General features: G+C 37.9%; 2 long non-coding RNA genes across 2 annotated transcripts; both read right to left on the bottom strand.

Annotated features, from left to right (window-relative positions):
* Positions 1-19,241: 19,241 nt before the first annotated feature.
* On the bottom strand, positions 19,242-29,346 carry LOC135578331 (uncharacterized). Its single transcript, XR_010469833.1, has 3 exons — positions 29,262-29,346; positions 24,970-25,109; positions 19,242-19,605 (listed from the first exon to the last, which is right to left on the bottom strand). It is a non-coding gene; the product is annotated as an uncharacterized LOC135578331 (long non-coding RNA).
* A 31,729-nt stretch (positions 29,347-61,075) lies between these two features.
* On the bottom strand, positions 61,076-68,098 carry LOC135577794 (uncharacterized). Its single transcript, XR_010469353.1, has 2 exons — positions 65,300-68,098; positions 61,076-61,308 (listed from the first exon to the last, which is right to left on the bottom strand). It is a non-coding gene; the product is annotated as an uncharacterized LOC135577794 (long non-coding RNA).
* Positions 68,099-72,089: the final 3,991 nt, after the last annotated feature.

The raw sequence follows: 72,089 nt of genomic DNA, 5'->3' as shown, positions 1-72,089 counted from the left end.
TAAAACTGGAAATAATTTAACTACAGAGAATAAAATATAGAAGTGGCTTCCCATATTTCTGAAAGCTACTCTCCCTCCCCCAGCTGCATTAAACATGTTTGCAAGACCTACTCAGTGCATCTCCATTAAAATAAAGTGGTCATCCATAGTAACATCACTCCTGTGACCCAGGTAAAATGAACCTACTGTTGTGATGTCCCTACTTTTAAATGGCAAATGATGCTTGTTCAGGAGGAATTGTGAGGTTATGACAACCACTGGTGTCAGTGGCAGCAAAAATCAGATCCTACAAATTTCTAGCTATATTAAAAATGCAAAATATTTTGCAGTCACTCTCTACTACCATTTTCTTTTACCCTTTCTATGTCAATGAAACTAGGAAAAAATTAGGTTTGTAATGCAATGCAAGTGTGACATGGTATTTCTCATGTGTATGAGTAATATTGTAACATTAACATTTCTGATGGTCCAAAATATCTCTTTATTTTGGGAATTTCAGATGCAAAATTTTGTTCAAGAAAGATTCTGAAGAATTCTAAGAAAAAAGTGAAAAATGAAGAAAATAGTTATTTTCCAGCTTCTGCTTACATCTCAAATTTTCTTGCTTCTAAAAATTATTAAATTCCTACTTCAGCATGAGAAACGAGCTCTAGACAGAACTGTAAATATATTAATTTTAATTTTATTTAGAAAGAATAACTGCGATGGGTAACCTTGGCTAAGGGTCAAACTCCAACCCAACTGCTCACTCCTCGTCCTCAACAGGATGGGGAGAAACTGGGTCAAGAGAAACTGGGTCAAGATAAAGAGAGGGAGATTAAAATATATTTGGTTAGTGAAAAACAAGAGTAAAAGTAAAATAGCATCTTTCTCCCATGCCCCTCTCCCTAGACTCAACTTCACTCCTTATCTCTTGACTCCTCTACCCCCCTGCCAGTGGTGGGGCAGGGGATGGGAGCTGTGATCAGTCTGTAGCCGCTCTTCTCTGCTGCTTCTTCCCCTGATCCAGCCTGTGCTCTTCCAGGAACGGAGCCCAGTGGAATATTTGCAGCCCTTGCCTCTGCTCATGGTCGAGAGCCCTGCAGCCCCCCATCTGCCAACACCCTGGCACCAGCACCCCATACAGAGCTTTCCTCAAAATCGTGATGTCTTTTTATTTTCATTCTCTGGAATTCCATGATCCAATTTTGTGTGCTGAAGTGATGCTTTACACCATCTATCTTAATCCTGAGGACACCCTCTTGACATGTCAGAAACAGAAGAGGTCTGGCTCATGCCCTGACTCCGGTTTGTTTCACACCCTGTAGTCTGCTGCCATTTCTTCTTTTTCAGCTGCAGTTCTCTCCTTTATGACAGCTCTCAACAGTACTGCATGCATTATAGGTCCCATTTTTCTCTGGGATCATTTCTGAAACACCTTCTGTGAGTTCCATGTTTATTTAATAAGAGCAGAGCTCCACCACTGTATTCTTCATGTCAGTGATTTACCTTGCTGAAGGAAGCAAAGAGAAATGGCATTCCTGTTCAGCAAATCATGAAAACAACTTGAAACTAACTGCAACAAGTGTAGGATCAGTTTTACAGCTCTCACAGACATGCAGCCATTGCAAAAATTCTTACTACCAATTCCATCTAAAAATAAATTTTAATTGAATTCTGGCTTAATCCAAGATGAGGATCTCCCTGAAGCTACAAAAGTTTTTTCAACATAAGACTCAACTACTTTATTCCAGTTGCTAATCATCCTCACTTTTAAAAACATACTCCTAATTTCTGTTTTAACTTTATCCAGTTTTATTCCAATTTATAACAATTGTTTTCTGCTATTCTTTGTCCTCACATTCTATAGAACATTTTAATGTACTTGAGTTTATAAATCCCAGGATTACATTTACTCCTTTTACTGCTGCATTATGCTGCTCATAATAACTCCTTTTCAGAGTTATTATTTTCCAGAAGACAGTCCTCCCTTTAGTTGACAGGGCCCGCATTCTTTGCTGCAACTGTATTAAAACACATTTTATAGGGATGTGTCCAACGAGCCAAATGATACAGACTGTGCTCAGTGATTGCTTCTTCCTTGTTTACAGCTCTGCCAATGCTTTCATCATTCACAGATTTGTACAGCACTTGTTTTACATTTAGGTCCACTACACTGACGGCATGCCACTTGTACTAAAAGCGCATCCTTCCAGGCACCATGTCCCAGTAGTTGCTCCTTTTGACATTTGTCAATTAGTTGTTAAACCTTCAGTATGTGATCCATTGGTACTGGCTGATGGGGATTGTCTCTTTTTTCTAAGAAAATAAAGCTTATTTGTTTTTTCTGTCTCAATAATCACGTAGTCCTTTTAAACCCTAGCAAGTTTCAACCAAATTGAAAGAGGAAGGTAGAGCCCTGAGTATGTTCCTCCAAGTTTTATCAGGACAGGCAACTAGAGTTGAAAGAAACATTCTCTGTGCTTTGTAATGAGAGCAAAGGTAAGAAGCTCATAGGGTGCACAGGGTGAGGTTAGGAACAAAACCTTTGACAGAGCTGGTGCTTGTGGACCTCCTTGCTGGCGAGAAGGCCCTTCCATGACATGTGAATGTGTTGGGAGGCTGAACTTATGAATGACTGTGGACTTTTACGGCTTACTTTTTCCACGGCTGGTTTTCTTTCTAGCCTCCTATCTTTGTTTTCATGTGGAGGCCTCCTGAGCATACAGAAGTTGTGGTTGTGATACAAGGTGGAATGTGATTAGCTTCACTCACCAGATCTGAGAATGCATACGGTCACAGGGGAGTGACTTTAGGGTTCTGTTTCCTGCAGAGCAATGTTTAGATTTCTTAAAGAGAAGCACGACCTTAAAGAGTTCAGTGGCATGTTTGCTCTATTATTTACTACATGGGGGAGATATACCAGACCAAATATTGCTTACCTTCTTTACAGGTGAATGTATTTGTTCCTGAAGCAAACCTTCAGGTGTCTTCTCTCCCTGAGGATTGTTTGCTGCAGGGGCTGTGTTTTGAAGCTCCAGAGGCAAACTCTCAGACGACACATATAACTGTCATGATGCAAACGTTCAGGGTTCTTCTTCCCCTGATAACTGTTTGCTCCGGAGACTATACTTAATGCTCTGAAGGCAAACTTTCATGGGAGACCTGTAATTGCATGCAAAGTAGACTTTCAGGAAACAAAATTTTCAGGAAAAATATTTAATGGAGTAAAATAACAAAAGGGCTGGCTCAAGCCGGGTACCTACGTAGAGGCCCACCCAAGCATAGAAAACTACAAACTTTTATATTTTTACAGACCATTCATGCCAAGATTCAGTCTAATAGCAAAATTTCACCACGAGGTCCTTTGCTCCCCATTGGACCCCTTTTCTCTGCCTCCACATGGGGCCTTTGTTTTGTTCAGTTAAAGACATTGGTTTTGGTCCATATCCTTGAAGATGCCATTTTTTCTGAATAAGTCCTTTCTTCTCAGCGGAGTGCAAAATAGACCCCACTATGCAGATATCTGTAGTGTCTTCGTGTTAGCCTTGGATCGTTGTTTTCTCAGTCAGTTCCACTTTTTCCTGCAAAATGCAAGCTAGACTTTATCTTGCAGGCATTTAGTGTAGTCTGCACTTGCTTTTAGTAAATACAAGCAGGACCTTACAGCTTAAAATTCTAGCAAATCTAGTCTACCAAGTAACATGAATCAAAGAGTACGCTAAAAATCATACAACCTTACATCTCTAAATAATCCATTACATTTGGTGTGCATCTACTTTAGCTAAACGGTTAATATTGAACTTGAATTGGGCTCATCCACTGACCTGTGAGTAGTAAAACCATTGCCATACAGCTCACTTATTTAACAGGGAGAGCTCAAAGTGGGCTCATCCAGGCTGTCGTATTTATAGAATGAAGTGGCTGACTTGTAGTCAAATTGCATACAGTAGGAAAAGTATGCATGAGATTCACTGCAGCCACAGGTCACCAGCATTCAATGTGCTGTTCTGCTTCCCTGTGGGTCTCCTGGAAGGAGCTCTTTACCTCCTCTTGACTCCAGACCAAACTGCTAGTGGTTTGGCTGGGGGGTGGGTTGAGTGCATTTGCCTCGGCATACAAATTTCTGATGGCAGGACCAATTTTCCTTACAATATGTGGCCATCCATGCTGTCCAGAATTAATTTTCCTTCTTTCGTTTTATTATTCACTAGTTGGTTCCTGAATCATCTCTCCTTTCCTTTTCTGATTTCTGACACACTACTAGCCCACATCCAGTATTTTCTTTCAAGATTAAGAAATTGTTAAAAGAATTAAATTATCAGAGCAGAAATCTCCTCAGTCAACACTTTCGGGAATCTGTTGGCATTAGTTATTCATGACCTGATTTCAAAATACATCTAATGTATGTCATCTAACATCTTCGGTTGCTAATGGACTGGAATTTCTTGAGCCTTATGTGATGCAACATCCAATTATTTTCTTAGATACTGCATAACCATTAAAAAAAAAAAAAATCTACCTCTCTTTTTAAAAGCAGCATAGAAGCATCTGCAATTAATTAAATTATGCCTGCAACATCAGAGACCAGTCTGAATCTTATAAAATTTGAAGACCCACCATGATATCAAAACCTGACATGTTTGTTTTAACTTGCCAGCTCATTCAAATCATACTGCCCAGCAGCTGACCAGTAGTGACACAATTGATGAAATGTGTAAACAATCAGACTGTACACTAAAGCCTTTCTTAAAGGCACCTGTGGTATTGGTTAAAAAAGGAGTGGATCTATACAAAATGTTTTAATGTAAACAAGAAGATTCACAAAACTTGCAGTGTCTCCTATTGTATTTTCCCATTTCAGATTTTCCTAGAATTTTGAAAAGACTTAAACTTGTCCTGCAAATGTACAGAGAGAAAAAGGAGAACTGAAAAGAAAACCCAAAGCCATGATTAGGTGTTATAATCTGTGGCTTGTTTAAAAGTGGGAAACTCATATTCATAGTAAAGTGAATCATCAGTCTGTATGGGAATATAGCGGAAGATTCGTCGAGGAGGTTAGTTAAATGTAAATACACTCAAGTGACTTGCACCAGTCTGTAGAAAAAGCACATACATCATACTAATTGTTTTGCTGACCTTGTGTGCTTGATGATTGGAGCCTCTGTGTTAGAAAACATAGGCCTGTGAGAAAATCTGGGCACCTTATCACTATGTCTGAGATTCCTGCTTTGTTGTGAGAAAGAGTGTGAGGCTGCGCCTGCCTGAAGCCTTGAAATACAGGCGAGCTCAGCAGGCCTGGTGATCTTCCAGCAGGGCTGAATTGACCAGTGCCTGCGTCCCCACCTGTGTCACCTCTGCCTGGGAGCTCAGGTGCAACTTCAGAGATTCCCCAGTAGAGAGGTAACTAAAATAAAGCTTGTTCTTTGCAATGCATTCGTGGCCTCTGGCTCTTCTTGCGATGTGCTTCACACAGTATGTGTTCACACAGTCATTTCCTGTTTTGTTTATTTTTTTTTTCTTTTTGAAAATAAGCATGCTCAGCACTCAGAGAAAATAGAATAAATTGTTTCTCTGCATGCTGAAGGTGTTCAGCTGAAAGCTTTGTCACTATAAGGAAAGTAAATAGAAGTGTCTGGTTTATATTAATGTTAGCAATTTCTTCACTGAAATATAGCTATGGTACCATTCACAGAACAGAGTACCAACTCAGAGCCCTGAGTACTGTAATAATCCTGGACTAAGGGTCAACGAATGTCTTCTGCTTATATTAGTGGAAATACCCTTTTGGCTTGAAGGCACATTGCATCTAGGAAGCAACAACCTTGAATATAAACTCTTAGTTATGTTTTATCTTCATACATGTTAAGCTTTTCTTCTAAGTGTGATTAGTGCAAGATGTCTTGAAAGTGAATTGTGAAAAGTTTCAGGCAGAAAGAAATAATTGCTTTTGTCTATACAGTGGTCCTATGGCTCTCCCTGCAAAGGCAACTTGCCTTAAATTTACCATCTATTTTAAAGACTATGAGTATGGATTTTAAACCAAGTGAAATATGTATATGTGTATATATATATATGTATATATATACATGAGTATGTATATTTCACCTATATCTGTATCTCTATACAGCTTTAAAGGTAGATTATTTGTGCTATTTATATATGTAAATTATATATTGATATATATCTTTATATACCCTTTACAACTTTTTATATACATATATAAAGTTATATCCACGTAGATATTTACACTTATAAGAAGTTAAAACTTTCTCCTAGTCTGCAACAACTTTATCTATATTAGTTTGATGTAAGCTGAAAAATTTCTGAAAAATTTTCTCATGCTACAGAAAAATTGTTCTCCTTTCCTTCTTTCCACCCACCAAAACCCCCCATTTCCATTCCCAAAATATCTTTTAGGGAAAATTAAATCAAATACACTAAGACAAAATGTGCTGGTGAAAGGATTGCTGGTTTAATATATACTACATATCATATATATAATGTAATAATATAATATAAAGTATATCTATTGTATGAAGCAGAACCAAATTGAACCCATAACTCCTGTGCCAAATTACCTTCCATAATCCTTTTGCCTGCACACCATGATTCCTTTTTCCCCATTTCTTGACTTTATTTTCTATTACCTCTTTCTCCGTGCCAGATCTGTCAGGTTTCCTGCCCTTTCAAGTCTTGATGAATTAGAGGCCAGTGACTCCGTAAGACTCATTTTATTAGCTGTAGCAATGCTGGAATGCAGGAGTAGCCCCCAAGTGAACTTCAGGGCAGAATTGTCAAATCATACATTATTTAACTGCTGTAGTACTCCCAGGTCCCACTCTTGAAATACTAAGTTGGGACATTTTCAGGTAAGTGTGTGTTGGGCTGAGGAGTGTAAGCTTCAAAATAGTAAAGATATAGGACAAATACTATTGCAATATTTAACCCAATCCTCCACACAGAAAACACGATGCAGAAATGAATTCCATGGTATTAAACGGTGATGACCGTGACACAAATTTTCAGAGTTGACACCTACTATTCACAGTGACACTTGAGTATCTGGTTTACAAGACTTCAGGCAGCAGATCTCAAGAAAACAGTCATCTTGAGGAAATACAATAGATTTCTTTGTATTATATATACACATATATATATATGTATTTGCGGTGTAACATAATAGTGCTTCACACAGGAAAAAAAGGAAGTATTGTAACAAGTGATTTATTTCAGTAAAAGCAATACCATCTAGCTGCAGGGAACATTCTTAGTGAGGCTTTGCTCTAATGAAGTCTTTTTGCTAGACTGTGGCAGTGCTAATCATTTTATGAGCCGCTGTGGCAAAATTTTTCTTGTCAGTGATTCACAACTTCGTTCTGCTGAAGTCTCTTGGAGGTTTGACATGGACTCCAACTCTGTTTCTTTGTCCCTGGTGTTTCCTGCATTGGCTATCCAAGTCCTACCGTCTCCTTCCAGTACCCAGGTTATAACTATGCAGCATACTCCTGACATATTCATGGAGATCCAAGCTACCTCTAAGCAAAGTAGTTCAAGTACTGGAAGCAGTTTAACCTCAAAATAAATAGCACCATTCAGGCTACTTTAAAGTACTGAGCACCGCAGTGACCTTATTACCTATCAAGTGAAACCGTATTTTGCCTGTTAAGGACAGGCTGTGCTATGTATTTTGTTCTTAAATTTGGTATGGCTGCAAGTATCCATGTAGCTAAAGTCTAAATTATTGGAAATCTGTGGGGTTTCCTCTTTTGAAATCTCTTTAGGGGTGCCTTAATAGCTGGGCAGCACAGAGAAAGGACAGATGGACACATGCCACATGCTGACCTGTTAACAACAGGAACCGTCACACCAGCAAAACCTGAACAGCATCGACAGCTGAATTTTCACAAGGACCCTGTTATAACACAGAATATCAGTATGTTTATGGCTTCACAGAGGCCACAGTGGAGAATTATGTGTCTGATTAATCATGTTTAATTACCAGCTCTTATTAGGCTCACATCCATTTTGGACACCATGCTGTAATACAGCAAAGCCATCACTACCCACTGTGCAAACAGAAGTGGCACACAGACGTGTGCAGCTCCTAAGACTCCTTTTTGTCTGAAAACTGCAGTTAAAAACTGTGATACTGTCATCCAGAATGCATAAAACTCTTAATGTGCTTTCATCTTGGTTTATATAAACCACATTTCAACAGTGGTATTTCAGGCTACCTGACACAGTGCTTTATGTGGAACATAGCCCTTTATTTCAGGAAGAATTTTTTTGGACAAATATATTTTTTTGCAGTTTATGAATACAGTTTAATTGGCAAAAATGTTTTGGATGTATTAATCATTAAAGTTAAATAAATAAAAATCATGTGCAAGGACACATTTGCTATCTTGCTTAAAAGTTAATCTTCTAATAAGAATTTGTCTACCTGAATAAGCTTACCTGATTGGAAGTTTGAAACTTTGAACAGTTAATTTCCTTATGATGCTAAGAATATATCTTTGTTCCCAATAGTGTTATAATGAAAGTTTTGTTTAAAGATAGCTGTGATCTTAATATATACAATGTATAAACCAGCTTGCCTATCATTCCATCTATCTCCAAAGTCCTATTCTATTTTTACAGCACACACTATGAGAAAAATATTCCCACCAATGCTAAACACACAGCAGTAGAGATAAGAATCACATTTTCAGGCATTTTTACAACTATTGTATTTAACTATGCTTAGCAATCTTCCATAATAATAAAATAATCTACTTGCAAATACTGACCCTGTTAAAGGAATTGATTTTAAAATATAAAGAAAAACATATTAGGAACTGAGCATCTACTGTGTTTGAGCCTCTAAAATCTCCGTTTGGCATATTTGTCTGCAAATTTACACTTCCAGGATTTGTTTAGAAAGATACTGAAAACATGCTGGTACCTTGCATACCAGAAAAATTATATAGATGAACAAAATGAATGAATTATTAAATTATATGTTAACTTCCCAGTGAATGTGGAACATTCAGAAATTCCTCTCTCAAAACAGATAGTCACCTTTTTTATTTTTGTTGCTATGGAGCCTCACTATCTATTTTACAAAACCATCCTCTCTCTGGCACTAAATGTAATTAAGGACCTTTTCAAAATAATGATTTAATAATCTACTTCCCCCGTCGTGTGTCCCCCGCCACAAACTGAACCAGAGCAAACAGTTCAAAAACAGCCCAGACAGTTATTTTATATGGACACATTGTAACTGGCAGTGCTCCACCTGGATGATATGTTCTCAGAAAGCAATGTGACTGAAGCACTAATCCATTAAAAAGTTGGTGTTTGTTTGTTTTGTTTTGTTTTGATTTGTTTCTGTATTTTCTGTGTCAATGTTCTATAACAACTCACAAAAATGACTTGAAGAAAGGAGAGCTTTTTGCAAGACAGTTCTGACTCCACAGAGCTTGAATCTGATCCTCAATTATGAAATACAAACACTATGAACACTTATAGAGCCTCTCATAACTTCATGTTTCCATTGCCTCATGGAAACCCTCAGAAATTTACTGATGCTCTCACAAGGTTTCATCCAGTGTTTGGCCAAGTATATTCACCTGGGGTCTTTACCACAAAATAAGTACATTTGTGGCAAAGTTCTTAGCTCTGCTTTGGTCTCTTTACCACTTTCTGTTTAACAAGCTTGCAAACAGTTGAATTTCACCAAATAGAAGCCCCATGTAGGAATTTTGGGAGATGACATGTCATTCCTTACAGCCACAGCATAGAGGAAATATTGACATTGCCCTAGAGAAAGGAGGAACTTTGACAGAATATTTTGTAATTTTCTGCCTATCTAACTTACTATATGGCTCTGAAAGAACTGCAGCTTGGGACTACACTAGCAGCCCCAGTTCTGTACCAAAGTATGTGACTTCCAGGGCAGAAAAGTTGCAAAAGAGTTCTTCTCAGGTCTGCCTGTTGGACTGTTGCACCTGTACCATCATTTTACAGAGGCTGAGCTCTAACCCAGATTTGATGATGGCTCCACTCTGGTGGCTGTCAGGAAAGCATATGGGCTGAAAATTTCAGTTACACACCATGATCCATGATATGTATGTTCGCAGCAGGGAAAGGCCCCCTTCAAACAGGCTTCAACTGTCTGCCTTCAGTTTGTGCACGCAGTGACTAACTCTCTGGGACTAACGCCCTGACTTGAACACTGGCAGCAGGGTCCGGATGGGATTTGAGGGTAGCCTGGGTTTGGGATGTTTCAAGAGCTGTAGGTGAATATGGTGCTATCTCAGGATACAGACAGGCTTTGGATTTAACTGCTCACAGCGAACAGATCGGACTAATTTATGTTTTCTGAAGAGTTTTATGCAAGCTTTCATTTCTATCATTTTGCCCATTTTCCAGCACCTTCTGATGATAGAACTGTCTGAGTTGTGCTGACTTGTAACTGATGATGCCAATGTTCATCCCAGAAAAAAGTCAAGATTTCTTCAATTCTTTCAGACAAGGTTCATCTTTGAGGGGAGCATCTTACAAAAGCTTCATGGCGAGGTGGGAAAGCAGGAGGAAAAAGGGGCATTTGTTCACATGCTTCTCAGCTTTCTGCTGAGAAGATTCATCATCAAGAGGTGGAGTAGTGAGGATATTCCCCTACTTCCAGATTTGCCTCACCAGTCTCTTTTTTTCTGTGTGTTGACTTGGCCATAGCTCCTGGCTTATGTCAATGCTGCTCCTCAGCCTGCTTTCTGTTTCTTCCAAGCAATTTCTACAGCTGGAACAACAACCTCCCTGCAGCTGAGATGCACAATAGGGGTAACTTGCTTGTTTTGGTCAGAACAGCTGGCAATAAGAATTAGTTTTTTGGCACAGCCTCTTCCTTCATGCCTCAATAGACACCCCTGTTCCTTTAGCACCTGTTCCTCAGCTGCTGCTTTAGCATGGTGTGTGTTTCACATACATGGGTTTAAAGCCAACCGAAACCTGAGGCTGACAACAAGAGAGTGACTTATACAAACACGGCTGAAACATGAAGAGAAACTTTTCCTCACCTGGAGAATGAGGCACATGGAAGAAGACTGAGGGTTTATATTACTTATAATAATGTCAAGGTCTGTGAACAGCACTGCAGGAGGTAAGCAAAAGAGGCCTTAATAGAGACAACAGTGAGATGGAAATGTCACGACCTGAGGATCCAGGGGAACAGAAGGACATTGTCCTCTTTATGCCTCCTGTAAAGAAGAGAATACTTTTGGAGGTGGCTTTTACAACTGGTACATAACTTATGTAAAAAATAATATATATATTTATATAAATATTTAAAGACTTTTCCTAAGTTTTCTGACTTCCTAAGGCTGGATGATCCTGATACAGGAGCTAGTATCATGCCCTACTTTGATATGTGATGACAATGGCGTGAGTTTAAAAATGCAGTATGAAATTTAAACAAAATGTGCATAATTATTTTATTTTAGAAATTTTCAGATGTCTCTTGGAATTCTCCGTTATACTGAAAAATTGTCTGATACATTAGCATTAAATAAATACGTATCTGAAATGCAAACCCATCAAATAAATAAAAATAAAAATATTCATTCAGTTTCAGCTACCTTGCAGCTACAGTCCTACACTTAAATCATTAGTTTCATTCATGCCTATGTGTTTTCAAAGATAAATTATGGCCTTTAATAAAATATTATGATGCCTAGCTCTTATATGGTGTTTTTTTCACCTGTACATGTCACAATGCTTTAGAAAAGAAGTCAGCATCATTAAAATTAATGAGCAGGTTTAGAAATGAGTGACTAAGGTATCGCACATTCAGAAATGATTGCAAAATTGGTTGTTGAATGCCTGCGTGCAGACAAAGAACTAACATCAAGGCATAAAACTATTGCTTGTTTTACAAACATATGGGGATGCAGTGAGTGTGTGGGAGAAAACATAATTTCCCCCAAATATCTCCTTTCATATGATATTACTGGAAGGCTGCTTGTTTTCTGGACTCACTACTGATTTTTAAACCAACTACTTCTTTAGCACCTCTGTAGTTGCTTTTGTATTCTTTCATTTTCTCTGAATGGCATTGCTCTCTTTCCTCCTTCAGAGTAGCTAGGAAACTACTAGAAAAGAAAAAAGAAGAAGAAAAAAAAGGATCATTCTAATATATTTAATATGTAAAAATAATACCTGGAAAACAATGTCTTTTATGCTTTTCATTCACTCAACTGCCAGCCCTCTGTATGTGAGGCAGAGGCAGTGAGTCACAGCAAGTCCTATAAAAATGGTTTTGTCTGAGTTACTTGCAGAACTGTAACACTTATTTTTGCCATCTTCTTAAAAAACAGAGGTCTGTAGTGGCACACGAGAACATGCATGTCTTCATGCACACACGTTTCCACACACATATGCTCTCTTTGCTTTTAATATTTGCTGAGACTAGAAATGTAGGAAGGCATCCGCTGTATAGATAACCCATTATTGCTCCTCCAAGCTTCTGAGGCAGGTATAGGTTACTTTCTCAGGGTTTGAATGAGCATATCCTTCACATCAACCAATTTTTTTTCTTTACATTATAACTTTTCCTGGAAAGAAAGGTGGAATACTTTGGTAGATTTATGACAAAAGAAAGGAAAAAAACCCACAAACACTTTCTATGGCTCATTTACTTTAACAAAAATAAAATTAATAAGTATCTGCTGTTCTTCACATCGATAAACTGCAGGTTTAAATTCAATCAGGCTGTCCTTACTGTAAGCAAGAACCATGCCAACAGTTCATTCTCTCCTGAATTCCTTTTGAATAAAATGCATTATTGAACCTTATAGTACCTCATGCTTGAAAAAGAAAGAAAGGAAAAAGAAAAGAAAGGTAAATTCTCCTAATAGAAAGGATCTTAATTTTTAACTAAAATTTACCTACATTAATCAATGTCATTGAAGTTCAGCATGCTTTAAGGTATAAAAGCTTGAAAGATACTTTTAAAATGCAAAGAAAGAGGTAGCTAGGTAACCTAATGAACAAATGAAGAAGAGGGCAGACAATTGTCATGGAACCTGTCAGACTATTAATGACTTTGATGCAAACAAATTTTATATGAATAGCCATAAAAATCTTTAGGTAACTTTAAAGATAATATTTGTGTTTAGTAAATTTTCTTACATTACTCACCTTCCCATAATGCAATAACAGGAGATGTGATAGAGCCTCTTAATCACATAGTACCTAACAATTCTCCCCTGCTAATTGTGAAAAATAAGATAACAATCCTAGTCAGTTAGTTGCTAGTTTGCTTTGAGGGTCATATTAAGAATATTCTTAGTGAACACACTCTAAGTGTTCAAAAATGCCGTCTGTCAACAGCAGGGTACTCAGCTAGAACTGCACATGGTTTTCACATGATTGCAAATCTTGTTATTTACACTGATGAAAGACTCAAACAGCTGCCTAAGACTTACAGTGCACATTTTCACCAGACTGAATGTTTAACCTTATTTCTGTTGTTTGTGCTACTGAACGATCCACCCATGTAAATTATACTGTGGTTTCATTTAACATTTTATAATAGAGACACACTCTCTTGAGATCGCAATCATAAACACTTATACTAGTTAATAGCATCTAAGCCCACCTCCCAGCAATACACTTCTTCCAAATGTCCAAGGATATCAACTCAGCATAACAATAACATCATTTCTGCCTTTGCTTCCTCTCCTCCAACAAAACCAAGCAAAAATCCTCTAAAAACCTTTGACTGTGAGTTTGTTTGGTTAATTTTTGTGCTTATATTTTCTCTATGGCCAAGTCCAAGCAAGATGTGGTCCCTCTTAATTCCACTACCGTGGTTAATTATAAAAACAGTCAATAAAAACCCAAAATCCTTCTGGTGTACTGCACTTGAAATGAGAGGCAGTTAAACAAGAAATATAGTAATACAGTTAGAGATGGAAAATCACTCCTGGATTTCAATCTTTGTTGTATTAAAGCAAGTAACTGCTATATTTTTACTGACTTTACTTTCTTTAGAGTATAAAATTACAGACAATACTGGAAGGAAGGAGCTAAACACCTCATTTTGATTTGCTGGGTTGTACTGTTCTCCAATAAATACAATTCTCAAATAAGTATAATAAGATACAGGTGTATAAATCAATGGCTGACCCTTGTCAGCATTTGGTTGACAAATGCATTCCCAACCTGTTTATTTTCTGTGAAGACTGGAAACTATTTTGTTATAATTAAAGAACACCAAACTTATTGCCATGTTAATTATGAACACGTCTTCTTATCAGCTTGAAAAGGAAAGGTGACCCTGTGCCTGCCTCTGAATGATGGTGCAGACCCATCACCATAAGGTAGAGTGGAACAGCACCAGGCAATGTGTCGTCATGTAATAGATGAAGCGTGGGGATACATGACTCACCTTGTGCTCCTGCCTGCCAAGGCAAGAGCATATTTCAGAAAGATAAAGCCAGGAAAAATTAAGTGATTGCCTTCAGAATGTTGAAGAACTGAAGATCTCTATACCAGGAGATATGCCTGAGGAAGAATAAATGACCATTGTGGATTTTTGTGATAAGGGCTTTATGTCAATGACTTTTCTGCTGGTTTGCACAGAGTGAAGCCAATGAATGCACAGAGTGAAGCCAATGAATAAATCTCCTATAACACTCAAGTCAATTACAGCTTTAAATTGTTTCAGGAAGTTGACTGCAGGTGTTGTGTGCTCAGGTGCCTCTGACTGAACACAACTGGTTTTGGCACCATGACAGCTAGATATGAAATAAACCCTAAGCACCTTCAGCTAACAAGCTGATCACAAGTAATGGAGTGCACTGAGCAAGGCAATCTGGCCAGTCATCATTAATGTCAATCAACTAAACTGAGCCTCCATAATCATGCTCAGACACAATAAAATATCCCAAGATATTCCAGTGACTGGCAGACCCCAGAGGTTACATTTAACCATAAAATGTAAATGTTTCAAAGAGTAAAATAATGTAGCTGCAAAGTCTGTTGAAGAACTGTGGCAGAATGCAACCCCCCCTCTCTCCCCCTCCCTCCTTCAGTATGGAAGGAGTGGGCACATCTCCCTCTTTCTCTGCTACTTGAGGCTAACAGCTTCTTTTGTTTGGCCCCAGAGCACCCTGGCCAGGGTCATTAGAAGAAGGGAGTGCCAAGGCACACTGAGCCGCGCCCAGTGTGGGGGATGTTTGAAGGCTTCAGGGGCACCCACACCCAGTGTGGGGGTGCAGAGAAGCTCCTAGAGTGCCTACAGTCAGATCTGATCAGCCAGTATAAAGACGGGACTCTCATCGAGACTCCGCCCATTGCCGCGGGTCTCTCGGAGCACGAGCAAGATGCTGCTGCCGAGAGCCCCCCTCCCCGGGATGGGGACTCCGCTTGCCTTGCCGCCACGTGTGTAAGTAAAACTTCTCACAGGATTGCGAGTATATTTATACTTTTCGTGCACATATACACGTATAACTTTCCGCGCTCCATATGAGCGTGTGTAAAATTAATCCTCGCACAATCGCGAGTGTATTTTCCTCCCATGCACATATGCACGTGTAACTTTCCGTGCACATTTGCACGCGTACTTTAAATTATTTCCTCGCACAATCACGAGTGTATTTTCCTTCCATGCACACTTGCACGCGTAACTTTCCGTGCCCAATACGAGCACGTGTATAAATTATTTCCTTGCACAATCGCGAGTGGCTGTCGAGAGCCCCTCGCACAATCATGAGTGTATTTTCCTCCCGTGCTTCCACGTAAGCACATGTAGGATTCTGTGCACACTTGCACGTGTAAGTAAATTAACTCTCGCAGGATTACGGGTGTATTATAAATTTACCCTCGTGGAATTGCGAGTGTACACTTCCCGTACTCACTACGAGTGCGTGTATCTCTTTAAAAATAATCCTGCACCGTGTTTAGGCAAGTGTGTATTCCTCTGGGACTCAGGGACGGCTCCGGCATTGTTTTGGGTGAAGCCACGTGCATGCACACTGTGGACCGCCTGTTGTATTAGTTGCTGCCTCAATAATTTTCCTCAACTGATATCCGAACCTTTATTTAAGTCAGTTTTGGAGTGCTAAAACCCTGTTTCTCACCGGTTTAATAAAAGTTGTTTTTGGACCTTGTTGTCCCTTAAATTAACCTACGGGGTGCCTCCGTGACAAGAACAATCAGTTCCCAGCCCTTATTTTTCCACTGACTCGTGATGCGCTGTGGAGGCTGACAGGGCACAATCTGTTTGAAGCTCACTCTCATGACTTCGCTCCTTCCTATTGCTAAAGAACTTTTTATATAAAGTATTTACTGAGATGTTTTAGACTTCACAAATGTTTTCTTTATTCCTGATAGCAAAAAAAGTTTTACTTCCTCTTCCATACTGTATTGTTGATACTACCGATATAGGAACACTTTTTCTTAAAGAAAGATTAATATTATTGAAAGAGAACTAAATAGCTGCCAAATAATTTTTTCCTCTATGTGAAGGACAATGGCTTTAGCTCCAGAAATGGACAAGATATTTAAGAGAAAGTAGAATTTGGTTCCTCTGTTTGACTTAGTCATAATTATCTACTGCTTGCATGGGCTTGTTTAGTATCTTTAGTTCAAGCAAAATTAAAATCCTTACTTTGTTCTCTGTCACTCTTTGTGTCCTGTACATACAGAATAAACTAAGAGATATAAACCACTCAAGTACATGCAAAATGCATGCATTTTTAAAAGCTTCTGATGAAATTGTTGCTAGCTGAAACAGCAGTAATATTTTAAGTTTGTTTATTCATAGTTACTTGCTTTGTGAATCAATAGAGCTCTAATGTCCAAGCATAGCTCTTGTAAGTTAAAGTCAGAAGCATTAGCATTTTCCTTGAACAAAACACAGAAACCATGTATATTTCAGTTTTAATGGCACTACTCCTAATTAAAATATTCTCTGTTTTAAATATTCATTTCTAATTTACTAACTATGGCAAGAACCTTTTCTCAAAAGGGACTCATAGAAAGAAAAAAAAATCTTGTCTAGTCACTTACAGTTAAAACTTTCAAATTTTGTATTCAGTGAAAAATCAATACATGAGATAAGTACTGTATTGCTTTCTGGAAGCACTGAGTTTCAAGCCTAAGCATATCTCTTGGAAAACAGAAACTGTACAGTAATTTTATCACAAAAGATACTGTAGGAAGGTGATGCAGTAACCAAGGAAACAATTTCAGTAATGCAAAAACAAATGTTGGAGGAAATACAGGACTGAATTATGAAAGTCATTTTTAGGCCTGGTAATAATTTCTGTCAGAATAAGCTGTCAGACATATTGCTCTTCTCTGAATCAACCTGCCTCACCTGCTCTGAGCATGGGGGGACCATCACTTTCCCCGTCCTGCTGACCACACTATTTCTGATACAAGCGTGGATGCTGTTGGCTTTCCTGGCCACCTGGACACATGTTAATTCATTGTCTTGAATAAAGTACGGCTGAGGTCTGTTCCGAGACAGAATGAATGACTTAGTGTATCTGGCACTATATGAACCTTAATAGTAACCTTTTTCCTTTTTTTTTTTTTTTTCTGCACTATGGTCTTGTAGCCACTAGCTCACAGACATATTTGCCTCCTGTATCCTTAATAGGTAAGCTGCACCAATATGCAATGGAATAGAAAAATCATGAGTACAGAGGAAGAAAATTCAATGAGATCTCACTCTCTGCACTGGTGGAAAAAAAATCTCCCCTATTGATAAGCATCACCATTGAATACATAAATTTGAGTAACTACTCAAACATACCTGTAATTAAACCACAGAATTTCATTCTTTGTGCCCATTCTTCTCGAAGATCTATGAAAGTGACATTCCTTGCTTCCACACTGCAGGAGTTACCTATAAACTGTTGAGTGTGATGTGACTTCAGATTTGTCCATTAGGTTAAAAGTGGCATGAAAAGCAGTCTCTCAGAAGTTGTATCCTGTCTTTGATGTGTTCTAGCTCATGTGCTGGAAGAGCACAAGGGCACACATCATGTGCCATGATTATGATGCAGATGTATTGAAACAGAAAAGCGTATTTTCCTGTACACTGGAAAACAACAACAATCTACAAAAGAACGAGAACAGATGACCAAATCAACGATTGACAGAAAAAGCAACATTCACAGGGAATGTAACAAATCTCCTGTTCTAATAAAAATATTGTATCACTGATTATAAGTGAATGTTATGTTCAGGATCTGTTATATCATCTTGAGTACAAATATGGAGTGAAAAGAGTATTCCTTACTGCACAAGCAGTACTACTGAGCATCCAGTTTCTAATAATCTTCTCCAGAACACTACCTCCGTGACTTTGCTGGAAGAGCACTACATAGTTTTCTAGAACCCATCCACTGTGGATAAGGTCACTAAAATTCTATATTCCTAAAGAAACAATAGGACAGATAATGACTGTAATAATACAAGGGATGGTAAATAGATGGAACAAATGGAGTGCCATATATAAATGGGGCTGGAAGGAAATGCAAGGGTTGATCATGGAAGTTTTTGCATGAAAGTTGGAAGTCTAAATAGTAAGGTGGGAGCATAGCTCTGAAGAAAACAAAAGTGTTTTGGAAACTCGGTGGAATACAAATATTAGCACGCATTGTTACCAGAATACAACACATGTGAGTGGCCTAAAAGAAGCTGTGCAGTACATAGTTTTTAAAAATGCCAATCCTTATTGCTTTATCTATTTCCAGGAGAAAAGAATATTCAGTTTCTGATTAATTTATTTCCCTATACAACCCAACAAATGTCAAACTCTTTTTATAGTGGGATGTGACCGTATCTTGATTTTTTAGCAAAAATAGTAGAAGAATGGGATTCCAAAATGATTGCTTGTTCAGAGGGGCACAATTCTAATTGCAAATATGTTGACTTCTCTTTCCTGTAAATGGCACATAGTTGCTCTATGCTTTTCAAACCTTATTAAGGAACATAAAAACCAGGAGAAAACAAAGAGTTACCACCTGAAGGAGGCTACTTATACACCTAAAGCTAGAGGGCATGACTACAATTTCAATCCTTTACCAAGTAAATTAAATTTGGTTGAAGAATGTTTTTCAGATCTGAAAAGCTCTCAGGTACTCTGCCTGTATATCATATATACATGAAAGAATAGGGAGAGTTTCTTAGCTGATCCCAAATGAAAACAACTTTTAAAAAGAGGAGAAGGTAGAAGCATCAAATACTCACTAGAAAGAGATTCCACAGGAGGACTTGTTTAATCTCAGAGAAAGAGAATTGGAGGGGACTAATTAATTACAAGTGATTTACAAATGAGTAAAAAAAAAAATGACACATCCAGAAGCATCACAGACATCTCTTGAAATGCGTGTTTGGATCCTGGTAGCACAAGTACCTTGATGAATTATGCTTAGTGAATAAAGAGTAATCAACCAAAGGATATTTATCAACTTTTATCAGACATATTAAATTGTGCTAAACTTTTGCTGTCAAAGTTGCATGGTTACCAAAAGTCCCTTGAAACCTACCTTCAGTTGCCATGATTATGATGCAGATGTATTGAAACAGAAAAGCGTATTTTCCTGTACACTGGAAAACAACAACAATCTACAAAAGAACGAGAACAGATGACCAAATCAACGATTGACAGAAAAAGCAACATTCAGAGGGAATGTAACAAATCTCCTGTTCTAATAAAAATATTGTATCACTGATTATAAGTGAATGTTATGTTCAGGATCTGTTATATCATCTTGAGTACAAATATGGAGTGAAAAGAGTATTCCTTACTGCACAAGCTTTACATCCAGGGGAAGAAAGAACGAATTTATAACACTGACCTTGCTCTACCTGAATTCTTTCTAGATCAAGAAAAAGCTATTTCTCAACTTGCTAACACAATGTTTAGAAAGGTAATACACTATCTCAAGAAGCTGAAGAAAGCTATGTTCAAATGAAGAGAGATGTGTGAACAAGTAGTCAAACAGTGGACAAGGGGAAAAAAGACTGAAAATTGAGAGGATAGCAGTATCCAATTCTGTCAATAAATGCTTTTGCCTAAATTTTTGTCCTTTACTGTTCATAGTTGGCTTCTTTTTCTTTCAACAACTCAGTTACTCACTGTTTTCAAAGTTAAATTTGAAAAACTAAAAAAAAGAGAGGAAAAAAAATCCCAGCAACAGCTCTTTCTCTTGCTCTTCTCCTTTTATTTTTTTCTCCATATATGTTATGGGATTGTTTTTGTATTACTGCAGCAGTTCTGAATTTTAATGATAAAGCACTTGGCTTTAACCCAACATGTGCAATAATAGGCTTAGTTACTCAGTACTTGTCCAGAATCTCTGAGAATTTCAAACGTTAACATCTTTAGAACAAGTATATATCTTATCCATAGGTTTAAAAAAATATATATGGTAGAACATGGAAGTTTTAACTTGATTTGAAAACCCTTAAAGCAGGAAAGACTGGTGTGGTGGTTTGTTATTGTGTGTGTGTGTGGTTGTTGTTGTTGTGTGTTTGTTTGTTGTTTGTTTGCATGTTTGTGTTCTGTTTATTTGCTTGGGGGTTTTTTTTAAGTTCAATAAAGGGATATGCCACGTCCTGTCCCTGGGGAGGAATAACCTCAGGCACCAGGACTGGTGGGGGAAGCTGGCTGGAAAGCAGCTCTGCAGGGAAGGACCTGGGTGTCTTGATGCACAGCTTGCTTGATCCATCAATGTGCAAAGAAGGCAAATGGTATCCTGCTCCCAACATACACTGGTGCATAGGCTTTTTCCTCCCCAGGGCAGAACTTTGCAGTTGCCCTTGTTGGACTTCAAGAGGCTCCTGTCAACCCCATTTTCCAGGAAGGTTCCTCTGGGTGGCAGTGCAACCCACTGGTGTATAATTTCTCCCAGTAACCAAAATACAGGCCTGTTTTCTGAAATCATACTGGACCCTGAATTTCAGGCAGCTGAAGGCACCTGAGGTGACAAACAGCACTCTCCTCTGGTTAGCTTTAAAGTATCTCAGATATGCTCTTTGGATGCTAGATTATAGACAGAGATTAGATGTTTAGAAATTCAGTAGCAGAGGTAACCTTTTAAAAAGCTAGAACTAGCTGCATTTAATGTGTAGGAGATTACATTTGATTCTGGCTGCTGGCGATGACTTTTTAGCCAAAAGATAAAAGCAGCTTCCTATGACTAGAGACAAAAATGTAAATGAATTCATATAAGCCTTTATTCCTACATTTGTTGACTGACCAGTTTTCTTCCTTCATTCCCCTATATTGAAAAGCAGGTAGAGTTGAGACATTTACCTAGAGGCAATCCCTGCCCGTTTGCACCCAGACCATGACCTTCCATAACCTCTACTTAGCTATGAGGTGGAAAGTTAGCCAAGGTGTGAGAGCTTGACTTCCAGATCTCCCCAGCAATTTAAAGTCAAGTATCCCCAGTAGCATGGTGCTGGAGCTCTTAGTCCTGTGCACAAGTGAAACCTTTCTTACGCTCCAGTAAGTTACTAAAAGAATGTTGCATAAAGAGCAATGCAAGGATTACAAACAACTGTGTCAATGCTAATTAAGGTTAGCCAAGGTTTTCTCATTCATACCGCTAAGGGAGCATATGGGAAATGTTATGTTGTCATAGCAGATTCTCTACTTCAAAAAGTTGTGTGAAACATCAAATCCAAGTAAAATAATAGCTGCATACAACAAAAGGGAGGTACAAGAGCTTCAAATAATAAATATTTGTTTTTTTTTTTTCACTGCCAGAGAAGAGTTGCAGTAAAATTCCATGCAAAAATGCAATCTGCTGTGTTGTCTATTGTCAAGCTGTTACTCTGCCTCTTCTTCTGAGGTATTTCTCCATTTTTATATAAAAGCATTCCAAATGTGCATTTTAAAGAAAGTTATTTTATTCAAATAGCACAGAAAGCCCTAGAAATAGAAATATTAACTGACAAAATATCATGCCTCATAAAATCTTGAAACACTTCCTTTTCTTATTGATGTTGTTGTTCTTCTTTCTTCCTGTAGTCTGTAGGATTAAATTAAAAGAAAGTCAACAGTTCTGACTATGTTAGTTAATAACTGATTGAAATCTTAGAGTGCTTTCCTAAAAATATTACTATTGTATGTAGATCTCACTTCATTGTGATGATTCTGTGCAAATAATAAAACAGACATTTCACCTTTCACCTCATCTAGGAAAGCAGCCTTTTCAGAAGTTGTTCCAAAAGCTGCTATGTATGTACGTACATATAGGCAGACAAACAGAAGCCAGTGGGTGGGACCCATAGAGTGAGATGTATGTCTGCTTGCCAGGAGAATGTGTAACAGATATTTTCCTATGTCTATAAGAGAAGAAGCAAGGCAGTGAAAAGTATGTTAGACTAAATATATGAATGAGCTGTTTTTCAGTCTTGTTTTTCCTCTTGTATTTTGCACTAGGAATACTGTTGGATTTGTTGTTCACAAATTTCCAAATAAAGGGAACATAAGTATCTGAAATATAGGGATTGGCAGAAGTTTCCTCTCTATTTCTGACTCTCTCTTGCCTTTGAAACATGAAAGAGTAGCATTTTACAAGAACAGGTTGTTTGGTGTTTGTTTGTTTGTTTGTTGTGGGGTTTTTGTTTGTTTGTTTTGGTTTTTTTTTTTTTTTTTTGTCTGTTTGTTTGGTGGAGTAGCATGAATTTTGGTGTTTTGTTTTGTTTGCTTGTTTGTTTGTTTCCCATTTAAGCTGACAGAAAAGTAGAAAGTACATCAGTCAGCTGTAACAAGGTCAGTGATTGCTCAAAGCCATGCTCGTTGGCTAGCCTAACAGGATAGCAAAAGTGGGTCTTAAGATGTGTATAAACCATCAGAAGTCCAAGTTATATGTCAGTCTGTCATCTGACTAACAGGGAAGCTGAGCTGGCATGGGGACTTTCAGATAATCTGAATATCTGGCTTTGGGGAAGCAAATAAGTGGGATATGCCGAGACTGACATCCTTCAGGTCAGTGGGGTAGTTGGACCCCTTGGGAGATATTGTCATCTTCTGTGAACCACAGTTTGAACTCCCTTCTTCTTTCAGCTCTCCAGAGTACATTATGTCTATCCTGTGGCTCTTGGGCATTTGAAGATTTGATGACTGGCTTTTGAGATCAGCAAGGCTGGACACACCTATGTTATAGGAGTACCAAGCACTGTAGTTCAACAGCTTACCAGTGATTTTTGGAACTGAACACCATGCAACTTCAATAGAATATCCAGGAATGATAATTTAAGACTTATTTTTACACTATCTTATTTCTTACCTTGAGGCTGTGGCTTGAACTGATAAATATTACTATCTTCACATTGCTCCTGGCAGAGATTACTAGGAAGCCATCAAGAAAATTCATTATGGAGAGTCACAGTGTAGAGCTTTGTTTAAAGTAGTTATGATTTGTCTATCACTTGGAAGGGTTTGTTGTGATTTGTTTTTCTACTGACTCTTTCTTCTAGTTTTTGGTGGAAAATGGAAGATGCTCACCAAGAGAAAGTGAGACTGTTTAGAGCCTGTAGATGGCATTATGACATTACTACATTTCTGCCCACTAGCTCTGGACACATTAAAAAATATAAAGTATCAAGAGGTCATAAAGGTGTATAGCAGTTGTGCTACAGCTGATTAAGTTAGACAACTGCCAATCAGTATGATTTAAATCCCTTGAAAAAGATCAGTATAATGATTAACTGGATTTCAGCCTAGTGAGTGAATGCTATATAACCTATGAGTAAAGTACTGAGTAATGCAATCTGCTTCTCAGGAGAACTTGGTTGTGGTTTTAGTCAACTAAGATTAGCAACAATTACTGGAAGTAATTGTATAGTCAACAGAGGAAAAGGCCAAGACATGCCTTAAGGCCCTAACTGTACTGACATATAGAAAACAATATGACCTGGATGTGTTACACTATTGATATTACGCATTCGAAATACCAAAGATGCGTCACTTGAAAAGAATACTACTCTATTTTTTTTTTTTTCCTCAGAATCTAAGACAGAAAATGAAGATGCAGCTAAAAGTGAAAACATATACTGAAGGACATGTAGGATTCAGTTAACTTGCTCTCCTTCTTTATGTGAATTAAATTTCAAATCAGTAGTCTGTAACAAATCCTCTGTTCCAGAGGGAGACAAGCTAGTGCACTACAACACAGAAACCATACTACCTTTTAAAATGTCCACCAGATACATAAGAGTATTTAACACATTAAATCAATAATATTTTGCTGGCAGCAACCTTTAAAAACAAACAACAAACAAACAAACAAACAAACAAACGTTTCAGTAGATATCAGCTATACTCAGATTACCTTCAGTATGCACAATAAGCTCCAAGGTAATCGTGATCTGAGATGAAAATTATCCTGTAGAGCTTATTTAAAATATAAAGCTTTATTGCATGGTCCAAATATGTTTCTATTTTTGCCAGTACATATTAAAAATCTTACCATAGTGTTAATAATTTAAATTGTAAGCAGCATTATGTTACATGTGTCAAGTATGGCTGGAGAGTAAGGTCATTGCTTACCACAGAGGATTCAAAACAAGGTATCATGCTGACTGTTCTTCCATTGTAATTTGGGGGTTGCACACACCAAAATGTGATTTCTTTGCATCAACCATGGGCTTAACACAGGTGTTTTTGTGTAATGCAGAGCAGCTGCATGATCTAGTTGTCTACCAGAACTAAAAATCTATCCCTACACTTTGATCAGGTTGGTCCATCCCAGATAATGTGTCAGAAGAATGAAACAATTCATTTGACCTAAGAACCGAGCAACAAATTTTTAATTATAGCAGTGTCATTGTTTTCCTGTGAAAGAAAAACCATCTTGCATAAGTTACATGACCATTTATCAGAAGTTGTATCCATGTTTCATATAAACATTTGTCTATGTAAAGTAAATGTATTTTCAATATTTCCACACAAGATTTTGACAAGACTGAGTTTACCTCAGATAGACTTTTTTCCTGGTGTCCTTTGGGCCATGCCTTCCAGTTGATAAGAGACTCTTCAAAGTGATGAAGCTTCCTGCCTTTGAACTGTGGACCTGCATTCATAGGTAACACACAGACAACTGGAGCAATGGACTCTGTAGGGGCATGAATCCATTAGAATAGAGGAAATTGCTGTTAGGAGAGACTACAGTAACACATCTCTGTATAACAGTAAGCACAATCCATCCCCCATTCACTACAGTGGCTCTCTATGGAGTGCTGAATAGGTAGAGCAGGACTTGCATTTGTCTGTCTTAGCAGCTCTGTTGACTTTTTCATACTCAGCTCTGTCTTCCATACGTGACGAAATATTGCTTCCTATGTGCAAGATCAGAAATCTTAGACAGTATTATCTTGGTTAAATTCATTACAGATTCTTTCACCAGCTAACAGGTTAGCAACATATTTATTCATTAAAAGTATGGGGTATAAGCAGGGTGAAGGGAACTGGATACTCAAAGGAATTGTATCTGATTTTGCGGGTGTTGACACTGTATTTGAGTCTTTATCCTTTAAGAGCCTGTTTTGGATATTATTCATTTGATACATTCTAGGAAAACTATTTTGAAAAGTACAGTGCAATTTTCTTCTCAGACAGAAGGCTAGTAAATGTTTTGCTTTAGAAACTGAGTTTATCTGTGTGATGGATAGTGACTTTGTGCCTAAGCATAGTGATTGTCTCTTAATGTTATGTTTCTAGTGGTGCTACTTAGCTGAAATAGAGCTGAGGTTTGAGATCCTGATCTGGCACTGAACACCACAGCTTCTCTGCTGTCTATGAATCTGTGCAATCTAATTAGCTGAAGACAAGCCTTGAGAGTTCAAATCAAAATCCAGTCAAATAAAAAAGTATTTTTCTTGTTGTCAAATACAACTGTAACAATTAAATATTATATACAGAACAGTATACAACCATCCTTGCATAGTCATACATGCTCTGCCTGACTTCAGTGTTCACTGCTATGAGCATCCATTGTTCAATTTGTTTCTGAATAGATTTTGATGCTAATTTTATTACCTCTCTAGGAGTGTGTTTTCATTTAGAACAATGAAACAGGCACTTGTGAATGAGTCACTCATAATTAGACTGAGGTGTTTATGCTGTGCTTCTAATAAGAGACATAGCAAATAAGATGTTTACTAATAATTGTAGGGAAATAATCTAAACAGTTCCTCTATCAGGTTGGAAATCATTGAGAAACTGAGGAGAGCAAGGTCCATCTTAAATGACTGTTGCATATGTCTTAGAGGTTCTGTCATTCTTCAGGCTTTGTCTGTTTATTCTTCAAGTGCACAGGGCTACCTAGAGCCTAGTGATGTGCAGCCTGGTGATCAGCCCTGGTAGGGGAAACCCTCAGCTCTTGAAACACAGTGATGGCAGATCAAATGAATGGCAGAATTCCCACTGCCTGGAATGGATGCCGTTTATGCTTGGAAGAGGGTGGTTGTGCAATTCTTTTCTTAATGATGTTTCATCAGGTTTCCCCAGTCCTGGAACTGTTTTGATATATTTTACTACTTTCTAATGCTGTTATGGTTATCTGAGACCACTCTGACTTGGTATCCTATTTATTGTGTTTCCCCTTCAAAGCACTTCTCTGTAACCAGAGCCACTCAGTGTTGGACAGGTACAGGGAGCTGGAGTCCTTGAAATTAAGAATGCTTTACTGTAGTCTCTAAAAGCAGCAAACATCACTAACTGCCTCCTTCCCTCCCCCGCCACAGCTCACGTATGGTGTGTGGGCCTTGGCTTTCCAATGCAACCCTTAGTTCTGTAAATGCAGTAAAAAATGTGAGTTAAAATAACAGTATCTAAAGAAAAGATGGTTCCAATCATCTGAACAGAGAAAAAAACCTGAACATATATCAGCTCCTCTCAGCCAGCATGTGTTTGCAGACACCCAGGGGAAGACATGAGTTCTGGGAACTGCTGGTAATACCAGTGCAACATGGGTCACTGGGACATGGTCCCATTATAAACATGGGCTATTGGACACAGCAAAACAAAACCTGCAGGTTTCCATCTAAGTTTTAATTTTCAAGGCATGGATCGAGACTTTTCTCCCCAAAGTGTTGACTGCAAACTCCAGACTTCCCTCGAACTCATTCCTAAGTAAGTTGAGGAACCCCTGAAGGAAGGTGCATGTAATACCTTTGATATTGTCCTCTAGAGATATAACTGTTTTCATAAAATAAAAATAGAATCACAGAATGGTTGAGGCTGGAAGCAATCTCTGGAAGTCATCTGGTTTACCCGCCTGACTCAAGCAGGGCCACCAAGAGCAGGTTGCTCAGGACTCTGTCCAGACAGCTTTTGAATATCTCCAAAGATGAAGCGTCCAACACCTCCCCAGGCAATCTATGTCAGTGCATAGTCACACTCACAGTAAAATATTGTTTCCTGATATTCAGAATTTTCTCCCTCATATACTTTACTTTCCTCAGAGACATTTGCATTTTATAAGAACAGAGACATTTTTTCTTTGCAAATATAAATAGTTGCAAATATTGATCATTAAATGATAGATGGCTACAGAAACAATCAGGTGGGAGAGCCTGCTACACACTCTCCTATTAGCTGCTGAAGCAGGTACACTTGTAACTCAAATAAGGCAGGTCCCCTTCTGTGTATCTCTCCACAACTCCAGCATTCAAAAATAAAGGTAAATAGCTGCCCAGGAAATAGAGTCCATTTAGCTCCGATTCCTTGTCCAGTACCAAGACTATGGAGGGCTGATTTCTCCCTGTCTCTTCTAAAGGTTTCAAAGTCATTGCAATCTGTTTCTTTCCTCTGGGAAATGGCTGGAGAATGGAAGGAGGTGTAGCTGTTAGTGCCTATGGGCATAGCAACCACCTGCCAGCTTTAAACTGAAGTCATAAAGGACAATTTATCTCTCGCTGCCTCTTTCTTCAGCTTCATAGGTCTCTCAAATACAACTTCATGACACCACCATCCCCTTTTTGGTATTTTAGTTTCCATTTAGTGAACTGCCTGCCAACAAAATCCCACTTGCTTCCTCCACCAAGTTAGAAAATGGAATGATGTTGCTAGATCTGTAGGCTGTTCTTTGGGCACAAGTTAAAATGCAAGAAATTCCATTTAGCCATAAGAAAAAAACCTTTTTTCACTGTGAGGGTGGTCAAACACTAGAGGCATGTAGAGAATATCTTTGAACAAATTCAAAGTCTGACTGGACATAGTCTTGGTGAACCAGTTGTTGGTTACCCTGCTTGGAGTACGACATTGGACTAGATGATCTCCTGAGATGCCTTCCCAGCTCAACCACTCTGTATTCCTGTGATTCTCCCATGCTCTGGCTGCATGTCCTTTCTATTCACTTCTGCATAAGAGTCTGCATTTTCTGCTCTGGTTGGAAACTTCCAGCTACTGACTTTTTTCTACAATATAACTCAGTGCCTAATGCAGTATGAACTGGATTTCTTCTGGGTTCTATTACAATACCAGTATTAGTGATGATTTAGTTTCTTAAATATGAGTTCACTTTATATATGATCATTTATTTATTTATTTATTGTAAAGCCATGGTAGCACAAATCACAATGACTCCAAACAAATCCTGTTTATGGTAAATAACTAAGTAGCTATATAGAATGCCAACATATATTTATTCTTTAAGCGGTTTGTACCCTTCTTTCTAAAGAGACATTTTTTATTTTTGTTAACACCACAATCATTTTACCTTCAAGGCTGAAATGTGGCACATTTGTTGTCAAGTCAGGAGTGTTTTGTCACTGCTAGGGGATTTTTTTTGGTCTGTTATTTTTTTATGAGCAATATGTGTCCAATTAGGAAGAGCAAGGATAATACCTTTGTGATTGTTCAAAAAAATAAATAGTTATGCTTGTCTTACAGTCCCCAAATTCCTGTCTCAAGGGGCATACTAAATATAAATTGGGTAAGTACATATATGCATATATGTCTTTATTACAGAAATACCAATCATTGGTCTCTACTGTGTAGAGCAGACCTCAGGAGGAAAGCTTCCAGGGTAAAGCAATACTTTGTCTCTTTTTTTTCTTTGAGTTGAGTTATAAATGACTTTTACAATCTTTTCCTGTCTAAGTTTCTCTAGAAATATTTTGTAGGCTGCCAAAATATTGATGAAAATGAACATCCAAAATGACTAGCGTTGCAGACTATGAGAATGGCATAAAACCACGCTGGATGCCATCATTGTGAATTGCTAAAGCAGGAAATGTAGCAGAACCGTAAAACTTGCTCCTACCACATTCTGCACGTGATGCTTCCTCCTGTCCTTCTGTTTGGCGTTTTCACACTGGGAAGAAGGACTTCCATATCCCAGCCTCCTGAAGAGAGAATAGTAAGGGGACAGGCAGACAATAAGGGATTAATCCATGTTAGCTGGTCTAAGCTGTCTTTACATATTGTGGAAAGAAACATGCACTAGCATAAATTTATTTGATGTAAATTTAAGTTAAAAATTGAAAGCATTTGAATACAGCATAGGTAATTTCTCAGTGATTTAAAGAATGTAGAAAACATTTTCCTTTTTGTGGATAAAATTCTGGCTCCTGTTGCAGGCTAACATTGGTAGTCTTGTAAATTAAAGAAGAGCAGCAAATGCTGGAGACCTACTCTTGCAACATGGATAACAATTCATGGGGAATCAGGGGTGTTGTAGTTCGTTTCTACTGAGGGTTGTTTTTTTTTTAAAGAAAAAAAAGCCAACATCATAAACTAAAAAGGATAAAATAATTCTAATTAATTTTCATTCCTTTGCTTCCACAGACCTGAGGGGTGAGTGATTCTGACAGAGCTGAATACATTAGGAATCAAAAGGAAGGTAGCATGGAACATTTTTTAATTAGCTTAAATCACTTGATATCTACTGTTTCACTATGTATTGTGTTTTATATATCTGTATGTGTCTTATTTTGCACAGTTTATAAATTGTACATGAATGGTATGCAATTTTTAAGTTATAGTTGGCTGTATATGTATCTGCACTGACATTGGCTCATTAATGGTACTAATTTGTAAGTATTTAACAACAGAATTGATTAGTCATTTGAAAGTACTGGAAATCAGAAACCAGATTGTTATATAGCACTATTAACTCTGCAGTGTTAAGTAAAAAAATTCCTGTTTTACTACCTGTAAATGAAAAGTTAGAACAAAAATCAGTTCCACTGACTGATCATGGGATACCAGGAAGTATATGAGGGCAGCAAAGTCAGCATTAAATTGCTCTTACCTTCTGCTATTCAGGACAGTGTCTACCAGGGTCACTGTCATGCAAAATCTCTCAGATGTTATTTGCAGTCCAAAAAATATCAAAGCAATTCTAGCTAAGCAGTAAATCCAAAAAGACCAGCAGAAAACCATGGTTTTCTAGACTATGGAAGCAATATTTTTCAGCCCTTCTCATAACTTTGTTCCCTCTGTCTGGTCAATCTTACCTCTGACGCTCCCCCTGCTGCCACACTCTCTTTTCAAGAAGGTGCTTGTCTAACACCTGCCCTTCTTTAGGGCTGGAAATCTATCTAAATCCACAGGATGAGTTGATTCCCAACACCTTACGTGTCATTTTCCTTCACAGTGACAGCTGTTTTTGCAAGTTGTGAAAGAGTCTGTAGTGTTTGTGTGTAGGAAAGACACTTCTTGCCTTCACAGACTGACTATTTTCTGTTTCTACTACTGATATGTTACTTTACTGTATGGGCATTCCCAGAATTCCTCCCAAATCTCACCTGTCTTGTCTAGTCAGACTTCACAGTCTTTGGGGAGAAACTGTGTCCTGCTCAGGATGTACAACATCTATGAAAACATGTCTGTTATCTCAGCTGGAACTGTTATGAGGGAATAAAGCATACGTATTTTGTCTAGATTGAAAAACATTCTAAAGATACCAAATAGGATTACTCAGTCCCTGACTATTCCTCAGGATCACACCTATATAAATTATCTTCAGTTAACACAGCTGTTTCTTAATAACTTCAAATTCTACAAATTGAACTACTTAAGAAATATTTTGCAAAAACATACTTCAGAGTCATGATTACCCTACATATATATTCATAGCACAAAAATTTGCTGTTGGTTTGGCAAAGCATACTCAAATTTATGTGTATGTGTATGGCATAGAGTGAGGATAAAAATGTACATATAATCTTTTAATGTGCCTATGGATTATTTAGTCCATTCATTTTACAGCTAACTTAACTGTTGCTTTAGCAACAGAAAATCCAGTGCAGGTAGCTCTCAGATCAGAGAGAATGATACAACTCAGTTCAAGTATGATAGATCTAACACAATCACCATTTCTTTTGTTATTTATAGGCTTATACAAATAGAACATTCCTTTTGCTTTTGCTAATGATACAAAAATGCATTATTCACTGCATGAAGGTTATTGCTCCAATGCATCATTCCCCTTTCTTGTGCACTGGAAGTCATAGTTCATGCTTTTTGTGGCTGGTGATATCTGAGTGCATTATGCTCCTGCTGAGCCTTTAGAATGGGCTATATGCATCATGTGTCTTGTTTAGAGTAATAATTTGACACTAAATCATCACTAGTCAGTCATTCTGAAACATAATAGTCTGTCATTTCTTCATCTCAGATCAGTGATGTCATGTAACATGACTTTATTGGCTTATCACATGCCATCATCTCTCATTGGGCTAATTATTCCAGTTCTCACCACCTGCATCACTGCATCACTGCATCACTGAAGGTGTATGGCTATTTCCAGTTATTTTGTGCACTATAATTATTTTCTTTAACCATAAAGAAATTAATAATTCATAGGGAAAAAATAACTCAAAGCAAATAATTTAAGAATATGTTTGTTATCTAGATACAATTCAGTATTCTGTTCCTCAGGTACCACTAGAAAGTGAGTTTAGGGTAATGATGGACTTCATACCTGCTTCAGTGAAGGAAGTTATATATGGTATTTGGTTAAGATGGATAAAAATGTACATTAAATATTTAACTAATATATAGATTCTGAAATTGTATCACAATCATTCTAGCCCTTTGACTGCCAGTGGAATATTCTGTGATTCTGTGAATAGGAAATGAACGAGGATATGCTTCCCAACATAATTTAAACATGATTTGTTATGATGAAGAGGAGAAAGGGTAGGAGTCTTTGTGGAGGATGTGAACTAGTAGAAGGTGTTTCTTAGAGCCACATCTGGATATAACAATCCATTATTGAAAAGTATACTTGAGCAAATGCAGATTCATTTGATGAAAAGTGGACAAGAACATCTAAACTAGTCACCCTGAGTCCTTTCTTTAGTAAAGGAGAAAGGAATTTATCTCATCCTAAATAGCATATCTAAAAGAGGTGAAATGACTCAACTGAGAAGGCAGGAATATAAGAATAACCATAGAACTTCAGTCCAAATGCTCATGGAGCCAGCATTTTTCTTTCTGACTTTCTTGGTGGGTGGGTTTTCCGCAGAGAGACTCAGCTCCTGCATTCTGGCTGTGCTGGCTTCATTGACATTGTTAAACACAGAAAACTCAGATGCATAATGTGTGGCAAAGGGGGATTGTGTTTATGCTCTCTCCTAAAAAGAAATGACAAATGCTATCCAAAAGTTATTTGGAATAGAGAAAGCATATACTATATTTTCCCCCTCTCTACTCTCCCAGGGGATGTCCTAAGAAATTCATCCCTCTAGTGACTCATAACAGATTTATCCTTGAAATGCTTATCCAGTTACCTTTTGAACCCCTGTAAACTTACTACATCCACAATGCCCTTGGAAAGAAACCAGCAGGTCCGTCACCTGTTGCATGAAGAACCACCTTTCTGTAGAACTTGGCTCCCCATGTTACTGTTTAGTGGAAGAGACCCCAAACAGTTGTTCCTTTCTCTCCATTCCATGTCTATTGTATCCTCTGTTCCCCAGGATGAAGAAGGAATCTCTGGCTCTGTGGACCTGCCATGCACCAGCAGGCCCTGCAACCTGCTTTCCCTCAGCCCGGGCTCTGCCTGCCCATGCAGCTGACCAGCTTCAAGATGGTACAACAATAACTTGGGATCAGGCTGTTGTGGGAAGACAAAGGGGAGAAAAAGCTGTGAGAAGACTCATCAAAGTCTCCTTCATTCACTAAGAAGCTGAACATAAGCTCAGACCCTTGACTTTAGGTCTGCCATGAGCTACATAGTAGGGGTGTCTGTGCCCAGCCATCTACTGCACTGGTCTTGACTTTACCTTGCTGGCTTGATTTCCTGGCCTGACCTCAGACATGTCTACAGAACACATTGGGCTGTGGCAGACCCTGGTTACTGTCACCAAACCTGTTTGGGAGGACACTGTCCTGTTCCGTCCCCCATGGCTCCTACACATCTCTCCTTGTGCAACAGCTCCCTCCTGCAGCTCCCCTGACACAGCCTGCTCAGTCATTCCTCTTTCAACAGCTACCTCTCTGCAAACCTCTCCAGGTTCTCTCATTTCCTGTTCAAGACAAGAAAGCAAGGCCATCCAAAGGCTTCAAGGTGAGGGTGAGCAAAGGGTTTATACAATAACAATCTTTTTCTCTCTTGTTCTTAAACCCTTTCCTAATAATTCCTGATATTTGGTTCACAATTTTTTTTTTTTTTTTGACAGATGCTAAACACTGAGCTAAAATTTTCATGAACCTGTCTTGTCACAAACCAAAGATCTTTCTTTCTTATGCACATCAGTTTGTATTTACCTACATTGAAATTCATCTGCCATATTATTACTCAGTCATGTAAATTCTTTCTGCAGTTCTCTATATTTAGCATTTGTTCTTCCTATCTTCATAAGAGCAGCAATTTCATATGAGGTGCAAACATTTTCTAGCCATTGCGTACTCCTTTTTCCAGTCCATTTGGGAACAACATGGACCCCAGCATTTCTGTGAAACTCCCCTGTGACCTCCCACTGCAAGGAGTGACTGTGCACCCCACTTCTCCTGCCTACTCTTGGCATTCTTACCCATGCCTGTTCCTTCCCTCTTATCCCAGGGTTGCTTAGTTTCTTTAGAAGACTTTGATGACTGATTGTTTCCTTTTGGAAATCCAAGTGGGCTATAATGTCTGTGAAAAATCCCCCATTAACACATATGTTCACTGAATCTGGTGAAGTGGAGGAGTCTGCTTGAGCCATGTACGGAAAAACTTACAAAACTGCCATTTCTCATAAATCTGTAAAGTGGTCAAAATTCTTATTCCAGCATTGACACAGGAACTTAGCCAGTGGCAACCACTCAATAGATGTCCCAAAGTTGTAAATCCCTGTGCTCTCTTTCGATCTCACTAAATTTTGTCACTCATTTTTGTCACTATTACAGTGATCATATCTAGACCTAGAAATCTGGTGATCACACCAGAGTTAATGAATAAATGGAATATATGGCAAAAATCTTCTCTGGCAATTCCACAAATAGCATTCCATTAACAGTAGTTGCAGAGTAACTAGAAAATATTTCAACTCATAACTTACTGAAGAATTTTGCTGACTTTCTCTGGTTTGGATAAAGTCTTCGTAATATTGAAATGTCAACAAAATTACAGAGATGATGTTCATGTTCTCCTACTCTCTTTATCACTGTGGTACAAAAAATAATTAGGAAACTGGCTTATTTTCATGCTTTTTTGTTTGCCTGAATTTTTATTATCTAACTTGCATCTTGCGACCTCCCACTTAGAAATCTCAGCCAATGGGGCTAATCATTTTATTAAGGGGTACAGCTGCAAATCCCTAAATACATGACAGATGTTACAATGTGTGCATTGCTATGAAAGTTTATAGAAAACTGACTCATAACTGTAGAGAATAAGTTTGCTTCATCTAACACAGAAACAAATTGATAAATTATCTGTAGAGCATAGAGTCATATGCCTAAAATATTGTGAAAACCTGGCTGAATGCATGTTTAGTGAAAATAATTGCATAGGACCATAAAAAAAAAATAAAAGCTTACTTACATAGCTCTATAGTTCTGTACAAGGATAGTTTCTCATAATGACATTACAAAGTGCTGTATGAGCAAAGATATGCCCATCTAAATACATTTTATAGCATTGGACTTGTGTGCTACATACACTTGTATTATTGTGAAGAAATGTCTGCAGTAGACAATGTTCTTATGTGTTTAACATCACCTCGTCATCTTATCATCGGTATAAGCTGTGATATATCCAGAGAAATCCCGATTTGTCAAAGATAGGATGTTACTCCTGAGTGATATTTCTAGGTTTTTCAGCCTTACAACTCCCTGAAAAAGGTTATAATGTTTAAACGTAATTCTGAAGGTGGATGCTCAGCACCTAAGTGTTGAAACAGCATATAAAAAACACAAGAAGGCAATTACTGAGAGCTATAGGTCAGCATTTACTGCCCAGTTCTGGACACCTCCCAGATTTTCATGCCTGCTCCATTTCCTGAGATACTGACAGGTACATCAGTTCACACTTCAGAGTGCCATCAGTCAGAGACAACCCTATGGAGAAGACAAGGCAAAAGCAAGGCCTTCATTCCTGACAGCATTGAGTTCTTGGTTCATGTTAGCTACAGGCACTGCTACATGTCCACCAAAGTCTTCTCTTAGCCAGTGGTGACCTTTGAAATCTTTATGATTTTCTTAGAATATTAATAGTAGAAGTAATGAATATTAGAAGAATAACCTCGGGAATAAGACTGTACTAAAAAAGGCCAAAAAAAACCCCATATTCTCTGATTAGAAACAAGGACTTCTGCACACAAACAACCTGTTGTTTACAAGTTAGATACGAAAAAGAAGAAGTCTTATGTCATGGATGAAGAAAGTGTGAGTTTAGATTGTAGTAACAGATTTACATTTTCTGTTCATGGTCCCTGGTCAATGTGTTTTCTATACAGCCACAAAATGTTGTGCTGGGTATTTTAAGCTTTCAAGTGTCAGAATGCCAGTGAAGCTGTTGCAGCAAAGTATGCCAGCTGTGCAAGGCCAGCTCTGAAAGGGCCATATGTCTTTTAAGGTTTTGAAACATTACTCTTGTCTGCCTCTGGACCTTAAGGACTAAAGGATATATCTGCGGCATGAGTGCTGCTCATACTTCAGGTGTAAATAAACACCTGGATGCATACAGACAGCCCGTTTTGAATTCTGCAGTAGACTGCGCAGATTACAGAGGGCACAGTTTTCCCAAACTCTGTCTTGCAGTAGTGAGATCCTCAATACAAGTATAAGGTTTCCACCATGCCTCACTTGCCACATGCCTTGAGACCAGCTCAAACTCTCTGAGGTCTTAGGCTTGCTCAGTGAATTCCCCTCTCCCTGCCCAGTACTTTGTTGGCAAATGACTTTCCACACATGGAGAGAAATGGCAGAACCTGAGCTCATCTCTCAGTAGCTCTATGCTGTTGCTGAGGTGGGAAAGAGATTGAAGAAGTGGAAATTCTTTTAGAGAGGCAGTTAGAGAGCGCAGACGAGAGTGGAAAAGTTATTGCTTAAAATAAGTCCTATTGAACAAAATACGTTCTCTTCAAAGGAGAGTGGTAGGAGCAGCAAGAGCAGGAACCTGTGTTTCTAGGTAGACAGCAACAGATGGTGCATTCATACATAGCTCCATGCATGGAAAGGCATCCTGCAACCTGTAGCATCTGCTCCAGAGACAGTCAGTTTCTCCTTCAGAGTCCTGAGTGTATCCACCCTCCTGGCTTTTGGCTGCTTGAGCTCAAGGACAACTAGAGAAAGCACAGCAGGTGGCTTTGGATGAGAAATTGTTGTATGAAGAAAGCTAGAAGGCTTAGTATGGGCTGATCTTCCTTCCTCCAAAAGCTGCTTTTAAACTGAGACTGTAGCTCTTGGCCCTTGCCTGAGATGCAGTTTGAGTTGCCTTGCAGCCGTGCCTGTGCTGACCATGTTCCCGGCCATGCACGTGCTGATACAGACCTTGACCCTGCCTTGTCACTATAGATTTGTCTGGTTATCACTGAGCTGTGTCTGACCCTAGTTGCTATCACCAGACCTGATGTGGAGCCTTACCTATTGGCTTGACTCCATGGCTTGCCTTCAGACCTGCAAGACTTATGGACTTAGCTGATGATGGGGGCTCCAGTCTGTCCCCAACTCTGCAGTCCCTGCCTTACTGAACATGGTATTGTGCTTGGGTCCCTTAGGGAACAGCTGGGACTTGCCACTCCCTGACGCCCTTTGTACCAAATCTTTCTTTTGTTTCCCAGCCCAATAAATTGTCTCAGAAAGGTTAGGCTTATGAATAGTGGAATGACTTATTGACAGGTTGAAATAAAGCCTCATTGCTCTTCTCCCAAGCTCATCAGGCAGATCCTTGTAGTTGAAAGACTGATTGCTCTCTGGCTGATGATGAGTTATTCAGCAACCCTCAGGAGACAAGTAATACACTTTTGCAGGCTCAGCCGTGAACTCCCTGTAATCGGGTTTCTTAATTTTGAGTTTTCCACATCCGGAGTGTCTAACAGTAATGGGCAAGGGGCATTTGCAAATTTGCTGGGCCATCCTGGCAACTAATCTTTTCATATCTTCTGGATATACCTGTGTCTGCATGTCCAACCCTTCCAGAATTCCTTCTTGTTGATGTTTCTTTTTATAAGGTCTTGGTGGTGGGACCAGGCCAGCATGCACAAGGGTCATGTTGTGAATGCTGAATTTTTGAAGGAACCTATTAAATGCAGAGGCTTAACAGAGCAGAGTAATGAGCTACAGTCTTGTTTGTCACATTGTCATGCAGATATACTGGAAAACTCAAAGCAGTTCCAAGGGCAAGATGTATGGGTAAGTTGTGGACCCTTTAGGATTAACTCAGACCTTGAACTTCATCTCTTGGCTCCTGCATGTGGCTCATGGAGGGAATCTTCCTTTTCCTTGTATTATTCCCTACACCTACTGGAAGTTGTTCCATAGATTTTAAGTAACACCTTACTGAAAGTATGGCAAATGAATACAAACAGGAAGAACTTTTAAAGTCTGTGATGAACAACTTCTCCCTGTGTGGCAATGAGGAGAAGCAGTGTTTGATCACACGGCAGCAGAATCTGCCTTGGACATTTCTACTGATAGAAACATCCAGATTGTTTTACTTAGAACTTGTCACCAAAGCAGACAAATGGAATTAAAATACACTTGTTTTGTCATTTTACTGTGTAAAAGAGAAAAGATAAAGATGTTCACTGCTCAAAAGGAGGGGCTTGGTCATGCATTATAGGAGGGCTTGTACCTCTATCTATGTATTTTTGGAAGGGGGGAAAGATAGCAAGAAAGCCACTGAAATAGGCGAAGTCTGTCATAGTATTAATTTTCCAAAAGCTGCTCCTGCAGGAAAGGCACATAAATCTTTCAGCTGTGTCTTGTAAACTTTGTTATTATTGACATACTTAAAGTAAACCTTTACAAGTATCAGCCATGGTTTTATTATTTCTCATAATTTATTATTTCTGTTAACTACAGTCTGTACCATACAGCTGGCAAAATTTAGAACCATTTCTCCTTATTTAGTAGTGATTTTGTTCCTTTCTACTGTCACATTCCTTTATCTTCACACAGATTCTCTGCCACCTCCACCCAGAATACAGGTTTCTTCCTATCTTTTCCTACCTGTTAAACATTGCCTGTTTTTGCTTGATGTTATTCAAAATAAAGCTTCTGCTCAATTAAGTGTGTATACTGTCCATTTACCATATTTCGTAGGATACTGTCAACATTACATCCACTGTAGTACAGTCGGATTTCATTTGTCAGTTATGGTACAGAAGTTATTCTGGGGAAGTCCTCCACAGAAGCAGTGATAAGAAATAATAAACCATGTCAAACTCATACAGAAAACGGTCTAATCAAATGTGACTTAAAAGAGTTTATATAGAATCTATTTTCACCTGGAGCTTGATAGGATGACAGTAATGATTACATGTACTTGAGTGAAGAAAGGTTCCAAAGGGCATACTGTTATTCCATCTTGCCATTTAAAATATGGTTGGAAGGGAAATAAAGTGGATAGTTTGTTACCTGTTCCTTTTTCTTTCCCGAAATAATCCATGATCTTCAATGTAAAAACGAAATTTCACATATTTGCAAAACAGAAGGCTTTTGGCACACAGTGACTGCCAAGTTCTGGCCAGTGCTATCTACATTTTAGCAATACTGCCTGCAAGAAATAAAGTTATATCTGAAATTGCATGCAAAAGTTCACCTTTAAATATTCTTCCCTTTCATACTCTGGAACATACTTCTTGCCTCAATTTGCAAATACTTGTGAGACAATAACTGCAGAGAAAGTTGTAGTTAAGATAGAAGAATGCCTCTCCCTGTCAGAGCAGATGTTTCTTTGTGTTCCAGTCCTCTCAATGTGAGAGATAGAGAAGTCTACAAAACAGTACTTTGTTTTGCTAGCCTCCAGAAACAAGTTGCATAGCTGTAAATACGAACCTCCTGATAAATAAGATCTATACCTGGGAATTTTTAAAGCATAATATTTTCTCCCAGGTGCCATGTTCATTAGTTCTTTTGAAAATGTTCAGATTTTATAATTTGCTTTCATCCTACTTTCTATTAATTCCAATGGAACTTCTCACATTTGAGACGGACTATATGTCAATAATGTTATGGAGTAGGTCCTGCCTTAGGTGATGTATTTATGGTGGGACATAATAATTCCTTCATACAGAGTAAGCAAGAGTGTTTCAGGTCCAGCACTAGTGTACATGCCACGTATCTGCTCTTAGTCTCCAGGGTCAAACAGAGGGAAGGTCATCTTGGGAAAATGTAAGAGCTTTCTTCTTTGAGAGCAAGTAAAGACGAGCACACTATCTAGGTTGTGTCTACACAAGAGATATGAGGTAGATGTGAAAGGTTTCTGCAGTGGCCAAGAGGGTGGATTTGGAGAAACTGAAAAGTCTGAGATATGGAGCAGCCTGGAAAAAGATGGTCTTGAGTCCATCATTTGTGAGCTATGATAAAGACTCATCTCTACTTCTGCTGTGGAAAGCTGGATATATGTAGTGGAAAGGTCTGAATAACCTGAAGACTAAGGAGGAAAAGATCAGCTTCAAGCAGTCAGGGAATGAGGGATCACGTGTGTCAGTACTGACAATTAAAAGGTACAGCAGAAACAGCAAATTCAATGTCTTCTGCTCAGGAGGTTTGCCTCCTTCACCTTTCCCACCCTTCTTTAAGTTTCATACATACTTATAATAGCCCCCTCTGATCTGTTTCTCCTGAAAAAAACTGACAAGAATGGTAGAGCATCTTCTGCAACCACTCACTATCTGCCCCACACTCTAGTACACTGGGTAGAAATTCATCCTATAGAGGGTGGTTTCCAATGCTTAGGATATTACTTTGGATTGTTATTTTTCCTGGAAAAAGGAAGGATTTTATTTTGGCTGAGCGCCAAGGCAGCAGCATTTTCCATTCCCAGGCAGGACTTTTTAAAGAGAGCAGTGAGAAAGAAGGTACAGTGATCTTGCCTGAACATGCTCCTTATGGCTCTCAATGAACTTTCCAAATGAGCAGCCATGCAGGAGTAAATGAGATTATGTGGTCATTCACTTTCTTTCCAGCTGAAACTTTTTGTATTTTTTTTAGTATTTCCTTTAGCTGGCTGAAGAAAAACAATATTATTTTCTTTCTTTTAAAAACATTTTTATTTTTGCAGGACAGGTAATGCGATTAAGGGTTCACTACTATATTTTAAGGAATTATGGGTGTTATTTGTTTCTTTTTTTTGTAAGTCTCAGTATCATATAGCAACTCACATCCCTGAAACTAGCATGTCATTATAGCACTCTGATACATGTGCTGAACTTTTCACTGGGCTAGCTGTCATTCCCCATAAATATCCATTTGTTTCATAACATTATATATTGGTCTGTCTCTGCTTTTTAGACCCCATGGTAACACAGTATCCTGAATCACCTCTGCTGCTTCTCATCAGCGGGGCCATGAAACAAAGGCAGAAGGGATCTTTGGGGAAATGGTGTCAGTACCCATGCTGGCATCAGTACTCTGTAACTGTTTGTATCCATATCTTCCAGGCTTTTTCTCTCATGGCCTAGACAGTTGAAAGCAGGACGACCACCTTGTCTGGGAACAGACTGGTGGGGAGAGAGCATGTGTCCAACCACAGCCCTGGCCTTAAAAGGCTCGAGCACAATATTAACTCATATCTTTTCCTATCATATTCTTGACTTTTCCATGATAAGGAAGGTAGGGTAAAGTGCAAGAAAAAGCTCCTTAAATCACCCCCCAGTGAACAAAACACAACTTCAAAGTAATGCTTGTACCTTCATTTGCTTCTCAGTTTTCATTTCTTATTTCTGTCTGCCAGCTTCAGCCTGCAACACTCCATTTGATCACCAGATCCCTCTCTTAGCTTAAAGGAAAAAGGAGCTAGCCTAGTCCCTTTACTTTGTCAAGAATATCTTTTGGAGCATACTTCAGATTTAGGGCAGATGCCATTTACACTTTATTTAAAACCAGCAGGAAGCTAAAGGCTGCACTTTCCTTCCTGACTTTCTGCTGAAAAGACTGTTCTCCAGAGGACATGGGAAATGAAGGCAAAGTTGTTCAAGATATCTTTCGTAAACAGCCAAGCTATAATATTAAGTATGATGCCTCACAATAAATTGATAAAACCTGGTAATTTACAACTTTTAATCCTTCACTTATATTTCTTGTTCATTTGTCATTCTGTATCTGCAATGTTTAAGAATGTAAGCTTTATTTTCAGTTGACATTTCATAATTCATGTGTATGAACATCTGAAATCCCCAAAGAAAGTAAAGAGATTAGAAAAACATAAAATGAAATTCCAGTGGGCCTGAGCTAACACTTATTCATACTCCATGACCTTAACACTTTGTACAATGCCTTCCACTATTATCTCTGTGCTGCACTTCACATTAGAATCTGTAAGAGCCAGAGGATGAGCTTTCGTTTCCTTGTGGCAAATACTGGCATTGTACAAGGTATATGTGATATCTGGCTTATCAACTGGCAGCAGACAGGGCCAGAGCTGACACCTACAAATATTTCCCACAGTAACAAGGAAACTGTTGCTTGATAACGTTTTCACAATGGTTCCAAATGAATACTGGTAATCTTTCTCAGATACAATAAACTATAGATTTTAAGCAGGTTTTCCATAAGTTACAACTAAAAAGTTAAAACATAGTAAGCTCAAAGCATACAGACAGAATAACAGTGTAGCTAATCGTGTCACTACATCAGTGGTATACAATAACCTATTGTAACTACTTACATTGGACATAAGCTACTCAAGTGGGCAAAAAGAATTTGTGAATCAAAATACTTTGCATGTAATTGAAAAAACATATTTAGTATTAGGACTACTTCTGCAGGATGTTGCACATATATTACACAATCTACATGTCCCTTCTTTTTCCATCTGATGTGGTTCCCATTAAAAAAAAAATCAACATTTGCCCAGAAATGAAACAGGTTGCAGTGACTTACTTCAATAGATTTTCCTTTTGGTTTGGAAATGAAAAATGTTTCTGACTCTTGCAGCTTCCAGAATGGTACCTTTGACAATTGCTGATGGGTAAAATTTGTGGATTTCACATTGAATAAGCACTACCATATGTTGCCTGAGTATCTGTCTTATTCTGTACTGAGGTTTAGGGTTTTTTTTCCTTGCATTAAGCATAAAACCTGAATATTGCATATTAATATTGCTTACACCTACCGTGTTTCCTTTATTCCCTTGCTTGGTTCTCACAGCTTATCTTTGCTCTTTCATTCTTTTTCTCATACAAAATACAAATATCTCTTCTTTTTGCACATACTTGGATTTAACAGTACTGTCTGTATACCAGGCTGTCTTTACAACCCTAGACTAGTGCTGAAGTCCTATAGACAGTAGCTAGATATTTTTCCTTGAACTATGCTTAATTGGTCAGTACATCCCTGTTTTAAAAATTTCCGCAGTAGATAAGCAGAATTTTCAGACTCCTCAAACTTTCAGAGCATATGTATTTCTTTATGTAAGATTTCTATTTGGACTAACAGGAGTTATGACTAATTTCTTCTGGATCAGGCTTATTTAACTGTTGATATTCATGCCCAGTTGCTGAAGTGTGAGTTACAGATTATGCTTTAGGTTCTAGTCTTTTTATTTTTTTTTTTTTTCCCAACTTCTGAAGGGAAGAGAAAAATGGATGGGTAGGACAGCAGAAATGGACATAAATTGGTGATCTTTCAAACAAAATATAATGTGTGAAGATCTGGATTCTTTCCCTGGATTACCCACAGACTTCCACAGTGTCCCTGAGCATCTTTTGAAATATCTCTGTTTCCTGCCACTCATGGTGTTTAAGAATTTTTACCTAGAACATAAGGAATATTATGGCACTGATTTTTCAATATGTTTTGTCTTTCAACAGGGAGATTTATACAAGCATAAATGATAACTGAGCTTTTATTCTTCTCTTAAGAAAAGAGTGATCAGTAAAGCACGCTGCTCTTATTATCCACATTTGTTTTGTAGAGGTTTTCTTGGATATATTTTCAGAATACATATGGCTTGGCACAGCCAACATTTTGGAAGGCACCTGGCCCTAAAAAAAAGGAAAAAGAAATTTTAAAAAGATTAGATATATAACATAAATTAATATAACTACATCTTATAGTACCACTAGTTTAAACTACTTAAGGGTGTGTGTGGAAGGGTGGAGGAGAAAGGTGCTCTGAATAAAAACTAAATTCCAGTCTTCCTCTTTTACCATTTTGTTGTAGCATTGGCTGATGTCTCTCTATTTCTTTTGAATGAGAGAGAAAAGTGCCATTTAAATGACATTTTTTTATACCTTATTTCCTGCACAATGTTGAAGCAAAACATATAGAAAAGGGTAATTTTTCCTCCTTAATAACATTACATCACTTGTGATTAAGTGCTGATATTTTGTAAGTGATATTTTAGCAATGGTATTGTTGAATGTCAAAAAGCAGTCAAATGTGAGTCACATATTATATGATAAACCCTTCCATAGCTTTGTCATCCACAATGAATTCATGCCATTAAGTCTCTGTCATTTCAGCAGCAGCCTTTTTTTCCTCAGTAAATACAAGGTCATTAAATACTCAGATATCTGCCATCTAGTAATCCTGATGAAATTAAAGATCCCACAGTTTCACTACAGTAGTAATAAATAACTTGTTTAATTTTACAAGAGGGTGGATGGATGGATGCCTTTCAATGCAGGGCTTGAACAAGGCTGAAATCAAAATATCTTTTTTACTCTGAAGAGATCTCTCAACGCAGACAGCCACAAGGACTTGCTGTTTGCTACTATTTTGTCTCTGCTTACAAATTAAAGCAGCTTATTAGGAGAAACTGCCCAGGAAAGTATCCTAATGAGAAAGCAGTGACTGAATTTCATTCCTGCCTTCCTTACTGAGCTGTCTTGATCCCACTGCAGTGGTGAAAGGAGGTATGATACTGACCCGAGCAGGAAAGCTGGTACTCAGGAGTTCTCAGGCCTAACTAGTGGTCTAGTCTAAATACCAAATCTCTCGGGAGCAATGAAGTAATTTTCTCCATCAGAACAATATTCTCCAAATATAAATATTATTGGATATTAGACAAAGTACAGGTTAAATGGATATGTACTTTGCAAGATAAAGCCTTTTGGTCTCATATTCATTATATAATGGTTTCATGGTGTTCCCATAAGTGTGAGTTACATTATATTAGAACAACAGTTATAACTGGATCTGCTGCCATCTGATACCTATATAAGTGCTACTTAAAGAGAATTCAGAAATAGGATTGTCTTCTTGTCTCTCTTTGATTTGCTTTGTTAATTACTTAGCAACAGAGCTTATAGTGTTGCAGAAAATAAGGTTGGGGTAAAAACATCCTGCAGTTATTTTAACAGTTTAATTTACACCCTCTTAAAGCATTTGTGGTTTTTTTTTTTTTTTTTTTTTTTTTGTTTGTTTGTTTGTTTGTTTTGTTTGTTTTCAGTAGAAGTACATATTTAAGCCCTATTCTTCAAAAGTTCTTTAGAAACAGTGTCTTCTAGTACGCTTTCTTCACCTTTTTGTTGCTAAAACTGTTCCACTGCACTTCTAAATACCTGCAATCTTTCTGTGGATCAAGGACAGCAGATTCATCCAGACAATGTAAACACTAACCTAAAGCACTTTATAAGCAGATATTGTTGTAAAAAATCCTGGGCTTGGTGACTTGTATTTGATTTTCTGCATGCTATCATGGATTAAGTCTTTGAGGCACTAGTATGGAGAAAATGTTTTACCTCTGGGAGAAAAAAAAAAAAAGTATGACTAAAGCCTCAAGTGTAAGTGGTGTCCCTGATTTATAGCCTCTTCTGCCCTCTTGTCACTGTCAACTGCAGAGAAACAGATCTAAATGGGGCTAGGGAGTTTATGCTAACAATGAGATTGCTGCCTTGTGTTAGGAGAGACCTTTGTAGGAAAGGCTACTCTTCAAAATTCATTCCTCCTGTCTCCGGCTGCTTCTGCCAGTTGTCATAGCCTGGATCCATCTGGGTACGTTCAGAGCACTAAATAAGGTAGGGTCAGTTCTGTAACTGTGATACAGTTGAATGGCAGAACTTGCATTCACAAAGCTGCTGCCTCTGTCCTTCCAGAAAAGAGATTGTGTCCCATTGCCTATTGGGAATAGGATCAGTCACATATTATCCATTGGGCATTATATGGCAGAGTGCTAATTTCCATGAACCAAACGGATGTGAGAGAGCAGGCTGATGAAGATCACAAGTCAATTGTCTAGCTTGTACTATGGACCTTTTTCATTTCCTTGTATAAAAATATCCAATACTTCTATCATGACTGGTGCAGAAAAGAGTAACAAAGTTTTCTGCTACATAAAATGTATCCCATCCTGAGACTTACTTTTAATTACACAGAAATCTTAAGTTCATTGATCTATGTTGGATATGTCAACTTCAGACACGTATGTATGTCTGTGAGCACATGTGGATGCATAACTATATAATCTCACTAGCACCCTTGCAAATTCAATTTAGTTCTAATAGACAAGCTGTGCTGTTTTCTTATCAATCATCATTACCACTGATATGAAATGATGGGTTAGAAAAGTTGCATATCCTCTGCCTAACAGACGCCAGGAGACGGCAATTTCAGAGGGAGGTGTAAAAAAGTTTTAAAATAAAAAATAGGATCCCAGAAGCCAAATGATTTCCATAGTTACACCTCTGAGCATTCAGTAAGATTTCACAGCTGTCAACAAGAACTGAAATTGGCCTGTATGGTCTTTCTTACTGGTTGTAATGGAAGGGAGACAAAGAAGCTTTTCTTATTCTCAGGATTTGTGGATTTTACAATGATGGCCACTCTTAAACCTTATAAAAAAGGAAAAAAAGAAGATGCCATGCATACAGTCTCCAAACATGAATATCTGCAATGATTTAGAGATGTGTTTAAGTCATAATTCAGTGTACTGGGAGGATTCCTCTTCTGTGCAAATTTACCTTGATTCTATACTTGGAGTCATGCCATATACATAGAATCAAGTCAAACTCTAAACCTTCTTATTTTACACTGCATCAGTTGCTAATGTAGATACACCCATTTAATCACAATCTAGAAAAAAAGATTACATTTTCTTCGCTTTCTGCTGGTGCTTTAAGACAAGGATTTTAAACTGATATGGAAGCATCTGGACAATATATTGGACTTCATCACACTTGTGAATATGATGAAGATGTGTTGCAGCAGAACTAGAAAATAACAGCATAAGCAGCTTTCATCTCATCTAACTTTAGCCATATGATTTCATCTATAATTCTATATGCTTGTTACATGCAATGAAGAAAGACAGGCAGTTAAGGGAATACAGTGTACTATGTAAAGGTGTACATCTGCATTCATCACCTTCTGGATGCATGTAATTCTCTTCAATGAATTTGGAGGGAAATTAGAAGTTAGATTCATCTTTTCTAATGCAAATCCTGCTGTTATATATACATAACTACATCTCAGCTAGGCTTTCTAGATAGTAAATGGGGATAAATGGGCATTTTTTCAGTGTGATTCATCACACACTAGAGACATGAGTAAGGTGAATGAACTGTTCCTTCCATATAGCTATACTGGAAGGTTATGGTGTTCTACACAGGAGAGATAACTACATTATAGAAATCCAAAGTCAGGTGAAAGAGGAATTTTGGTGAACTGGAAACTAGGTAACTTGTTTAAACAGAAAACTTAACTTTCACAGGAGATCAATTCCATATGATCTCTTTCAGTTCCAGTCCGTAGTCCATATTCCATGTATACACAGGTTAATAATATGTAATAACAACCTTATTTCAAGTCTTTCCATAATGTTAGAAGCTCTTCAGTAAAATTGATTACTAGCAGAACAGAAAGGTCTGAAAGTACATTAGAGAATATTTGGGAAAAGAAAATTCTGTGTTTGAATATCTGTAGTGGAAAAACAATAAAATTAGAAAAGGATATTTGAAGATGCATCCCCGAAGGAATCTGGAGTGTTGCACTTCCTGCTGTTGTGTGCAAGCATAGGACTTTGTAGCACAGACCTCCCACATTCCTTATGGGATGCAACTTTGGTGGAACACATGGTCTTCTACAGGAGATAGGCACACTTAATAGTACAGATTTGGGATTACTGTTTGGACATGTTTTTCAGAAAACACTTTTAAAATGAGAACTAAGCTCTAAATGCTATTGGATTTTGGATGGCTCAAGTTGGACAAGTTGCAGAGGAGGCTAGTTTTTGTGTATTTTACCTTCTGAGCAAAATAAGCAATACTTTCAATTATTAGAAGGTGTCTCCTTCCATCATTGCCAAAACAGCCCTTAGGCATAACACAGAAGTACTAGAGTCAAAGCAAAAAGCAGCATCAGCAACAATCATCAGATCTAAAAGCTGAAGATAGATAGCAAGAGTACATATGCAATTGAATAGCTGCTTTTACCTCTAATAAATTTCAGCCAAATTCTCTTTCCAATGAGCAGGTTTCAGGAGCCAAGACTTTATCACCATAATCTGCTTTTAGTTATCCTCTCTAGGGAGAAATATATATGTCCCTCCAGTTTGTTCAAAATGCTGATCAGTGGCTTTCTCTTTGTGTACAGAATTGAATTTGATTTGTTGAGGCACTTATGGGGCTTCTGGCAGATGTATTAGAGAACATGAGTTTCCTTCCTTACTTGTCTTTTGGGCCATTTATTCCATATGCTACGTTCTTTCCACTCAACATAAAGAAGCTTTCTCTCAAATTTATTCTTAGTAAGAACATAACTTCCTCAAGATTTGGGAAAAAGCAGTGTCCACTGCCTGAAAACAAACAAAATGAAGTGTCCCTGGACACTGGGACAGATTTTGTCATTTTTCTGGGCTTCCATGTCAAAGACACTGTTCAGAACATTTTTGTTTATGGAAAATGCATGGCAAGGGATTTCTCTAACTTCATTTAATTAAAAACCACATCACTTATATGACTTTGGCACAAGCAAATATTCCACCTAAATTAGATGATACTTCTCAGCATCTGGCTAACAGCTACCACAGCCACCAGCAATGTAGGTGTGAAATTATTAACAGAATTGACTGTTTTCAGAGATATTCATAGCAGAATTAAAGCGTCCACAGCTTGGAAAATGAAGAAATAGCTCAATAATGAACACAATATATTCAGATTTTTCTATGGGCTTTCCATTATAATATCTGTGATTCTGTGATCTCAATATAATGTTTGGAAAATTACTAAAGATTAGTAGAAATCTTCAACTTAAATGTAAAGTAATTAAATAAGCTGCTTTCTGGGAAACAAAATTAACTGAAGCCACCTGAATAGCTGTGATCTGTCACATTTTTCTCTCTACAGTGACTCCTGCTACCTCTGTAGCACTGAGGTAGACTGTGGAGGGTTGTAGCTTGTCTGGAAGCTGCTGGTCACTATTTCCTACCAGCAATCACCAAACATTTGTATGTTAGACCCATTTGTTTCAAACCCCATAGTCACAGTGTTCAGACAAAGATGGAGTGATATTGTGTGCAGGGGGAGTGTCTGCTTCTTGGTAGATGTAGGCCTTATCCTGAGGCACATGATACAACAGTGGAGGGGACCACACTACTGGGGGTCAAAACTTTATTCTGTCAGAGGAACATGTGTGACCCAAGACACACTTGTAGGGGTGCACTCTAAGCTAAAAGTGGGAGGAACACCCCCTGAGGGACGGTGGCCATGGCTGACCCACACTGTGTTATGGACACAAAGGAGTAAAACAGCAAAAGCCATTACAAGCAGAGCAAAAAGGAACCTGCAATGTACAGGCAGCAGAAACCATCGCACAGACTTGAACTCCTGTGCTGCCCATCACCTCCTCAGAGTGCAACCCATGGTGAAAAACAGGAAAGCTGAGGTGGGGAGGAGGAAGGATATATATTTGTGCAAGTATTTGCCTATTTGTTTGTGCTCTTCCTTTACATAATACCCAGACCAGTTATGGGAAGTTTTAGCTGTTTAGTGATAAAACAAGTAAAATGCCCTGATCATAGCCTGTTTTGCCTTAAAAGGATATTTCAGAATATCTCAACGATGATTTGAGTAAATATTCTTTTGTTTCTTAATGATAACTGAGATTAAAGCATATTTATGCAACATTGAGAATTTTCAATGAGTATTGAAAATTAATAAAAACAGGCTGGAGAGTTGGGCGGGGAATAACCTGATGAAATTTAACAAGGGAAAGTGTAGAGTCCTGCATCTGGGCAGGAACAACCCCAGGTTCCAGTATAGGTTGGGAAATTACATATTAGAGAGCAGTGTAGGGGAAAGGGACCTGGGGGTCCTGGTGGACAACAGGATGACCATGAGCCAGCAACTGTGCCCTTGTGGCCAGGAAGGCCAATGGCATCCTGGGGTGTATTAGAAGGGGAGTGGCTAGTAGATCGAGAGAGGTTCTCCTTCCCCTCTACTCCGCCCTGGTGAGACCACATCTGGAATATTGTGTCCAGTTCTGGGCCCCTCAGTTCAAGAAGGACAGGGAACTGCTGGAGAGGGTCCAGCGTAGGGCAACCAAGATGATTAAGGGAGTGGAGCACCTCCCTTATGAAGAAAGGCTGAGGGAGCTGGGGCTCTTTAGTTTGGAGAAGAGGAGACTAAGGGGGGACCTTATTAATGTTTATAAATATATAAAGGGTGAGTGCCATGAGGATGGAGCCAGGCTCTTCTCGGTGGCAACCAATGGTAGGACAAGGGGTAATGGGATCAAGCTGGAACACAAGAGGTTCCACTTAAATTTGAGAAAAAACTTCTTCTCAGTGAGGGTAACAGAGCACTGGAACAGGCTGCCCAGGGAGGTTGTGGAGTCTCCTTCTCTGGAGACATTCAAAACCCGCCTGGACATGTTCCTGTGCGACCTCACCTAGGCGTTCCTGCTCCAGCAGGGGGATTGGACTAGATGATCTTTTGAGGTCCCTTCCAATCCCAAACATACTGTGATACTGTGATACTGTCATTGTGTTGGAATGCATTACGGAATGGACTGTTCTCTAGTACCTTTAGATTGTCTAGAATCACCTTGCCTGCCATAATGACTGAAATGAAAACTTTGCAAGCACCAGTGGAAAACCTAAAGATACATGATGTTATTTAAACATCAATAAGATGGGTACAACGTTCAAGGCTTAGCTGCAAGTGTGAGTTTAATGAATTCAAGTTCAGACAGATATTGGATTTATGGATGTTAACAGAGACAGTCATGTGCATTTCATGCATTGCCACAAGCCAGGAGTGCTTATGAAGTGCTTATGACATGCTGACTGAAGGTGGAGAAAACAGAGATAATAAAATAAATATGGGCTCAAGTCTCAATGTCCTGACTAATGAAACCATTGGAGCTCTGCCATCCTACAGTGAAGCTAAAATCAAACACAAGCTAAGTGCTGAAGGTGTTTACAGAAACATGCTGTTCCTGATTGCTGTTCTCATGGGTGCTGCCCCCATTAGAAGATGATTCACTCAAAGATTTTGCAGCAGAGTGCCTGCATAAGAAGCGACCACTTTAACAGTCTCTAAAAACTGAGAAAAAAATATTGTTACAGTAAAATTGTTGTCTTCCCTGACAGAAATTCTTGCTTTGTTTTGTTTTGTTCAAATTGATTACATACTTTCGGATGTAAAGAAATTTACCTAAGCACAAAGCATTGATATCAGACAACATCAAGAAGTCGTCAGTGGAGTCATATAAATGAAAGAAAAGTCTTTGATGCAATTTGGTAGGTTTTAATGTATACCATCAGCCGTTATTCCTTTGCAGAAAAGTGTATGAGGACCAGAACTTCTATAGCTATATGCTATATAAAGTCAGGTAACTGCACTAAGATAACTAACATTCCACCATGTTGTTCTTTAGAGGCAGAAAAGTTTTCAGATGCAAAACTGATTAAAATAATTTTCTGGTGGAAAATTATTAAAAAATGTTATTTTTCAAATTTCTCACAAAAATGTATTGCCCAGATGGAAAATTTCAGTTCTGGTATTCTGATAATATGTTTTGGAGTTCTCTACAATTTGTTGAAGTCCTACTTGAAAAACATATTCTGTATTCCGTTGACATCACATTAATAATGCTGCTCTGCTCACATTTGGGTGTATACCTGAGAATAATTTTCCTGGCATTTCATTATTACTTTATTACTTAAGACATATGTAGCTACCATGGGTCCTTATCAGAGTCACTGAATTCTAGAGCACAACCCTCCTTTACCTATGAGACTCACATTCTTTACTTCATTCATGCTCCCACCTTGTCAAAGAATCTAGTCAGTCTACCATAGTCCTGTGTCCACGGCTAACTGTGACTCCACCATGTCTGGAAGTTGTTGGAAAGTTTTACAAATAACAATTATGTATTTTGTGTGGGTTCATAATATTCTCCTGCTGATTTATCATGATTTATCACTTATAATTAGTTTTTGCAGATATCTTATAAGTAATAAACCGTATAACAAAAAAAATAAGTTTAAAAACAAAAACAAAAAACCAACCAAAAATACCGCCACAGAATCGTAGACTAATTTAGTTTGCGATGGAGCTCTGGAGTCCATTTGATCTTTCTCTTTTCCTAAAGCAGGACCATATGAGACTAGATTCCTCAGGGGAATGTTCAACTGAGTTTTGAATATCTATAAGAAAATTCACAGCTTCTCTGGGCAACTTGTTCCAGCATTTGACTACTTTCATTGTGAGAAAATTTCTCTTAATATTTTAATGAAATTTTCCCTTTTGCAACTTCTGTCTACTGCCTCTTGTCCTCTTACCATAGATGTATCAGAAGAGACCAGTTCTCATTAGGTAGCTGAAAACAGCAGCAGCTATAAGCAATATCAGACAATTAAAATATCTAATTTATACACTATATACGGTTCTAAGTGGTTTAATATTTAAGAAATGTACTACCACATAGTCCGATGCATTTTGAAACTGGAATAGTGTAGAGGACAAAGTCAAATGACCAAGAACTCAACTATAGCCAAACCTGAGCTCTCATTAAAATATCATCTATCCCTTACAAGTTTAATTTTCATAAAATCCTTCTCTGTTGTATAGTTTTTATTTCTTGCCTTCTAATTTCAGAGGCAAATCATTGCTCTATTAGCCCTACTTTGATCATTGCATAACAAGGGTTGTGCAATATCCTGCGCATGAGAGACTTCAAAACTATTCAGGATTTGAAGATTCTTACACAGTGGGGTATTTGAAGAAATCTAATGCATTAAATGGCCTAAGGAAATTTGAGGTACTGAATATGGCCTATAAAACCTTACATTGCTTGGTACCAATCCCCTTGAAAGACTACGGTGCTCTCGCTGTCAATAATGTGGGTGGCAGCAAGGCTCAAGCTGTTTCCTTCTCCTTGTAAAGGAAAAGTATGCACCCAGTGGGACGTTGCCCGCAGCATTTCCTAGATGCTCAAATTTTGTTCAGAGTTCACTCTGCAACAGCTACATTCATGCTCTAGAGAAAGTTGAATATAGTTAGGAGGCACAGAGGCGGAGTAGGTCTTTGCCTGCTTTGGGAACAGATTTAAATGCTGATGAGGTATAATTTAGTAATATTTAATGTATAATTAAACATTAGAGCACCTGGAGCCTTTTACAATGTCTTTATTATATTAAACTGACATGAATAAATAAACACAATCAACTCCTTTACTAGTTCACTCGTGATTTATTGAGGTTACAGTTTTATAATAGCACAGATGCAGAGACACCACAATGAGCTCTATGAAGCTCAGATCTGGAAGACATGACTAGGTTGGGCAATATCCTGGGCAAATGTGGCCATATCAACTATGTCTATGCTTCTAAAGAAAGACAGCTGGGGACTGGCAAAGGCCAAATGTGTCGCTTAGTTTGTGCCCATAATAAGTAGGACATTCATCCTGAAGTACAAAAGCTGGATCATCCAAACCCAGAGAGTGAGCAAGCAGTTCAATTTTCTGAGTGATGAGGGTCTAATATTCCAGTTCAGGCACTGACCCTCTTTTATTTGACAGTATATTTCCATCTCTGGAGATATTAAAAACATGACTAAACAAGTCCCCAAGGAATCTGGTGCAACTGGATATATTCTGAGCAAAACTGGATTAGGTGATCTACAGAAGTCCTTTGTGGTTTCAAGTATTCTAAGATTCTATGAGTGATTATTTCTAAGACCAGCCTAGTCCTATCTAAACGAGAGAGTTATATGCAGGTTTGCCCTTGAGTGTTGAGGTCAACTGAAACAGAACACCCTGTATCCACAGCATTAAACTCCTCTTAACCTTCTACCTGTTGAGAATGATCCCTTACCCATGCTAGACTCTGTGCTGTGCCTGAGAATCATTCAGTGATTCTGTAGAAGGTCTGACCTAGATCAAAAAAAGCCTGCTAGGGACAGTGCTAACGTTTTAACAGGCAGGGTGATCAAGTTCCAGTACTGAGAATATTTGTTAGCCCTGTTACTTGACCTGTACAGGAATAACACTTGAGTCTAGAAGCGGTTTAGCTGTTTCAGACAAGTCTTACACTTCTGAGCAGGTTTCATATCAGGTGTTGCATGGTTGTATTTTTCCCTTTTGTGAGCTCTCCCATTTCTTCAGAATGCTGTCTGAATTGTGTTGTATTCAAGTGGACTGACTGCCCATACTTATGTTTGAAAACTAAATCACACCAAACACTGTAATTAGTTACATTGTGATATTAATATATTGTCATGGCTTTGACCTCAAGCCACATAACATTGTACAGACAAAGACGATAAAGACAAAGCATCTCTCTGGATAGCACTGGTCAAGACATGCTTCTGAGGGGCAGTAAGGACAAGGCCATCTTACTTGGAGGAAGGAGAGAGTTTAACCATGTAGACTGGTGCCATGGTGTGCCACTTGCTTTTAGAGTGGTCCCTCTACTTTGTTTACTAACATAGACATAGTACTGATATCAAGGATTAGTTCCTGACTAAATTATTTACTTAGAACTCAGGAATGTTCTGCAAGATCCATATTAATCTGCTTTTCCTCATAGAGAATTTTGCAAGGCAAATAGAAAAGCTGAGTTTTCCTGAAGTTTGTTATTTCTTGAGATGACTAGTAAAGAACTGGAGGGTGAAAATGATAAGTTTGGCTTTTGCATAGATGTGTAGCTCAAATGAAAATGTTATCTAAAAGTTTACTCCATATTTCCAGACTTGCAGTATTCCAAAACAATGTACACTGATTGCTTCTGACACACCTCTTTCCCTAAAACACACATTTCCTAAATTTTCTCATAGGGTAAGCTTGACGTCTCGCAAAATAAACTGATGCCAATTCTGTCACAAATCTTATTATTCCTTTAAATCCTCATTAAAGCTATAGTGGGTTATCTAGGTCTTGTCTTTTGGACTGCCTCATTAAACCTTGTCTTTTCAATCTCCATATTACTTTTTCTTTTAACTACTGGAATTCTGTGCAGAAACATAAGTACCAGGTATACCCTGACAATTTTTTTATTACGTTTTTGGCCAGAGTATGTGAGATTATTACAAGGTTACAGTACCACATGCCATAAAATTTTCAAAACCCTTCAGCTGCAGAATCTTGATTTATCTGTTCTCTTAAATATGCTGTTTGTAACCCCAGAATAGTAGCAGTACATTTTGTTACACTTGGCAGCTGGGTGAACAACAACATGAAGAGACAACAGACACTGAAAGGGGACTGAGGACTGAAAATAGGCTTTTTAATTTTTCCTACTTATTTGCTGCCAGATGGTTTCCAATAGAGTTCCTCAAGTGTTTCCTACTATATTGCAGGGAAGTAAGAATTTGAAGTGCCCTTAGACCAATCTTTGTACAGTAGAATGATGTGTTCAAACAGCAGGTATGAAATATTCAGATAATTCCGAAAATGTGTTTACAGGAATCAACAGCATTGTTGGTTATTCATCATAATCATCATAACCATTCTGATTTATTTTTTTTTAAATGAGCATATGAAAATCAATGAACAGGTTTTAATTTTTGTTGGTGTGTTTTTAGTTGTGAATGAATCTTCACCTACAAAAATATTTTACAGAGCAAATGTGCAAGAAAGCCTCATGTTTGCTTGCTTATATTTCCACGTAGTTGGACATGGTGAGTCACTTGAAATAACAAATGTGTAATGCAGTAAATGCTGATCACAGCTGAGTTCAGATCTGCATTATTTATGGATAACCAAAATGCAACTCAGCCAATCAAGATCCAAACTTCAGATTTTTCACCTGCCAAATGCACTTCAATAATAGAGTTTTATAGTGTTCACTGAACCTTCCTAATGTTGACATAAGTTATGACAGTACCAAGAATTCTCATAACATTAAAACTGAATGGAGACATATCTGTAGAAACATAGCTCCTGAACTATAATAATTTGGCATCAATGATAATGACATTTCAAGACAGGAATTATAATGCTGGTGGAAAAAAATATTACAGAAAGAATTAAATTTCAACACACTTTTTCAGCAGGATGGGATTTTCCTAAGCCCTTCTACATTATTATATTGTAAGTTAATTGAAAATATTTGTTCAGTTTATTATTTTTTTCAGTTCACTGCTTTTATACTTAATAGCTAATATGCTTTGAACTACAATAAAGTCTTTTTTCAGAAGTTTTGATAGGATCTTGAAGCACTGTCATATCTGAGGGTGGCAAGTTTTAAAACAGAAGGCGTTTCAAAAAGATAGACCCAATTTGAAATCCCTATGTCTCTGCAACTGCAAACTGCCCATGATTGAAACTCTTACCACTTGAAAGGGTAAGGCACAGAGTTTCAAATTATTACTGCTAGATGCCTCTCCCAGTGCACAAACAGCCCCTAGCCTCAGTCATTTGCAAAAATATTGGTTTGCCAATGTCAAAAAGCATTCATCATGCATACCGACAATTCGAGGAAACATGTTGTTTACTTAAGGAGAAGAGCACAGGGTGACCACCACACACTTCAGAGAAAAACATGAGAAAAATTAAAGAGTTTTCTGCATATCCTGCACAAGTCCACTCCTCTTGCCAGCCAACTTGGTCCATCTTTTTGAAACACCCTGGATATACTATGTCTCTAAATATTAATAAAAAACATCAATACTTTAAAGTTTTCAACCAAATCATAGGATCATAGAATCATTTGGGTTAGAAGGGACCTTTAAATGTCATCGAGTCCAACCATCCTGCAGTGAGCAGGGACATCTTCAACTCAAACAGCTTGCTCAAAGCCCTATCCAACCTGACCTTGAATGTTCCCAGGCATGGGGCATCTATCACCTGTCTGGGTCTCCCAGTGTTTCAACACAGAATCACACAGAATCACAGAATGTTAGGGATTGGAAGGGACCTCGAAAGATCACCTAGTCCAATCCGCCTGCCGGAGCAGGAACACCTAGATGAGGTTACACAGGAAGGCATCCAGGCATGGTCAATAATTTATTCCTTATATCTATTGTAAATATACCCTCCTTTAGTTTAAAACCATTACCTCTTGTCGTGTTGCTACAGGCCCTAGTAAATTGTCTGTCCACATCTTTCTATATAAGTTGCATTTAAATAGTGAAAGACCAAAATTGTTCTCCCCTGAACCTTCTCTTCACCAGGCTGAACAACCCCAACTCTCTCAGCCTTTCCTCACAAGAGAGGTGTTTCAGTCCTCTGATCATTTTGTGGCCTCCTCTGGACCCTCTCCAACAGGTCCATGTCTTTCCTGTACTGAGGGTTCCAGAGCTGGACACAGGACTCCAGGTGGGATCTCATCAGAGCGGAGCAGATGGGCAGAATCACCTCCCTCAACCTGCTGGACACAGTCCTTTTGATGTAGCCTGGATATGGTTGGCTTTCTGGGCTGGGAGAGAACATTTCTGACTCATGTCCAGCTTTTAATCCACCAGTATGCCCAAGTCCTTTTCTGTAGGGCTGCTCTCAATCCCTTCATCCCCCAGCCTGTATTGATACTGGGAGTTGTGACAACCCAGGTGCAGGACTTTGGACTTGGCCTTTCTGAATCTCATGATGTTTGCATGGACCCATTTATTGAGCTTGTCCAAGTCTCTTTGGATGGCATCTCATCCCCCAGACATGTCAACCACATCTCTCAGCTTATCATCATCCACAAATTTACAAACAGTGCATTTGATTTCACTGTCTATGTCACTAATGAATAACTGAAAAGTCATGGCAGTTAGGTGAAGTTTCTGGTGACTGGAAAAAGGGAAACACTGCACCCATGGGAATGCCCTGTCAGCTCACCTCTGTGCATGGGAAGATCACGGAACAGATCCTTCTAGAAGCTATGCTAAACCACATGGAGGACAGGGAAGTGATTCAAGACATCCAGCACGGTTTCACCACATCTCTGCATGGCCAGGCAGTGTTCCTATACTCTTCCCAGGATGCCTATTCCTCAATCCTCCACCTGTGCATTCTCTTCTTGCCCTTTAGGTTGACCAGCAGGTCTTGAGTCAGCCATGCTGGCCTCTTGCCCTCCTTTCCTGGTTTCTTACACCTGGGGATCATGAGCTCTTGCGCTCTATGGAAAGTATCCTTAAAGATCAGCTAGCTCTCTGCTGCTCCCTTGTCCCTGAGGGAAGTTTCCCAGGGGTCCTATTGCCTAACTCCTTAAACAGCTAGAATTCTGCTTTCTTTGGCAGATGCACATCCATCTCTCTCCCCCCTCACCCCCCTTCTTCCTTCGATATGGAAGGACAGACACATCCCCACCCTTTCCTACAATGAGGGTAACAGCTTCTTTTGTTTGACCTCAGAGCCTGTTGATCAGGGTCGCTAAGAGAGAGAAGGAGTAGGGTTGCAGAGGCGCCAAGGGGCTGCTGGGTGCCCACAGCCAGAGTGGGGATGCAGAGAAGCTTCTGGAATGCCCACAGTCAGATCTGACAAGATTATATAAACAGGACCCTCGCTGAGGTTTGGCCGCCTGCTGTGTGGACCTCTCGGAGCGTGGGACAAGTGCTGCTGCCGAGAGCCCTCCTGGGACTGGGATGCTGTTTGCCTCATCTCCACATGTAGGTAAGTGAAATAATTCCTTGCCACTTGAGCGGGTGCTTGTTCTGTGCTTAAATATAATCACGTGTATTTTCTTTAAGAATACCTTGCCAGATTCATTATATACTTTTTTCCTGGAGTCAGGGACGGCTCTGGCATTGTTTTTTTGGTGAGCCACATGTAAGCACACTGTGGATCTCCATTGTTATTATTTGCTGCACCTCAATAATTACCTCGACTGATACTCAAACCTGTATTTATGTCATTAATGGAGAGCTAAAACCCCCGTTTTCCACCAGTTAATCTACTGCACCTTCTTTACCAAATAAAAGTTTGGTTTGGACCCTGTTGTCTGCTTAAACTAACCTCAAGATGCCTCTGTGATGCTTTTCTAAAATTTATAGTCCTGATTTTACTCTTTGCCTGTCCCATATCCCTCATGATTGCAAACTCCACCACTGATAAAGACAAGAAATGAAATAAATCTTCGGATACATGTAATACAGAAGAAATGGTAACGTGCTTACAAACCAGCAAAAAGTTAAAAAAATATAGTACATGTTTCACAATTCTGAGATTTTGACAGGTGAAAGAAGGGACACAGTAGCTTACAATGTGTGTGAATAACAGTGGAGGCATTCTGTCTCCAACAAGGTGAGCTGCAAAAATTCTGACAACTCAAGCATGAAATCCCAGATTCATAAAAGCAATTTTTGACCAGAATCTTCAATAAATTGTAGGTATTTTAATTTTCAGTTACTTGGAAGACCGAACAAAGATATCTAATTGTGTTTAGCTATCATGTTTAATACCTTTAATTGACATTGATGGTGTTCTGAGTTTCTAGAAACCTAGATTGTCAAATTTTAGTATTTTAGATACAAGTAAATAAGACTACAGGGAAACTAGATCTTTGCTGGTGAACCCTTGCAGCACATAGAATTTAGCCCCATAGAACAAAAATTTGCTTTTAGTAATAAGGGCTGCTTTCTTGTACACAGAGGTGCATCAGTTCAACTAACAATGTGAAACAAACCTGAGACGGCAGAATGTGAAAAGACGTGCTTTTCAGGTTTCTCTGTAGTGCAGTAAGAACAGCTTTCAACTAAATCAAAGCAATAAATCTTGAAGCCAGAAGCAGAAATGAAACAGTGCCATAGCAATTTAAAGAAAAAAAGTGTTTAGATACAGATGGACTGACCTCAACACACAAAACTTTGTTTGTTGGCACTGCTATAGTAATTAAAAAAAATCTTAAACATGAGAGTAGGAGACTAACTTTCAGCTATGCAAAATACGGCAATTTGCCTGGGAAAAAATTATGCCTAATCTCATGCTATTGAGATCAGCTGGCTTTTCAGCACTGAATTAATTGTAAAGAGGGGCCTGACGTCTACTATGTGCGTAGTATTGCAATCGTGGATATGTCTGTGAAGAACTGGCAACAAAAGGAAAGGTCTTGGTGATTGAAATAACATTGTGACATTTGAATTGGTGTTTTCTAGTGCCTTCATCCAGTACCAGTCTTTATAAGAGGAAATACTTAGATTTAAGAGGTAAAATTATAAACAGGTTGTCAAAGAGTAAAACTGGAAATTCCCTCTAAGAATCACTGTTGACGCAAGACTTCAAGTCCTTATTTACATGATATCTACATTACAGTGCTAAAGCCAGATGGTAATAAAATGACCATTCAACTCCAAATGAGATAGAAGGCGTAACTCATTTTTAAGGAGACTAGCATTCATCTTTTTCAAAGCATGTTCTCTGACTTTTACTTAAAATTAGGCCATGATTTCCTCATTCTTAAATTACCTAATACAAGCACCAGTTTTGAGTCAGTTAGATAAGTAATGCAAGCAGGCATACCTTCATCCAACTGAATTATTTGAACGTAAGTCTCTAAGAAGACAAAACTCAACAATACTCCACTCAAGCATATGAGAATGTGCATTTAGAAGGATGTCAACTTGTCTTCTTCTCATGCCTTCAGGCAGCAATGTCGACTCTTGTTGAAATCCCATACTTTTTTGCCAACAGTTCTCCCTGTATTTTGAGGTTAACAAATCTGAATTAATCAGAAAACTGTTCTTTATTCTTGCTTTTTATCAACAGACAGTAAGGTCAGGTCAAATAGCTACCCTGCTGAAACACAACTGCATGGATTGTGTAAAGCTTCCCACCTCTTCCTTTCCACTCAAGTTTTCTAGAGTTTTCAGTAATGGCAATAGTTATTTTCAAGATTGACATCTTGAGTTACATATACATTTAATGTACAAGTGTCAGACTATTTGTATAATTTTTCTTCATGTTGTATGAAGCAAAAATTTAAGAAATTTAGTTTCTTATAGAAGAGAAAAGATGAATTTATTTAAAAGACTGGTATCACCCAGCTGTGGAGCTCTTTTGCATAATGAGGTCTGAAGTACGATGGTATTTAATAAAAAAATCTAAAGATAATACAAAACTAAGAGAAAATATTTAACTGTGAGATTGACTGCAATAAATAAGATGAAAGCTTAGTTAAGTGACATAATGAAACATATATATTAAAAGAACCATTACAAAAGAGTATTTAGAATGGATTTAAGGTTTCATGTGTTATCTATTTTCCAGCATTATGTCACACAGAAGCTTGGTGCTCAAACAAAGGGATTGATTCACAGTTCTTGATAAATCTCATGCCTTCTGCCCACGTACTTCCCATCGTTACGTTGCTCTGTGAAAGTTGATTGATTAGCTTGGATGTGGTTAAGCTGGGGAGAGAGACAAACTCTTGCTTAATTCAAATGCTTATAATACTTATTTTACTAACTAAATTTAACAAAATAATAATAACTGAAATTAGTAAAAAATAAAAATAAACTATGACTACTTCAACAACAACAAAAAATGATAACACCACACACACACACACACAGACACATCTTTACTATTGGTTACTAATCCCCAGGTACTACTATTTACTTCTTTATGTAGTTTTGATCAGTCTGGTCACTGTTTTCCAGGAAAAAATTTGTGGCTTCCTTCCACCAGACATGCTTAGTTCCTCTCTCTTAAGGCCAATGGATGTAACAGTTACTACATATGCATCTTGTTTCGGTAAGATCATGGTGCTAAGGGAGTGCACCTAAGGTTGCTCCACAGTACTTGAAACACACATGAGAAACATGCAGCACTGATTTATGATATTAAGCATATTTTTATATTTAAAAGTTTCCTCACATATGTCTTTTAAAAGCTGCTAGGAATGGTGACTCAACCACTTTCCTGGGCAGCCTGTTCCAATGTTTGATGAACCGTTCCATGAAGAAATTTTTCATAATATTCAATCTAAGCCTCTCCTGACACAACTTGAGGCCATTTCCTCTTGGCCTGTCACTTGTCACTTCGGAGAAGAGACCAACACCCTCCATGCTACAACCTCCTTTCAGGTAGTTGTAGACAGCGATAAGGTCTCCCCTCAGCCTCCTTTTCTGCAGCCTAAACAGCCCCAGTTCCCTCAGCCGCTCCTCATCAGACTTGTGCTCCAGACCCCTCACCAGCTTTGTTGCCCTTCTCTGAACTCTCTCCAGCACCCCAATGTCTTTCCTGTAGTGAGGGACCCAAAACTGAACACAGGATTTGAGGTGTGGCCTCAGCAGTGCTGAGTACAGGGGGGTGATCACTTCTCTGGTCCTACACTATTCCTGATACAAGCCAGGATGCTGTTTGCTTTCATTTTTCACTTTACCTTTGACTGGATACTACTGGTGCTTCAAACAGAATTGTTGTTGCCACTGTTGTCACCCAATTAGCTTTCAACTAGGTATGTTTTACATGCAGAAGACTGATATTTTGGAAGAATGCCATAATGATTTCGTTATACCCATTCTTTCCTTTGCTGGATCAATGAAAATGTAAAAGAGGAAGCAGTATCAGAAGGAAGGGCGGAAAACTACTCATTCTAGAGCAGCTCATAGCACACCAGCTTAAGACCTTTGCATTCAGACTCCCTCATGCAGGCATCATAGACAAGTCTTGATGTCCCTGAGTTAAAGCATCAAAGTGATAACAATTGTCCATCATTCTGCTGGCAAGACTGTAGATTTTACGTTTGTTTTTTTTTTTTTTTTTTCCATGTAATGATTATGACATTTAAATCCCAGAAGATTTGTTCCAAAACCTCCAGCATTTCTGAATTACCTGGTCAGTTGTGTTTTGTTTTGTTTTTTTTTTCTGAAAATTTAAGAAAGGATTAGGGCAACCAGAACAGCAGCATGCAGCACAATATTATCTGTTGGATAATGCTCGTTTTGTCAGGTTCATCTGCTATTAGTTACTATAAATGACCACCCTACAATATTTACTGCACATCTTCTGTAAGCTCTCTCACAGGTTTAGATTATTGTGCTTCTGAAAGTTAAGACAAGTGAAGCTTATTTAGCCATCAAAAAAACTTGAGAAGTGTTTCATATTTATATAAAACTTATCTAATAATGATTTATTTAAGCTTTGCAGTTATCCAAGTGACAGGGAACCGATAAATGTCCTCAAACTGTCTGGATAAAACACCATGACCATAATATTTTGTGAGAAACAAAACCACTATATTCATAGAAACATAGAACAGTTTGGGCTGGAAGGGACCTTCAAAGCTCATCTAGTCCACCCCCCTTGCAATGAGCAGGGACATCTTCAACTAGTTAAGGTTGCTCAGAGCTCTGTCCAGACTGGCCCTGAATGTCTTCAGGGATGAAGACATACCACCGCTCTGGGCAACCTGTGCCAGTATTTTATCACCCTCATTGTAAAAAATTTCATTTTTCAATATATTCAAATTATTGTTCGATGGAGAAGTAACACAAGCGACTGCTAAGTTGAGGAAAAAAAAAGGCAATTCTGCAGGATTGTCACCTAGTTTCACCACTTTCTATGAGGTGATCTAGTGAAAATAAGCTCTGTGCAAGATCATGTGTAGTTAAACAACAAGGTTCCGTGCCTTGTGTGTTCCCCTTCAAAACAGAAGTAATTTATAACTGCTATGAGCAACCTTGTCTAATACTAACCACAGTAAGACCCACAAGAAAGAGGGAAACATTTATTTTTCTCCTCATGCATCCCAAGCATTAATGTATATCTTCAAGACAGTTAATCTTTCCCTTTTTTGTTCCTGCCAATCCTACAATCTTTTTAGGGAAAGATGTATTGCAACATCATCCAAGAAAAATGAGCAAGTCAATTTTTTTTTTCCATGGAAGAGAATGAGCAATCTATCCAGATAGGCTCAAGAAACAAAGATGAATAATGAAATGAATAGTTAATTCACTAAAAAGTGCAGTGTTGAGGTCACTGAAATTTCACCATTATTTGAAATTACTTTTTAATAGAGCTTGTTTTGAAAAGCTCACATTTTTGTTTTGATATTTTAAAACAGCATTTTTTAGGTTTTCATTTTAGCAGTTAATTTCTGGATTTGTTAGTTTTGCTTAAAAATGTGAGAACAGCTTCACATTAAATTAAATTATTTTTACTTGCTAAATGAATTAAGAAACAAACAAAAAAAGCTTAAAAATGACCAGAATTTTCTCTGGATGTATCTGAAGTAAAAGAAAACAATGTAAATATATAAGTGTTACCTCACCAAGAAATACTGTAACACATTCAAGTGTATAATACACTAAAAATCTTTCATTTCTCAAAAATGCTGACAATCTAAAATAGAAAAATAATTAATAAAACAGACAAATACATACCAACAAACATGTAAAAAATGAATTACATTAGTTCCATCTTACTGAAGTTATTTTCTCGTATAGTTTTTATTAAAATAAGATGTTCACATACAGAAAAAGAGAGCAGATAAGGATTATTAATTCAGCAGAAAATTAAGATGTCAGTAAAATGATATCTTCAGCAATAAAGCCTTAGAGAAAAAAATCTTATTTGCTTATACACCATTTTCAGAATAATTGGTAATAAGCTAGAATTGCTGATGTATGTGCAAAAATTTAGGTGATGTTTTTGAAACGTGATGGGAAGATTTCCTTAGTTGGAAAGTTAACATGACTAGGTTTAAATCAAATTAATAAGAGGCAAATGTACAAGAGAGGAAAAGGGAGTCAATACGTTGTTGCCTTTTTTTCTGAATCCAGGACAAGTTGGAAGTAAATGATCATGCTGGCCTTGAGAGCAGTCTTCTAGCTAATAAGAGAAGATGAGGTACTCTCTGATGTCAACTGAAGAAAGCCAAAGCAGAACAGGGAGAATGAGATAGATGGTCAAGAATGTCTAGAAAATATGATTTAAAATTAAACCAACCAACCAAAAAAAAGCCCACATCAAAAAAATAGGGAATTTAAACATAAATATAGAGGAGGTTGTTTTTTTTTTTCTTTCAATATTAGCAGAAAAAAAAAAATCCCTATATTATTAGTGACAGTTTTGTAACCTTTAATGTAACCTTTAAAATATAAAATTCCAATTGAGTAAATTCTAGATTGGTCTTTTTTTTTTTGTCTGTTTGTTTATTTATTTTTTTCTTTAAAAGGTACTGAAGAACTAATTCAAACCTAAAAATGAATGGTGATTACTGCAAGTGATCATGATTTGATTATGCTTCTATGAAAACCAATAACACACTTTCTCTGGTCCATACCAAGAGTTAGTTTCACAAGCATACAGATAATTATGGGCTTAGTCAGCTGGTAAATAGAAACCAAAGAGGAAAATGTGAATACTTATCGGGAACTGCTAAATAACACTTACCAGTTCCTTAAAATACACAGTTGCCTAAATCGTTGTGGATTATTTATAATAATTTGCAGAGAATGAACATCTGTAGATGTATTCCAGTCAAAATATTGAATTGTTTACTCTAGTAATCCCCTTGTACTTTAATCTAAAGTTGTCCATCCTCAACCTTCTCACTTGTTGTTTCTTCCAACGCTTTCTGTTACATTGGAAAGTCCATGATTATGTGTCTCTTTCCTGTAGAATGGGATCTAATCACTTGTTTATGTTCTTCTTCAACTAATCAGTTGAGCTTGTCGGTTTTTTCATTCTAAGTCTTTGTTCAAACTTTTGCTAAACCTCGTTGCACTCTCTGAATCCTCTAGTTTACCACCAAGCTCTTCAATATGAGAAATGTGATTGCCTTGACCACCAGTAATAAAAGTGTTAATACATGCAAGCGTCATATTAACCCTTTAGGTTGTGGCACTAGAGTGGATGCTTATATTCAGAAGATCATCCACTAGTATTTTTAAGTCTTTTCCAGTGTCACTGCTTTCCTGTAAAAGTTTTCTGTATGCATCTATGGGAGATACTCCAACATTTGGCCATATCGAAACTTGTAATTTTATATATATGTACATGTGCGCATCAAGTAAATAATTTTTTTTCCACATCTCTCTGGCTTCCTCATAGCCAAACAATCTTCTTTGATGGTACCTGTGAATGGTAAAAAGGACTTTTTTTTTTCTTCATAGAATCATTTCAGTTGAAAGAGACCCTTGAGATCATCAAGTCCAACCATAACCTAACGTAACTCTAGCACTAAACCACGTCCCTAAGAACCTCATCTAAATGCCTTTTAAACACCTCCAGGGGTGGTGACTCCATCACTTCCCTGGGCAACCTGTTTCAATGCCTGACAACCCTTACTGTGAATAATTTTTTCCTAATATCCAATCTAAACCTCCCTGGTGCAATTTGAGGCAATTTCCCCTTGTCCTATCACTTGAGAGAAGAGGACAACACCCTCCATGCTACAACCTTCTTTCAGGTAGTTGTAGACAGCATTTTTAATTGCTAATGATTTTGCTTTTTCACCAAGAGCTGACATAAGCTTTAAATTATTGTCAATATATATTTTCCTCATAGGATCTCCACAGAATTTCAACTAATTGTTTGAGTTTTATTATTTATAATCCTTTTTTGAGATCTACTTTTCAACCAGTGTTTAGTCCATCTTGTATGCACCACACTAGTTTTGTGTCACTCAAGTTTCTCATTACAGAAATCTATTGCATTAGCACTTGTACATCTATCAGATAAGCTCATATTCTCATAAAAGTGAAGTGAAGTTAGTTTGGGAGGACCTATTTCTCAAAACTATGTGGGGAGTAACATTCCTTACATTAACATCTTATTTTTTCAAGAATAAAGTTCATACCAGCCAGTTGTTCAATTTTTGAAACAACACAACAATTACTATAGTGAACAATTTTGGAGACGGCCTGGACATGTTCCAAAAATACATACTATATTCAAATGCTATGACTAAACAGGAGTCAGGAGCTCGTCTGTGGAAGACTTGGCTCCTGGTATGTGTGAGACTAGATTGGATTATTGCAATTACTCTTCATTTGCTTAAAAGGAACATTTTAAAAACAGTTGCTATGAAACAGTCTATGAAACAGTTTAAAATCTCTGAGTATACACGGAAAAGCCGCCTCATCAGGATACACTGAACATACAAACTATAACTGCTGGATCAAATCACTACTTGGTGACCATAAGAAGACAACTCCTCCAGGTAACTAGTCCATTCAAATCCAAATATGAGGAGCTTTAAAAAAAAAAAAAAAGGGAGAATTTACAGCTGATTTTCAATGGGCTTTGTATCATTACATCAGCTGTCATCCATTAAATGTGCTATGGTCATATTAAGTGACCCTTATTGAGCAATACATAAAATGGTCTTTGACAGTAGGTGAAAAATGCTATTCCATAACTTGTCCTTTGCTTGGCAGGGTACACTGACCACAGGCATAAAATAGGTAGTAGGTAAGTACAGTCCAGCGTTTACTGGACTTCCTGCACAAGTGGAGAACACTTCTAATGCCTGTTCACTACTGATCAGTCACACTTGGACAGCTGTATGCCAATGTCTCTTTTTACTGTTTTGGACTAGACCACATGATCATAATCATTACACGGTGTTAAAGACATAATTTTTATTTCCATATACTTTTACATTTCAGCAGTGGTCAGAGTGAGTTCCACGTGTTGTCAGTCTGAGTTAATACAGTGCTCTGCTACTCTTTGGCCCCGATACATTACATAATTACTCTACTACATTGATGAATATTAAACCTAACATTTCAATGCAAATTTTAATTTTCCCAAGGACAAGCATCTTCTTTCTAACCTAAAAGCAACAGGCTTTCTATTTGAACCTTTCATCTGAACATATTTCAGCCGTGAATTCCATCAACAACTTAAACACACTCTTCAATCTATTTTAAAAGTTAAGTGATACTTTTCTGCAGACATTGCTGGCTTAGAGATTTTTTTTTTGACTGATTACATCTGTCGGGCTAGGAAAATTCACTCCTTAGGGGAAGCTTATTCTTTAAATGCTTTGTCTATCATCAAGAAAGAGAGTGTCTCCTGGATTTTCTTTAATTCCACTTTCTTACTGAAATTATGCATTTTAACTAAAAAAAATGCTTTCAGTGGCAATTCAAATCTAATCTTTCCAGAGCTGGCTAAATCTTGATGTGAGGTGAATATCACTTTCCTCTATATATTCTTCCTGATGAATTTGTCTTTGATCCTATCAAGACTTTCAAAGCTTGAACACTAGTTAAAGACCTTCTAAAGAAAGCGATTTCAAATTACATACTAAGGAAAATTATTAGACTTTTTCCTAATTATGGTTTGAGGCTCATGTAAAAGGCGTCAAGGGAATGAAGCATTTTAAAGTAAGCTGAGAGGAATTACAGCACTTAAAGGCTGTATCTCTGCCTGCTAGAGATTCAACTGTGATTTCAGTGAACTCTTATGGTAAGTTACAAGGCCTTGTGTGTGTATTAAAGGGAGAGAGAACCCACACAAAATGCTTGGGAGCAAAGCCCGTAGAAGGAATTGTGTATGTAGCATGAGAAAGTGCCCTGACAATTAGTGCAGAGCGAGTTAAAAAAAAAAAAATCAAAGCCCTTATCTAACCTGAGGTTCTTTCAGGAACAACCTCTTCAGAAATGACAGATGTCTCTGGAAAACCAGTTATGAGATGTGCATTGCTAAAAGCACTCAGAGGGCATCTGTAGGTGTCTAAGGGAATTATTATGGAAATATGTAGCTTTATAATGAATATTTTTCTTGGCTTAAAACACATTTCATCATAAAAATAAAATAGAAATAATTTTCTAATTTAATTTGTGGTTCATCATTCCACCTATTTATAATTTTATACACTGATGTCTAATATTAGTCCAGCTGTTAAATTATAAACATAATTTTGAAACACAAGCTAGTCTACATCTTCCGATTCTGAAAATATGTGGAAGGTGTCTAGGTAAAAGTATACTGCTTTTATTTCTTTTCTCAGATACAGCAGAATGCTTATGGTGTTTTAATAGGATACTATATAAATAGCATTCTGTATTTTCAATATTATTTCAATATTATTTTCTTTTATCATCCCATATTCTCTGGCATCTGTTTATTATTGATTTTTTTTCTCTCTAGACAAAATTTATTTACCGCCTTCTTATGAGTTACTGTTTTTCCTGACCTCAACTATGTTTTTCTCTTTCCTATATAGTCTGTAGTTTACAATCTCGTACTATGTTTTAGAAGAACAGTTCAAAAGTAGATGACTCTTAACTGGAGAACCATTCCAATATAGTAGTGTTGCCCATTTTAATTAAAACCTTTTGAAATAATAGTGATGGTATTAGAACTGATCTGGAAAAAGAATACAGAAGCCTCCACGCAACTTGAAAGAAACAATGGATAGTTTAGGACAAATCCATATGAAGTGTCAGCTAAAATTATCCAGTACAATTAATGGTAAATGTTTTCTCTTGTTTTAATCACGTGTAACAAATTTGCAGCCATTGCCTTATGCTAAAAGTCCTTGAAATTGAGTTTTATTGGAGAAAAGGAGAGGGAAAAATGACTTACCTTAGCTGCTTCACATAGTACTCAGCTGCATTTTCTTTAATTTTCTAATATGCAAGGCTTATTCCAATCTCTGCAGCTGTTAGTTTAATTGGATGATTTCCTGTTTGAAATGCAGAATAATTTAAAGTGACTAGCAGTTGTTCAGGGAGCCTCCCTTTCTAGAACATAACTAAATCTGACATATTCAACGCTCATCAGAGATTCAACATCTTTTCAAACTGATTACTGCTTCCTCCATCACACTCCAAGTTTCTTGACTTCCATTTAAGTGCTCCAATTTAGAGCTTGATTATTCAAATGAACTAAGAGGAAAAATCAAGCTTTTTTTTTTTTAAATCTGCTTCCTCAAACAGTGTGCTACACGCACATGTAGTATTTACTAGATTCCTCATCTTCTGCAATGCAGTGGCAAGCTCTATATTTTGGTGTTTACTTTTGCTAAGATTAAGGACGATGATGTGGGGAAGTTCATGTTGCATATGGTTAAAATCATCAGCATTTATCTGGTGAAACAATGTTTCAATTTTTATCAGAGGACAAAAGCTTCTTTTGAGTCATAAATCACATGACAGCATCAATTTTGCAAGAAGTACAAATAATCAAGAAATGGTATATCTTCATGCAACCTCAAAGCATAAAATTTGTGTCTGATTTAATGGGCCCAAAATTTCATGTTACGCAGGTCATTTTGAAACTTGAAAATGCTGAATGTGACAGAGAATATTCCCCTAAGACAATTACTCAGACATGTGACCCTACAAGGAACATAATTCTATCTCCTTTCTGACAAAACACTGCTTACCTTCTGAATTGTGTGTGTGTGGGGGGGTTGTTTTTGTTTGTTTGTTTTTTTTCTCACACTATATCATGCATGCCTATGGCATTTTCTTCTTCATAGGCTAAAGCCATAATGTTTTCTGTCGACCTTCTTGAAAACAGAAAAATTCTTTTTCAAGTAGTTTTTCAGGAATATTACCCATGTATCTCTCATTAATATTAATGAAGAGTTACTTGGCTTAAAATCTATATCTCCAGAATAAGCTTTTGAATGGTAGGTGAAGGAAAAAAATGTTTGCAAACAGACTAAAAATGGGTCCAAAGAAGGGACTGATGTTTCTTCTATGTGGAAGCAGCTCATTTGAAAAAAATGACTCAGAAGACAGACAAGACAAATAAGATTTTTTTAATATGGACACTAAGTCTGTAGATATGACTTAAATAAAGGAAACACATTAAAAAAATAAAAAGTAATAAATGCATCCTAATACAAATCTTGTATGTGTGTTCATGATGAAGGAAGCCAAAACACCTCTCTAAGGATAATTTTCTATCTGTTAACATTTTCTAGCTGGGAACTTAGCAGAATTCTAACGAAAAGTGGCAATCCTCTCTCATTTCAAGCTGTCATTCCTGTTTTACCTTACATTGCTACCAGGGAAGATTTTCCTCGAAGGCAGAAAAGAAAAAGGAGTTCAAAAAATGAAAATAAAAGCTGCCTGGGATACAAATATTGACGGTGATTTTCTTCATTAATTCTGAAGGAAACAACATGTTACAACTCTGGGCCACTGGGTCCAGACAAAAAATTGACAATAATTTTCCTAAAAGAAATCGGCACATTTGTGCAAAATCAAAATGAGACTACTGTAAAAATATCCCTTCACAAAACTACCCATTTTATAATACAAAGTCCACTTTTGGCTGTGAATAAACATAACGTTCACCAGAGTAATACATAGGTTATGCAGAAATCTTACAGCTTTATGGTCACCCTGAGTAGTCAAACTTTTTTTTTTTTAAATTCATGCTCAATATTATTTTAACTACTTATTAATTTTTAAATGAATTTAATTATGACATCATCCATGATGAAGGAAAATGCTTGTGCAATACTGAGGCATGTATTTAAATGTACCCCATGTAGATATGAAGCAATGGACTTAGTTCCTTAGAGATCTCATGATGGGGACTGAACTTGCTGCTCCAGGATCTCCTTTATGGCTGTGCCTATGTCAGCATATAGTGACAGACCAGTAGGAGTTGATCATCAGTAAGGAAAAAAAAAATGATGGTGAGGTCCTGGAATATTTTTTTTCTTTATTTTAGGTTAACTATACTCGGGTCACACGGACTGAGTGACCACTGGCTGACAGAGTGCACTAGCCATACTCCTGGAGCAGCTCCTCCAGTTTAGTTTCATCAAAGAGGATACAGTTCATGATCTCCAAGACCACTCTGTGATGTGAAACAAAACTCAGAGAAGAGCAGGAAACTCACTTTGGAAGCACACTGTTAGTCCAGTCTAATTAGATGTAACCTGTTAACCCAGTGTTTCTACATGACACCAATAATATGTTGCTACTGAGATCTCTGTGTACTATTTCAAGTCTATTCTCATGAAATAAATCAATGTTCTTTGATACTCTGCTAAATTCTCTTCTTTCCACATCCAAAATCAAGAAAATGTCAGGTGAATTGGATTGAAAACCGTCTTGCTGATTTGGGCTGATACTTTGCCTATTTCTGCAAAGGAGGGCAAACAGAATTTTCTTAGGAAAATCTCTTACAAAAGAATTGGTTTTTAAAAATTTTCATCAGTCTCTTTTGAATCTCAGATTTTTTATAAAGAATATTACAGACATGA

Source organism: Columba livia, chromosome 1 (genome assembly GCF_036013475.1).
Source record: "Columba livia isolate bColLiv1 breed racing homer chromosome 1, bColLiv1.pat.W.v2, whole genome shotgun sequence".
NCBI lineage: Eukaryota > Metazoa > Chordata > Aves > Columbiformes > Columbidae > Columba > Columba livia.
The sequence above is the reverse complement of the archived record's forward strand: the minus strand, read 5'-3'. Positions and strand labels throughout refer to the sequence as shown.